We start from the raw sequence: 72089 nt of genomic DNA on the forward strand, positions 1-72089 counted from the left end.
TGGAGAACCTTGGTGATTGCATCTTTAACTTCGCTTTTGAGCCCTTTAGCCATTTGCACCTATTTTTCATCCGCCATAAGGTACATTTCCGTCTTGCCCAAGGCCATTGTGACGAGCTCCTCCTCATCCTCCTCCTTAGATAAGGGCTGCTGCTTTGGAGATAAATGGCCGTCCGAGGATGATATTGTAGGCTAACTGACCATCCAAGATAGAAAATTCCAGATCACCTCTCCAAACTTGATCATCGTCTGCCAGCTCGCAATCCAAAGTGACTTGGCCTTTTGTTTGGATGGTATGCCCTGTTACTCCCAGGATATCTACCACAGTGGGCTCCACTTGGACTGGATCAATCATGAGTTTGGCGAAGGCTCCGCTCGTGATGACATTGCACGAGCTCCCAGTATGGATCATCACTCTTTTCATCTCCCAGCCTTCCACCATCATAGTAACAACCACTGCATCCGCATGAGGAGAGATTTCAGGACCCGCATCGGCGAAGGGGCGATTCAACGATGCCCTGTCAAGAGCAGTGGTCCTTGCTTTTTTGAGCATCGGTTGGTATCCAGGTCCACCTGCGATGACATTGATGGTACCCTTTCCTTTCTTCTTTGCATCTTCCTTGGATCTATCACCATCTCCCTTCTTTCCATCATTTTGGATGAACCGATCCAATTTGCCTCTGTCGATGAGACGCTCAATTTCCCGAGCTAACTCCCAACATGCATCCGTGTCATGGCCATTTTTCCTGTGATATTTACAATAATTTTTAGGATTTTTACCAGTATTGGTGTACTCCCCCCCTTTAGGTTCGGGGTATGAAATGCTCCGTTTGTGTTGACTATTCTCGAGCCACATAAGGACTTCACTTTTAGAAGCGTTGAGAGGTGTGAAAGAGGTGACAAATGTTGATTTGTTCTTAGAACCCCTTTGAGTCTATGTTATCACACGTCTATCCCGGTTTAATGAATGCTCTAGAGTTTTACCCTAAACTCATAGGAAGCGGCCTCACTTCCACATTCATATAGGTGAGTCTATCAAAAGTACTCCTGTAGCTATGTACTTCACTCCAAATGGAGTATAGACTTCATTAAGAGTTTCTATTATCTCAACCTCAAGTCGCTTCAGGATATTCATGCTTCAAATTGCATGATCTGACACATATTGCAACATAACTTGTTATTACCCATTGAACCTATTTTTTGGGATCTCCAATCTATAGGTTGGGTTACCATTGTGTGTAACTCATCACTGTAGGGGCATAAGTCCCATACTCTTTGCCATATTATGGACTTTCTCTCTAGCTAATCCTTTCGTCAAAGGATCGGCTAAATTCTCTTCTGAGCGTATGTGATCCACTCTAACAGCTCCTTTAGTGAGTAGCTCTCTCACAGTGATGTGCTTACGACGTATCTGTCGTTTCTTATCGTTGTAATAACGATTCTGAATTTTTGCAATAGCTGCGGTGCTATCGCAGTGGATCAATACAGCTGGTATCAGTTTTTCCCATAGGGGAATCTCAGCTAACAGACTTCTCAACCAACCTGCTTCTTCACTAGCCACAGCTAGTGCAATCAGTTCTGATTCCATGGTTGATTGAGCTAGGATGGTCTGTTTCTTAGACTTCCATGAAACAGCACCACCAGCTATATTGAAAATATAGCCACTAGTAGCCTTGGAATCATCTGATAAGGTATTTCAGTCAGCATCACTATATCCTTTAAGGACTGCTGGAAACCTTTGATAATGTAATCCAAGTTTCATGGTTCTTTTAAGGTATCTCATGACCCTTTCTATAGCATTCCAATGCTCCACACTAGGTCTACTAGTAAATCTGCATAGCAATCCTACGACATACGCGATGTCGGGTCTAGTACAATCAGTGGCATAACGAAGACTGCCAATAATGCTAGCATACTCTGATTGTCTTACACTATCTCCAGTGTTCTTAAAAAGTTTTATACTCGGGTCGTAAGGTGTACATGCAGGTTTACAATCAAAGTAGCTATATTTCTTTAGAATCTTCTCAATGTAGTGAGATTGATCTAAAGAAATTCCAGTTTCAGACCTAGTTATCTTTATGCCAAGAATGACGTTCGCTTCTCCTAGATCTTTCATATCAAAGTGTTCAGACAGCATTGACTTAACAGCATTCACAACATGAATATTAGATCCAAAAATAAGCAAGTCATCAACATATAAGCATATAATGGTGCAAATACCATTTTCATATTTGTAGTAGATACATTTATCACTTTCATTCACCTTAAAGCCATTTGAAATAATCAAGTTATCAAATTTCGCATGCCATTGCTTAGGTGCTTGTTTTAGCCCATATAAAGACTTATCCAACTTACATACCTTATGGGCTTGATCAAAAACTACAAAACCCTCAGGTTGATCCATATAAACCTCTTCTTCTAGTTCACCATTCAGAAACGCAGTTTTAACATCCATTTGGTGCACCACTAGATTGTGCACAGAAGCAATAGCAATCAAAACATGTATAGACGTAATCCTAGTGACAGCTGAATAAGTATCAAAGAAATCAACATTTTCTCTTTGCCTAAAGCCTTTAGCTACAAGGCGAGCCTTAAACTTATCTATTGAACCATCAGGTTTCAGTTTCTTCTTAAGGATCCATTTACAACCTATTGGTTTACAACCTGGTGGTAAGTCTACTAAGTGCCAAGTTTGGTTTGACTCAAGTGAGTCCATTTCATCATTAATGGCTTCTTGCCATAAATCAGTATCTAATGAGGTTAAGGCTTCTTGTATAGTAAGTGGATCCTCTTCTACTGTGAAAGCATAAAAGTCAGACCCAAAGTCTTTAGATACTCTAGGTCTCTTACTTCTCCTAGGTTTAGATTCCTCAATCTCTTTTTGCACTATAGGTCTAACAGCAGGTAAGCTACTAGATGATGCACCCCCACTATTTCTCAATATAAAAGGAAATCTATCTTCATAAAAGTCAGCATCATTTGACTCCAAGATGACTTTTGCATTCAAATCATAGAACCTATATGCTTTGCTATTCACAGCATATCCAATAAACACACATTCATAAGCCCTACTAGCAAGTTTGACTCTCTTTGGGTCAGGAATCCTAACATAAGCCAAACAACCCCAAGTTCTAAAATATGATAGGCAAGGTGTTTTATTTTTCAAGATCTCATAATGGGAGATTTTGCTTCTTGATTTAGGGACCCTATTTAGCACATAGCAAACAGTCAAAAGGATTTCTCCCCACCAATGTGAGGTAGCACCTGAACTAAGCATTATAGCTACTACAGATTCGGTAAGTGTCCTATTTTTCCTTTCAGCCTTACCGTTCATTTCTGGTGAATAAGGTGCTGTGGTTTCATGTATAATGCCATGTGTTTTATAGAAATCAATAAACAGGCTAGAACCATATTCCGTGCCTCTATCGCTACGAAGTCTCTTGACTTTCCTATTGTATTGATTTTCTATTTCAACTATGAACAACTTAAACATGTCAAACGCTTCACTTTTATTTTTCATTAGATAAACAAAAGTAAAGTCAGAACAGTCATCAATAAAGGTTATAAAATACCGTTTGTCATTTCTAGTCAACTTTCCATCTAATTCACATATATCTGAATGAATTAAATCTAGAGGTTCAGAATCCCTAACAACAGATTTATGAGGTGTTTTTGTGATTTTTGCCTGACTACAATAATCACATTTAGAAAACTCATTCAAATTCAATTTTGGAATTAATCCTAAGTTACTCATATTTTTAATGATACGCTTACTAACATGACAAAAACGAGCATGCCAAACATTAAAAGTACACAAAGAGTAAGCAGAAGCATTCACTTTATTAATCTCAACATTCAACTTAAACATGCCTTCAGTAGCATAACATTTTCCTACAAATACATTGTTCTTAGTCAAAGTAAATAAATCTGCTCCTATAGTCTGAGTAAAACCAGCCTTGTTGAGAAGATAGCCCGAAACCAAGTTTTTTCTCATTTCTGGAGTATGCATCACATCCTTCAAAGTTAAGGTTTTTCCAGATGTAAAGTTCAATTCCACATTACCAATTCCAGCAACAATAGTGGTATGGGAATCACCCAATAACACTTTCTTATCTTCGGTCACAGCAGTGTATGTTTTGAACATACTTCTATCATAGCAAACATGGCGAGAAGCACCAGTGTCTACCCACCACCCATCTAATCCACCTATGAGGTTAATCTCAGAAATCATAGCAACAAAATTATGTTGCTCTTCAGTCAGGTTAACACTAGGAGTAGTGTTTGGCCTGTTCCTGCACTTACGTGCCATATGACCTGGTTTCCCACAATTAAAGCATATGAAAGCAGCATCATTTCTAGGTGGTTGTTGATGTGGCCTATTTTGGTTCCTTTGAAGGTTCCAATTCAAATTAACTCGGGTGTTACGATTTTGGATTGGTTTGCGGTTCTGATTCTTAAAATTCTTTTGAGTGGGTTTCAGAACCGCAGTGGAATTTTTAGTGCTATTAGAAACAATAAGCACTTCTTCTTTTAAATCTTGTTTTCGAGCTTCCTCCTCAATTCGGAGGCGTGTAATCAGACTTTCCATCGAAAATTCTTTTGTTTTGTGCCTCAAAACATTTTTAAAATCTTTCCACGAAGGAGGCAATTTGTCAATAATGACAGCAACTTGAAATTGATCATTTAAAGGCATACCTTCTGAAATAATTTCATGTGCTATCTTCTGTAATTCATGAGATTGAATTTCAACTGACTTGTCATCAGTCATCTGGAATTTGAGGTAGCGGCTTACAGCGTACTTTTTCGATCCGGCCTCCTCAGTGTCATACTTCCTCTGTAGAGCTTCCCAAATTTCTTTTGCTGTTTTTTCTTAAGCAGTATAGTAATCATACAGATCGTCTGTCAACCCATTGAGTATATAATTTTTGCACAGAAAATCATTTTTTGTCCATCTTTCAGCAGCACGAACACCAGCACGAACATCTGCCTCATCACCATCTTCAGGAACAATTGGTTTTTCAGAAGTCAGAACAGAAGCTACCTTCTTTGTTGTGAGATAGAACAGCATCTTCTGTCTCCATCTTCGGAAGTGAGCTCCTTCAAACCGGAATGGTTTGTTGATCTCAGCAATCCCATTTGATTGTTCGGTAGCCATCAGCAGTAATTAAACCGTCTTAAAATTATTGTAACTCGAACTCAGAAAACAGGAATAGACCGAACATAAAACAGCCCTCTTAAATACGATTTTGTATTGCTCCGTACAAAAATCGTTTCTGTATACACTCTGTAACTTGCTCAGTTTTTGGAATCGAAAAAGAAAGGAAGAAATCCAATTGTATAATTTCTGTATGCCAGTCTCACCTATTTATACAGGGCAAAAAAGAGCTGTTGAGCTCTGATTTCATGGAGAAGATGAAGGAGGAAAATCAGGAAGGTGGATGAGACTGAGCATTTACAGAAGACACGTTCAGAAAAAATGGACGTTATGAACAACGTTCACAAAGACTAAATCAGAATGTAAATAATTAAATAAAAAAATTGATTTCCGAATTTAATAAAAATAACAATAAAAATATTATTAATAATTAATTTTTTTCAATAAAAAAATATATTGTTCACACCAACCCGGCCCGGTTCGGTCGGATGGACGGCGCGCGCGCATGTGTGGTGGTAGGTCCTCACCCTTTCACAAAAGTGGGTACCCCTTGGGACACACCCCAAGCATGTGAGGACCTTCCTTATAAACATCTCCACCAAGTGCTTTGAAAGCAATGTGGGATGTTTTTCACTTGAAAAAGCTTAAAGACACATGGGTGGGCTTATTTCATAAATTCTAATTGGGCCAAGCCCAACAGTTTTGGACCACTCAAATAATAATATGAATATATATGCCAAAAAAAATCGAGTTAGTTCGATTTAGTAAAAAGAAATCTTTTTACGTCGTACATGTGTAAAATTAACCCCGACGGACTAATCATGTATTTACAACTTGCACTATTTTAGACATTAAGCATAAAATTAGTTCTCACTGTAATGTTAGAGATATTTTTGTACGTTATCTCCACTTTATATAACAATGAATTACTACAAATAATAATTAAGGTTAGTTTGAGTGGTTAAGAGCCTAAAGTTGCTTAAACTAGATCTCGATTTTGAGTCGTGATCTGCACGAAAAATTTTAGTTTGAAGAGGATTCACCTAAAGGGTACCTGATGAGGCTGGAATTTAGAAATGGGATAAATTATAAAACAAATAAATTATAGGGGTGGCAACGGTGCGGGGCGGGGACGGTTATGCAATTACCACTCCGTCCCCAAATGTTTACGGGACGGTTTCGGGGAATCCCCATTAAGTGATTCGGGGATTTTTTTCATCACCATCTCCTCCCCATACGGTTTCGGGGAATCTCCATGCCCAGTAAATTAATAGTACTATTTGTAATCGACAATTAAAATAAACCTAATTTAAATAAACTAATTATATTCCGTTGAAATTAGCTAGTTCTCAAAACAAAATAAACCCAATTAAAATTAATAATACCTCTAGCAGAATTTAAATCACAAATCTATCTGAGCTAGAAGAACTTAAAATATAAAATGGTAAACCTAATAATACTTTGTGTAAAATCTAATATGAGTTAGAAGAATTTAAATCACAACTCTGAGTTAGAAGAATCTAAACAATCACAAATCATAAACATAAAATTTGATATGAGTTAAAGAATCCAATGTATGATCAAGTAAAGTTTAATATTTTCCCTATATATATATATTATAAAAGTCCATGTATATATTCTGTCATCCTGTTACTAATTTATAAGATACATTGATATAAAAATAATAGTTAGAAATTAAAATTAATAATTTTATTCGGGGTTCTCTACGGGAATTTACACGGTAACGGGGCGGTGATCCCCACGGGGCGGATATAGCAATCCCCATCCCCATCCCCATTTAGATTTCGAGAAAATAATTTCCCCGTCCCCATCCCCATTCCCAATTTTTACGGTTTTTCCCCATCCCCATCGGTTCGGATACCCACGGTTTTCGGATAATCCCCTCCCCATTGCCACCCCTAATAAATTACCACAAACATATCTTAAAAGCAAAATTTATGACAATGTGCTGCCCCATTTGACCTCATTATGTAACTTTTTGTGCAAGTATGAGAAGTCTCCTATGATTTTTTTATTATTTTCTTTAAATAAGTATATAAGATATTAAAATGATTAACTATGGATCATCCTTTTTTATATATTAAATATTAAAAAGAATTTGATGCCTCAACTAGGCACATGGGACATAAACATATGGCCATACAAAAATACCTGTTGGGAATCCACTTTTCTGACTTTTAACACCATTTTATAAGTAAAGAATCCCATGCCTATATTTACCTGGGGAAAATTACACTCATGGCCATTAAACTTTACTAATTTTCATAGTGTGACTGAATATTAAAACGTAGTTCCTCTATTTCACAATACATGTCTTTTAAGGTTAAGACACAATAATTAAGAAAAGCAATTAATTTTAACTAAAAAACTTGGTTACCTTTATATTAATTGTATCCATTAATTATTTTTTATCTATTTCCAAAGTAAAAAAGCAATTTAAATGGGGATATATTTGGTAAAATAACAATTAATGTGCATGGATTAAATCAAAATGACATGTATTATGGAACAAAAAATATTCTCTAGAAAGACATGTATTATGGAACGGAGAGAATAACATAAAAGTCACTCAATTTTTACACTTTCTAATCTTATATGGCACTAAACTTTAATCCACGCCGCAAAGTGATCATTGATGATCGTAAAATAAAACATTTACAAGAATAAGCGATATTCTAAGAAATTTTAATTCTTCAAAATTTTCGTTTTAATGTTATTTAGACGTTGTTTTGTTCGGAAAGAGAAAGTGAATTTTTAGAGATAAAATTCAAGAAATGACAAAAATGGAAAATAAAAAATGTAGTTTTATGGTAAATGTCGTTCTAAACAAGTTTAGTAGTTGAACATTGCTATTTTAAGACCGTTAACGATCATTTTGAAACGTTAGATAAATTTTAGTAGTCATAATGCTAAAAAGTTATATATATATATATATATATGAAAAAATTGGGCCGCTTTTGACCCTAGATTCTAGGTGGCCGCACTTCTAATCTATGCTCAGAACCGGTCTTGCGCCCGACTAGTGTTCTTTTTAGATAAATTTATACATTTTTATGAAAATTTGAAATTAAAAAAAAAATTAAGGAAAATAAATTTTAGCAAGAGATTTGACCACCTAAATTTCAGGATCTTATAGCTTAGGTCAAAGTGATCAGCATGTGGCAAACTGTATTTGAAATATATGTATAGTTATAGGTTAAAATATATTTAATTTCAAGTTTGTTTTATTAAATTCATATTTTTTTTAAAATTTATACATATTGAGGATATTTGTGAAGAAAAATATAACGGTTTCATGAAATAATAAATCTCAACCTAAATAATTAAAAAATTATAATCTAGATCTATACAAATGAGATTAAAAATCTGCATCTTTTATGATAGGATAATGATAAACAATATTTGAAACTGTTTTGGCACAATGGCAGAAAACTATTTTTATCCAAAATCGAATTTAGAGTTTTTTTCTTAAGGGATAATTTCATAATCCTTTAATGAGTCAGATCTATGTGATAGTAACTATTTTATTTTCCATTAAAAAAATATAATAACTCTAATAACCACCCATATAAGAAGAAATATAAGAAAAAATAATAAAAAAAACTTCAAATAAAAAAAAACTATCAAACCTACCACAATAGTAGATTGATCAAAAAAATTACGTACCAAAGAAAAAATTAAATCAAAGTAAAAAGAGATTTATCTAGATGATCGTCGGCATGGTAGCTTGCTGGATTAGCAGGGCCAGGGGCATCTGCTGGTTTAGGAGCGGGTTGGACAACTTCAGTCGTTGAAGGCGCTGCCGCAGTCACCTCTTGAGCCGGTCAATCGAATAAAAGCTGGAAGAAAACCTCAAAACCTAAATGAAGAACTTCTTTGAAGCTATTACTTACTGTTTTTATAAAAAAAGAAATTATATTTTTTGGGTTAAGGTGCAAAAATATACCCCTAAGATTTTGGGTCAGGAGCAATTTTACCCATAATGTCTAAAATGGTGTAATTTTACCTCTAACGTTGATAATTTGGATCAATTTTACTCCTATTATAAAACACAAATATTTTTATTTCTTATTCCGCACCAATTGCATATCAATTTATTCTAAAAAAAATTTAATGTTTTTTATAATTTAATAATAGAATTGGAGATTAATATTTATAAATTTGGTGATTTTTTGAATTTTTTTGTCCAATTTGTACAAAAGACATTATAATTTTTTTCACATCTTAACATATGTTTGTGATTTGTTACTGATAAATGACGCACGTGTGAAGTGTAGATGATAAAATTCATGACCGAAAAGACAGTTTAATGAATTATTTCTCAAATTGACCAAATTTATCAACATTATATGTAAAATTGTTCTTGACTTCCAACGTTAGGGTAAAATTACACCATTTTAGACGGTATGAGTAAAATTACTCCTGACCCAAAACGTTAGGGGTATTTTTGCACTTTAACCCTATTTTTTTTCTTAGAAAAATAAAATAAAATAAGAATCTCTAATTTTTGTTAATCTAGAGAAAGATTGCAATGCTCATACTATATAAAATAAAATAATGAACCGACATAAAAAAAATGAAAACATGGAGAAAAATAATGTGATATATTAGTGAGTGGCATAACTTGTACGGAATATGCATTTAATAGAAATATAATTAAAATAATTAATTTCTAATTAGTTAACTAGTGCATTTGGAGTAAGAAATTCTCATTATTTGGCGCCGTGAAATTAGAAGGGAAAAGTTTTTTTTTTTTTAACGTTAATATTTTATTAAATCATAAAATTGCAAGTACATGAGAGACCAATAAGAAATAAAACCTTATATACATATAGGCAAAGCCTAATACATAGTCTACGAAGGCAAGAAAATAACTACTAAAAGTAAGAAAATGACTATTTAAAGCAAAAAAAAAAAGTCATTAAAGGTAAATTAAACATAAACAACATTTGAACTATATATAGATCGTAACTCCAAATTCGCCGCAAAGCAACTGTAGTCCAATCTTCAGCTTTTGAACCATTCTGAACCTTCGGATCTAAGTCCTTTCTTTTGCAACCACGTAAATCCAGTTATCTACGTATAAGATCTACCGTTTCTGTCCTTGCTAAAACAGAAAGGGTTACAAAAACAGAAAGTTTAACCACCAGGTGCAGTTCAAACGGATATAGAGATGCGATAAAATATATAGGATCCAACTAAAAAACTGGCACAAACAAAAGAAAATAGTACACAAACAGAAAAAATGAAAACGGTGGGAGGAGGAAGAAGGAAGACACTAAATAGCAGCAAACGAAGACAAGCAAGAGAAGAGTCGGTGGTTCAAGAGGGATGGAGGAGAAGAAAGAAAACAGAAAGCGGAGAAGGTGGGAGGCGGTGGTGGAAAAGGGCTGGAGATCTAGAGAGAAAGTCTCCTTCTCTCTCTTAGGGGTGCAGGAAAAGTATTTTATTTAAGGGTTAATACATATATACTTTTGTATTTATGGATTTTATCGTATACATTCATAGATCAAATAAATAATCAAATATGCCCTCGTAATAGTTAACGATAAAAGTACATAATTTTATTTGAACGATAAGTTTATTTGACATAATTTTATTAGTAAAGTCATTATATCACTAAGGGTATATTTGTCCATTGTTAATAATTACGAGGATATATTTAGCTGTTTATTTTAATGGCGTGGTAGGTGAGATGGGGGCATTTTTTATGTCAGTTGAAAAATATGAGAATATATTTAGTTGTTTATTTGATATATGAACATGTATGACAACGCAGTTAAGTACAAGGGCATATATATGTATTAACGATTAATACATTATCTATATATGAATTTGTACAAAAAAAAAAAAATTCATTAGTTTTCTGAATTTTTAAAGTGCCTCGATAACCTTATCAACTTGTTTAAAACGTTTTGATAACCTATCAATTTACTTAAAATACAGTCAATTAATCACTCGGCAGCAAAAAAAAAAAAAAAAAAAAGTAAGCCACACGCGAAAGGTGTGTTCCACGCGCATTGAAAAAGTAAAGCGACCAAGGTTGGAGTATGAAGTTATATATTGGAGAGAAGGTTTTACGGTTGAACAATAACTTCATTTTTAATACGTTTTAATCTATTATGTGAATTATGTAATGACATTTCAAGACGTATGCAACATATCTTACGCATGCAACTTACTTCTTTGCGACTGAGTGTTAATTAACTATATTTTAAATAAGTTGAGGGGACTATCGAGATATTTTAAGTAAGTTGAGAGAGCTACTGAAACACTTAAAAAATTTAGGAGTCAATCAAACTTTTTGGGCAAATCGAGATCAAATGATACATTAATCTTTTAATTTACGAAGCAATTAAATATTTGATTAAGCAAGACCATGTTCTCAAGATCAAGAATATACGTATGGGTTAAGGTGCAAAGATACGTTTTAGGTCAGGAGTAATTTTACCCCTAACGTCTAAAATTGTGCAATTTTACCCCTAACGTTGGAAGTCAATAGCAATTTTACCCCTAACGTTGATAAATTGGGTCGATTTAAAAAATAATTTATCAACCCATCTTCTCGGTCATGAATCTTATCATCTATACTTCACACGTGCGTCATTTTATCAGTAACAAATTACAAAAGAAATAAAAAAAATATACTGTCTTTTGTACGAATTGGATAAAAAAATTCACCGAATTTATAAATATTAATCTCCAATTCTATTATTAAATTATAAAAAACATGAAATCCTTTTTTAGAACGAATTGATATGCAATTTGTGCAGAATAAAGAAAAAAAATGTCTGTGTTTAATAGTGTCTAAAATCGATCCAAATTATCAATGTTATGGGTTAAAATTGCTCTTGACTACCAATGTTAGATGTAAAATTGTACCATTTTAAATATTAGAGATGATATTGCTCCTGACCCAAAACGTTAGGATATTTTTTAACCTTAATCCTATACATATATGTATATAGATCTTTTCCACTTCAATAAGTCAATTATTATTTGATATTAATTGTGGGTCAATTGCACTATAAAAAAAATGTGGGTCAATTGCAATGCTTTTTATCATTTTGGTTTATTATTTTTATTTGCTCCATAGTATTCCATATACCATCCCAAAACGTTTATTAAAATATGGAAATCTCAATTTCAAAAAAATAAAAATAAAAAATCTTGACTCTGTTTATTAACGAGGCTCGGGTTGTAGAAGCGTTAACGTTACATGAAGCGATAGAGTGTGTGTTTGCTTTACATTGTATCAATGTTATATTTGAACGTGACACTAAAAAGGTGGTGGCCAGGGCCGTCTTAAACATTTTTGGGGCCATGTGATGAATAAAAAAAAATGGATCATATTCATTAAAAAAAATTAATACGTTCATATAATATTATTGTTTCTACAAAATGAAACACCAAAATACTTTTAACTTAATTTTTAACATAATAAATATAATAAAAATAATTAAATTAGATATTGTATAATAATAATAATAAATTGTCCCTTAATACTCTTAGAGCGTTAATTTTCTGGATAAGTTAACATTCACTTAATTTTTTCCATAATAATTAATAATAATAATTTATTTAGATTTGTATAATAAAAAAATTAGGTCATTTATGTGTGGGAGAGCTCCTTCTATACCCTTCTTCTACTCCCCTGGTGGTGGCCAGTGTTAGCTCTAATGTGGAGGACTGATTTGAGTTTGGTAGTGTTTTTTCTTCACCACCAATGAGTTTGGCCAACCGTTTTCAAGCAAGATCAAGTTTAGTCTTACATTACTAAAAATTTGAAAAGGCTGGCTTGATTATTATTTAACTGTCAAATCATACCTTCCAAAAAAGTATGTCGATAAATTGAAGCATTTCCGTACATTTTTTTGGTTGGTTTTTTTGTAGTTATATTAGTAACGTATTAAACATTTTAGGTACTTTGATAAAAAAATATATAATTAATTTATCTGGTAAATTTAGTTGTTATCGTTTTAATAGATTTTTGCAATTGTGTTAGTAGCACATTAAATATCTTATAGACATAATTGATGTTTGGAAGGTTTGATGTGACAGTTAAATAACAGTCAAACCATCTGTATATTCAACATGAATTAAATATTGATACCTAAACTTCGATTTGGACTAAATTTATTTGGGTACCCATGAATTTTGAAATCTTGCTCATATCATTCATTTTCTTCCAACCATTTGTATATTCAACAGTAACATCTAGAAATTACAACCATCTGTATATTATTACTTATTAGACCTGTCCATGGGTTGGACCTATTGGGTATTTAGGTAAAAATGCTCAGTCCAAGCCCAGTCCAGCCGACTATTAATTTAGACGGACTTGGGCTTAAAAATCAAATTCCAAACCCAATCCATATAAACCCACCTAAATATAATATAATTGTTAATTATAAAAAAATAAATATTATACTTAAAAATAAATATTTAATATATAAATATATACATTTTTTAATTAATATTAATAGGCGGATCGGGCTGGGCCGGTCCATGTTATTTTTATTAATTCCAAGCCCACCCAAAAAATAGGAGGACTGGGCCTATGAACAATTTTTAGGGAAATTACATAGAAATTCAGATTTGAAAAATTATTTACAATTATGTCAAGTAATGATTTTGAATTATGTCAAACTAGTAAAATCGGCATTTTTAATATATTTTAAGGATTAGAATTTATACATTATGTGTTTAGGATATATTTTCTAGGGTTTAGGATTTATGAATTGGGTCTAGAATTTTTAAATTAAGGTGTAAAATCATACTTTATTTTGTAATATATAGAAAATAATGACATATTAAGAATTAAGTTTGATAATATCATTTAGTTGTAATTTTGTAGTTAATTATGATATTCATGTATTTTACCCCAATTTTTATTGTCGAGCCTGGTCCAAGGGGCACGGACCTGGACGGATTGCGCGGATATCCGGGCTTGTGGATAGGTCTATTACTTATCATAATTACATGGTGTGTGTGGAAATTTCATATTTCTCTATGATATAGAATTGAGTGGTTCATATACCCTCTTGTTAATGCCTCAAGTAGCATTTGCTTTGTGTAATAAAGGGGAATAATTAACGACTTGATTTATGTTTTTGCATTGTACATAATTGATGGGGTTAAATGCATCGTATTTTTATGATTGTCTTAAAATAGTCATTCAATTTCAATTTATATCAATAAAATCATTCAACTTTGAATTTTATCTCAATCAAGTCACTCCGATGATTTCGAGAGCAAAAAGATACCAGAAAAGCGACGTAGCTTCCACTTCAGCAATAGTCAACTTGTTTGGAATGTCACATGTGATAGTTAAATAACAGTTCAACTAGTGTTTTCAAACTTTCGGTAATGCATGGTTAAAATTGATCTTGCTTGGAAACATTAGAGTTAAATTTGCACAATTTTGTATGTCAAGGCTATATCTACATTTTTTTTGAAACGTTAGGGTTAAATTTGGCTCTTATTTAAAAAGTTCTTTATTTGATTTTGTGCAAGAATCTTGATAAGATTCGAGTTTAACCCTAATTTTCTCGATAAAATACAGATTTAACTCTAATATATAAAATGTTCCAAATTTAACCATAATATTTTCAAGCAAGATCAATTTATATATTGCTGAAAATTTGAAAGATGTAGTTTAATTAGATCACATTTTTCAAATTTTCGGCAATGTGGCTAAAATTGATCTAGTTTGGAAACATTATAAATAAATTTGAACAATTTCATATGGTAGAGCTAAATCTGCAATTTACGAAAATGTTAGGGTAAAACTTCGCAAGATTCTCTATTGTAACTAGACATGTCCATAGGTCCGAGTATCCGTCCGGCCCATCCAGGCTCATGTCCATTGGATCGGATTGGACAATGAAAATTCATCTTAGCCCAGTCCGATCCAGACCTGCTAAAACCCGTCTATGTTTTGAGCAACTTGGGATTGATAAAAAATAGTACAAATCAGCCCAGTCCAATCTGAATCCGCCTAAATTAGTAGTGAACTGGGCTTAGAACGGTTTTACATAAAAGCCTGCTAGAGCCGGCCCGAACTCGGCCCATGGACCGTTCTAATGTAACTAGCCAATTTGGGCAAAATTACTTTGGCAAGTTTGCGTGAAAGAGAGGGGTTTCAGTAAAAGAGGAGAATTTCAAATTGCAACAATGGAAGAAGGAAGCAATAAAGGAGGAAGCGAGCAGTGGGTGGAAGATCTGCAGCGTACTGTCATCCAATCGAAAGACTCCGCCATTAGTTCTGCTCGTTCCTTCCGACACAGTTCTTCTTCCCATCTTCGTTCCTTACAGGTTAATTCACTATTTCCCTTTCCCCCTTCGCTCTCTTCTTCCTTGAATTTGCTATTTTATCTATCTATTTGATATTCTTATTCGGAATTTCTTCAATTTCAGCATCTGGATATTGCAATACCATTCTGTTTTGATCGGATTTATATAGCTTTCTGTTTCTATTGTATTTAAGCATTCAATTTTTTCCAGTGTTTTAGTGGTTATATAGTGTTTTCCATTCGACTCGAGTTAGTTCCCAGTATACGAATTATTAGGATGTTTTTTTCATTTTTTCCCTTTCCCCCTTCGCTCTCTTCTTGGTTGAATTTGCTACTCTATCTATCTATTTGATCTTCGTATTCTAAATTTCTTCAATTTCAGCATCTCGATATTGCAATACCATTCTGTTTTAATCAGATTGTAGCTTTGTCGTCTTGTTTTCTGGTTTTATTGTGTTTAAGCATTCATTTTTTTTTTCCGGTGTTTTAGCGATTATATAGTGTTTTCCATTTGATCTTCGTCTTCTTCCTTGAAATTGCTATTCTATCTGTCTATCTATCTATTTTATCTTCGTACTTGGAATTTCTTCAATTTCAGCATCTGGATATTGCAATGCCATTCTCTTTTCATCGGATTTGTAGCTTTGTTGTCTTGTTTTCTGTTTTTATTGTGTTTAAGCATTCAATTTTTCCAGTGTTTTAGTGATTATATAGTGTTTTCCATTTTCACAGGATCATGCGACTAGAGTTAGTTGCCAGTATAAGAATTATTAGGATGCTTTTTTCATTCTTTCCCTTTCCCCCTTCGCCTCTTCTTCCTTGAATTTGCTATTCTATCTATCTATTTGATCTTCGTATTCGGAATTTCTTCAATTTCAGCATCCGGATATTGCAATACCATTCTCTTTTGATCGAATTTGTAGCTTTGTCGTCTTGTTTTCTGTTTTTATTGTGTTTAAGCATTCAATTTTTTTCCAGTGTTTTAGCGATTATATAGTGTTTTCCATTTGATTTTCCTCTTCTTCCTTGAATTTTCTATTCTATCTGTGTATCTATCTATGTGATCTTCGTATTCTGAATTTCTTCAATTTCAGCATCTTGATATTGCAATATCATTCTGTTTTGATCGGATTTATATAGCTTTCTGTTTCTATTGTGTTTAAGCATTCAATTTTTTCCAGTGTTTTAGTGATTATATAGTGTTTTCCATTTTCACAGGATCATGCCACTAGAGTTGGTTCCCAGTATAAGAATTATTAGGATGCTTTTTTCATTCTTTCCTTTTCCTCCTTCGCGTGTTCTTCCTTGAATTTACTATTCTATCTATCTATTTGATCTTCGTATTCGGAATTTCTTCAATTTCAGCTCTGGATATTGCAATTCCATTCTGTTTTAATCAGAATGTAGCTTTGTCGTCTTGTTTTCTGTTTTTATTGTGTTTAAGCATTCAATTTCCAGTGTTTTAGCGATTATATAGTGTTTTCCATTTTCACCGGATCATGCTACTCGAGTTAGTTCCCAGTATAAGAATTATGAGGATGCTTTTTTCATTCTTTCCCTTCCCCCTTCGCTTCCTTGAATTTGCTATTCTATCTGTCTATCTATCTATTTGATCTTTGTATTCGGAATTTCTTCGATTTCAGCATCTGGATATTGCAATGCCCTTTTCTTTTCATCGGATTTGTAGCTTTGTTGTCTTTTTTTCTGTTTTTATTGTGTTTAAGCATTCAATTTTTTCCAGTGCTTTAGTGATTATATAATGTTTTCCATTTTCACAGGATCATGCGGCTCGAATTAGTTCCCAGTATAAGAATTATGAGGATGCTTTTTTCAACAAAATTAAAGGTGAAATTATACTCCATTTGTAATTCTATTGCTTTCTCAATTGTAAACGATTTCTGCCAAGTGCAAAATGTATTGTGTTGTTGAGTTCTGAGGATGGTGCTACAACCAATTACTTCCTCATTGTGTTAAATCTGTTACATTGAAGAGTAGAATCTGTGGTTCAGATCATTTGAAGTTGAATTTTTATTTTCCATATCCGTCCGGCGTGAAATTGAAGCTGTATACTTTTTCTACCCTTTTTCAGAGGAGTTGAATAATGCAAGGGAACACCCTGCAGAGGTTATTGGTGTTTCTGTAGCTGCAAGTCTCATTTTAATGCGAGGTATGAATGAATCATCATCTGTATCAAGAGATATCTGCAATTTCTTAAAGATATTCTGAAGAAAAACATGGACTCCTAAATTTTGAGCCACTTTTCCCTGTTAGATTTACGTGTGGCTCAATCATGCTTATTTTTCTGCGTTCTGAGTGTTTGGATTTTTTGTAAGTAATGAGAGTTCGCTCCGGGCTGCCCTTTAATGAGAGTTTGCTCCGTTTGAATGAGGTCAGGTGACTAAAGCACAGCTTGATTAACATTACACTAAGAGAAAACTCAGCCTTTATTTTGGTAGGGGAGGTTGCTGGCATGGTTGCAAATGAGAGAAGCATTATTGTTTAAAACATCTTATCCACTAATACACCGCCCTAAAAAGGCTGAAGCTCCCCTTGGAGTTTGATTTATTTAAGTAGATGACCACAAATGCGCATTCTCCTATGCTTAATAGTTCTCGATTGTTTAATCACATTCTGTATGCTTGAATGGTTCTCCTAGTAATTTAAATTTCCCTTTCAATTTGGCTTATTGAAGCACATGCCAATCCTTGAATGTTTCATGTTTCCTGATTGCCAAATCACCTCTCTCACTCTTGAATGGTTATCTAAGTAATATACTTCTGGAAAATTATAAATAATTAATTGTTCTTGTAGCTACCAGTTGGAGGGGAACATAATAGGCCTCATTCCCAGAAATAAAACATGGGGCTATAGATCATATCCTTGGCCAGCTGGATGTGCTTTCTTGTCTTAATTTAGGACAATACGATATGCGATGTTTCCTATTAGAGCACATATTTTCTTCCTATGAATTTAGGACAATACGATATTGGATCTTTCCCAATGCCTTTTTTGTTTGTTTGTTTTTGGGAGTGGGGGTGGAATTGGAGAGGAGGTGCTGCCGTTGTACCAAGAACCCTTGGACTTTCTTTGGAATCCCCTCCCAGTCCATCCATTGATAAATTGGAACATATTGCCTAACAACTTGGTGCTAATGTTAATGGGACTTGCTTCAATAGAATATCCCATGTGCATGTTTCTATAGAGAGTTTTGGTTCATATCATTGCCCTTCTTTTCCTTTATTTTATTATAAGAAATGAAACTATGCCTATTGGATCACTAAAAGAAACGAATCAATTGTATCTGACATTAAATTTTTACAGGCCCAAGAAGGTTTTTGTTTCGTACTACATTCGGTCGATTTCAAAGTGAGGAGGTAAGTTGCTGATCATACTGTAGAAGCTTGTTTTTTCCGTTGTGCTGATGAATGACATTCTGTTTTGCATATAATCACTCATGAACTGCGAAAGGTTCCTGTTTACCTGAATAAAAGTCCCGCGGTCTGAGGTTTTATGTTTCAACATTTATTGTTTAATTAAGGCTGATGCTTATGCGCTATCATCCGCGTACACGTGCAGGCAAAATTTCTTAAAGCTGAAAAAAATGTGAAAGGCTTGAATCTCTCTGTAGATATAATGAAGAATGAGAGTAAAAAATTGCTTGAGAGGGCATCTCTTGCTGAAAAAGACATGAATTATGGCCATAATGAACTCAAGTAAAGTGATTTTCATGTTCTCTTTGCAGTCTGTTGTTATTATTTACCTGTTTTAGTTGTTAATTAGAAGTCATATCTGTAGGGAAGCCGGAACTAAAATTCAACGTCTTGCTAAATCAGCTTACAAGGTTGAAACCCAAGTTTCAGGTATTCATGCTAACTTTTTTCTTTCTGCCTTGCCATCATTGATAGTTAGTGGTAGGAGCAAGAGCCTTGACGGATTCTCTTTACAGACTTTCTATTTTGGTATGCATCATATTCTGCCGTTTTGTTCTGACTTGTAAATAGGGTTTGCAAATGGGGGAGGGTGGGAATGGGGACTACTCCTCCCATACCCGTCCACGTTGATAAAAAAAAAAGGGCGGCCCGGTCGCACTACGCGTCCCCGCTGAGCGAGGGTCCGGGGAGGGGTCCCACCACAAGGGTGTACGGGGGGCAAGCCTTCCCCTGCCAATTTATTTGGCAAGAGGCCGCTCCTAAGACTCGAACCCGTGACCTTTTGGTCACACGACAACAACGTTTACCGTTGCGCCAAGGCTCGCCCTCTACCCGTCCACGTTGATGAAATGGGAAAAAAATTTCCCACCTTCCTCATCTCTGTGGGGATCCCCATTCCCTATTACTTAAATTCTAAATAGCATTTTTTTAAATGTAATTTAAAAAATCTTCCTATAATACAATAGGGAAAATATAATCTATAGAACATTAGTACTATGTTGCACGGAAATGGAAAATGAAACTGAAATGGAAACGGATACTGAGAAACGTTATTTCTAAGAAAAAATAGCTAGGAAACGGTAATGGAAACGGAAAGAAACGGAAACGGACATGAAACTCGGAAACGCTAATGAAAAGAGTTTCCGTGCAACATAGGATTAGTATAATAAGGAAAATATAATCTATAAAACATTAGCATAATTGATACAAAAAATGCATCAATCATAAATGATAAGTAATATATCAATCTAACAAATATAAAAATAAATAAAAGTTATCCAAATATAAAAATATATAAAGTACAATTTCTCCAATGTAGAAGTACATTAATCTACCAAACATAATACTAATCCAATTACTATGTATGTCGTGTATTCTCTCAATGCGCGATTCTTCAAGATTCGGGAAATCCACTTGTAGGTTACAAAATATGGAATATGTCATTATTAGAAATATAATATATATATATATATATATACATATATAAGTATCTCCATAGAGAATCCCGTGTGGACATGGTGGTGATGGGAATCCCTGTGAGGTGGGAGAGAGGTCCCCATCCCTGCCCCCACTCTGGTTTTTCTCCCCATCATATGGGGAAAGTAAATGGGGATTCCCCATCCCTGTTGGGACGAATCCTGTATATGGGGATGTAGAATCTCCGCCCTAGTTATAGCCCTACTTGTGAAGCCTTTCAACAACTTTTAATGCTTCTGGATAGAGAATTTGGAATTGAAATCAATTTGGGATTTTTTCATTTAAATGCTATGTTGCAGGGAAACGCAAAGTGAAACGGAAACGGACACCGGGAAACGTTATTTCTAAGAAAATTTAGCTAGGAAACGGTAAAAAAAAGGGAAATGGAAATGGACATGGACATGGAACCCGGAAACGCTGATGAAGTAGAGTTTCCGTGCAACATAGTTTAAATGATGTAAAGACCAATTTGTGATGAAAATAAAAACGAAATGAAACAAGTTTCCACCGGATAATAGTGTCACTTGCAACTATGATTTCGTTGAACTTATCTCTCTTCATGAATCAACCAAACCGAGGAACCTGATTGAACCTTGAGGTAATATAATGCATAACATCAAATTCAAATATCTTCAAACTTGATCACATGAATCTCCTGATGCAAATGTTGCATTATTCATTATCTCATGTACATATATGTCGAAGTCTTCGTTGATTTTTTATTTTTCATCTATGTTGCACGGAAACGCAAAGTGAAATGGAAACTGACACCGGGAAACGTTATTTCTAAGAAAATTTAGCTAGGAAACGGAAAAGAAACGCTAATGAAGTAGAGTTTCTGTGCAACATAGTTTTTCATTGATGAAGCATATAGACTATATTTTCTGAAATGAACTCACTCTGCAGTTAATTATCTGATTTTATCCCAGATTTGATGGATGGGCTACGAGAAATCCCAGGAAGGGACGCATTGAAACTTCGAGCTGAGGTAAGTCGAAGAACATATATTTTATCGGGTTTTGACGACTGTTAGTCAACAATAAGGTTATTAAAGAGTGTGTTTGACTGATCAGGTTGCTTCATTGGCATCAAATCTGAAGCAGCAAAGGGCACAGCTAAACAAACAGGTCATGAAGATTTCTGGATTAGGGGTTCCGGTTTAATAAATAAATAGGGAAATCATTAGAAGCATCCGGTTCTCCATATTTAAAAAAACGGCCGGTTAGGAATGGAAAAAAAAAAAGGCATGTGCAATTAGGGTTTCCGGACCCTATTTTGAACCATTAATTTGATAAATGTTGAAATTCAAAACACTGATTGTAGTTTCAGATTGAAATTTCTGTTTTCATAACAGAAAATTTGCAGTGGAACTAACTAAACATCTACATCCAATAAACTTGTTTCATTTTCTTTATCTTACTACAATTTGCATTTTTTAAGGGTTAATTTCAAAAGAAAAATCACATGTGGTTTTCGTTAATTTGTAGATGGTTGTTTGTGGCTTTTTTTGCTAAAAAAAAAAGAGGATTGGGGTTCTCGTCCAAATCAAGAACTTTTAGATAAACATCGTCAATTTGATCATCGATGACCTTAAAAATAAGTTCGATGACCTTAAAAATAGAAAATTCTTGAACTTTCATTAAGTTTGACACAATAGGGGTTAAATACACATTGGTCACTGAATTTATGTGGTTGTTTAAAATGGTCACAAATTCAATTTGTCTCAATAAAATCACTAAACTATGAGTTTTGTCTCAATTAGGTCACTTTGTCAATTTTACTGATTAAAAAGCATCGGAATAATGACATACATGACACATCTGCATGAGTCAATTCAATTCTCTGACCGAAACAACACATGACATCTAAGTATAGGGGTGTTAACGAGCCGAGCCGAGACCGAACCCTGCTAGGCTCGGCTCGATTAAATTTTTACTCGAGCTCGGCTCGCTCGAAACTCGACGAGCCTCCAAATTTCAGGCTCGGTTCGAGCTCGAGTCAGATTCGGCTCGAGCTCGAAAAGCTCACGAGCCTGAAATTTTTAAGCTCAAATCGAGCTTCACACATAAAGGGTGGGTTTTTGGGTTGGGTTGGGTATATGTATTTGGCCCAAAAACTATTATTAGGTACTACTTAAAGAAAAGGTTATTTATTACAATTTTTCATATTTATTACTAATAAAATATATAACATATTATAAATTAAATATTAATAAAATATATTAATTAAAATATTCGAGCCGGCTCGCGAGCTTTCGAGCCGAACCTCTCTAAGCTTGGTATTGGCTCGTTAATGTCTCGAGCCGGTCGCGAGCTCGAGTCGAGCCCTGTCGAGTCGAGCTTTGACCGAGCCGGGCTCGAATAGTTCGCGAGCCACCCTAGCTCATTAACACCCCTATCTACGTATGCGCCACATGGCTATCACGTGTTGGTTATTTTTATGAAAAAAAAAACAAAATTTAGTTATGCTGATATGTCACCTGTGTAATTATTTCGATGCTTTTTAATCATTAAAATCGACAGGACGGTCTAATTGAGACAAAACTCAAATTTGAGTGATTTTATTGAGACAAATTGAAGTTCAGTGACCATTTTGAGACAACCATATAAGTTCAGTGACCAATTGTGCATTTAACCTGATACAATATTATCCAATTTCACATTTGAATTAACTAATGGCGAAATGCCTGGTTTAGACCCCCCCTCCCCCTGTACATAGACTCCACATTAACAGGGATGTCAAGCCTTGTCAAGCAAGCACAACGACGGTTCAATCCCGACGGACAAGATCGACATCTCCTGATTCAGATTCTATTGAGGAGTGAACAGAATCTACTTAGTTAGCTGCTTTCTTTGTGCCATCCGATCTTCTAAAAGAAGGAGCCTTCACTACGCTAACCGTCTTGCCTCGTTCGATTTTGAAATACCTTTAAAATTTAGTATAAGAAAAAAAAAATACTCTATCTAAATTTGGAAAAAAGGAAAGAAGATATATTTGCTTGTCGGTTTCCGTCTAATTCATTTTTTCCATGTTTTTTTTTTGTTGTTTTTTACGTTTTTTCCGTTTTCACGTTATCCGTTTCTTTTTTTTTTTTGGTGTGTGTTTTCACATTTTCTTTCCCTTTCTTCTCTAAATTTGATATTATTGAAAAAATTTGGATATAGACCAAAGGCAGCTCCAAACCCCCACCCAAGGCCTAGAACAACTCCGCAGCCTCCACCTATGTGGAAACGAAATTTGATCTGAGTGAATAGAAAAGTTGTGTACCTATTCCCATACCCAACACGTTAACAGGCATATCTGCAACAGGGATGGATACATACGGGGAGAGTCCTCCAGCCGCTGGAACCAGTATGACCAGAGATTGTTCCAATTGTTCCGATCCTGTCTTTACAAAATTTAACGTTGTAGGATGTTAAATTGGTGATTTGATTAAATTTTAATTGGGTATTTGACCTAAAACTTTGATTGAGTAAATTAACTCATTGAAGTTGTATTTAGTTACCCAATCTGAGATGGTTCCAGCCCCGTCTCTAAGAAATTTTGATGGACTGCTGAATTAGCACGCTTAAATCCAAATTTTTAATTTTTTTTGGTACGTCATGCCCTTCTCAAATCCAAATTTCTAATTTTTTTTACCTATTAGACCATCCACCTAAATCATTTTTTTTATTAGACAATTTATAATCTAGCTTAATTTTGAGAAATTTACATTAGTACTTAAAAATTTTGTTCTTGACAACTCAGTACACGTATATATACGGAAAAAAATGAACAAATTTGATTTAGCAAAAAAATAATCTTTTACACATGCACGTGTAAAATCAGCCTCCAAACCAACCAATTCTGTATTCGCCACTGACTTGCACCATGTTTAATTAGGAACTGAGTTGCTTCAAGTCAAGAAATTGAAGGTAAATGTTACAGGGATATTAAATCGGTAAACTATTTGGATTGTGAAAACTATGGGTGTTCATGGATCAATCCAATAGTTATTGGAAAAAAAAACCTAACCAATTCATTCCATGGATTTGTTGTAAATAACCAATCCAATCCATAAAAACTCTATAAAATTGTATTGAATTGGTTTTGGTTTGGATTGGTTATTAACCACCAATCTATAAATTAATTTCACCAAACATATTACATATTATTTTAATCAGGTTAAGTAATTTAATTTATTTATTTTCAATCAATATTAAATCTGATTTTTGAATATCTTCAATTTTAATTTTATTATATTTAATTTTTCATATTTTTATCTTCCTAATCTTGTAAATTTTGCTCCTGGAACGTTTACTTTTTTTCTTATATATTAATGTAAAGTATTCTTATAAAGTGATTCAAATTAAATATCAATAATTGTGTTTAAATATCAAATTAGATATTTAATTAATCTATTAATTACCATAAAATTAAATATCATGTTAATTAAATACGAAAAGCATCAAATATTTCAATAGCTAAATATCTAATCATTCACTAATTAAATATCAGGTAAATTACACTCATGGCCACTGAACTTTACTCATATTTACGGTATAACCATTTAGCTTTAGAGTTGTTTAGAATGATATTTACTATGAAACCACACTTTTTATTTTCCAAAATCGTCATTTAAATAGCTTTCTCTCTCCTAACCAAACAACGTTTAAATAGTCTCAAAACAAAATTTTTGAAGAATTAAAGTTTATTAGATTATTATTAATCCTTTAAATTTTTTATTTTGAGGTATTGATTGAAGTTTAATGGCCATAATGTAAAAAAAATGTAAAAGTTAAGTGACTTTTATGTTATGTTTTAAAGTTTAGGGGCCAAATTGTGAAAATGAGCAAAGTTAAGTGGCCTAGGGGTGTGCATCGGTGCGGTTTAAACTGTATACCGAACCAAACTGATTGAATTCGGTTTTTCAGTTCGGTTTTTTTAACAATTCGGTTCGGTATCGATTTTAATTATAAGTCTATTTCGGTTCGGTTCGGTTTGACAAAGTGTAAAAAAACCAAACCGCACCGAATTACATATATTTTACATTCTTTTATATATATACACACATATATTTGATTTTACAAGTTTAATTTTTTATTATTATTATTGAGATAAGAACCCAATATATATATATATTTTAAAAGTATTTCAACTTTTGTTGTTGTTGAGGTAAATTTAATGAGAAAATATAGTAATTTTTATTTTTAATTTTTAACTTAATCCAGTTTGTTCGGTTTAAACCGAACTGAACCGTATATTTTGGTTCGGTTTTACCTATTATTCGGTTCGATATCGGTGTGAATTATTTTGATCATTTCGTTATTCGGTTTTTTTGATTCGGTTCAATTCGGTTTTATACCGATACACACCCCTAAAATGGCCATAGGTGTAATTTACCCATTAAACATCGAGTAACTAAATAAATACAAAATAAAAAAATTATTTTGAATTCCATGACTTTACGTAGTATTGTTTTGGTCATTTAGTTTGAGCTTACCTTGAACCGTAATTGTTAGAAAAAAAAGTTTTGGATGCATTTTAAAAATGTTGGGTTTTTTTTTAGTTTGGATTGGTTAATTAACCGGTTAAATTATTTTATCCATGTGAAATTTTTCTATTGGTTTGGTTATAACTATCCAATATAATAAATAAACCAATAAACTAGATATTTGGGTGTTGGATTGGGTTGGATCCTTGAATTGGTTAGAATTTTGAACACCCATAGTGAAAACAAGCCAAGTCATACAAACAGAAGATACGAAGGGTAAATTACATATATGGTGTACAGTTTTTATCATTTTTTTATATTTTGATGTACTACCTTCAATTTTGTACATAAAAATGTATAACCTTTTAGTGATCTCTCACTAGAACGTACAGCGGGTAATTGTGACCGGTCAATGCTAAATCAACGTACCATGTCAGCAATTTGACCTTCTTAAAAGTCATATTTCATAATTTGGTGTACAACTTTCAATTTTGCACTCAAAAGTGTACAATCTTTTAGTGACATTCCACTAAAATGTATAACCGGTAATTGTGATTGATTAATGTGAAGTCAACACGTCACGTCAGCAATTTGACCTTCTTAAAAGTTAAAAGCTGACCGGTCAATATGACACATCAGCAACTCTGACTTTTAAGAAGGTCAAATTGCTAACGTGTCATATTGACCGGTTAGCTTAACTTTTAAGAAGGTCAAATTGCTGACGTGGCGTGTTAACTTCACATTAACCAATCACAATTACCGGTTATATATTTTAGTGGAAAGTCACTAAAAGATTGTACACTTTTGAGCGCAAAATTGAAGGTTGTACACCAAATTATGAAATATGACAAATGTTATACACCACGTATGTAATTTACCTAAATACACTTATATGTAATTTACCTAACGATTTTCATGATGTAAAGTACATTGTGATTATACAAAGGACATAAATATTGGATCATTTCATTTACATATAAGCTCTTGCAAACCACAAAATACATGGATGAAATGCACTAAATACAGGTCATTATATACCTGCATCATTCCTATAAATCAGATACAATTGAATAAATTAAAATCAAGCTGCTCGAGAGCTTTTCTCGAGTATGAGCCTATCTCGAGCTCAAACCAAGACAAAAATTATAGACTAATCGAGCTTCAAGCTCAAACCGAGCTTAAAATTACAAGACTCGGCGAGCTTCGAGCATAAACCAAGCCCGATCTCTTCGATTCTCTAGCCGAGCCAAGCCTACCAAGGTTCAGTATCAGTTCCGCTTATCCATTGTTCTTTATATGGCTGTAAATGAAAAACATAATCATAAACTAGACTTCTAAAACTATTGTCGATGACAATAACAACCGAAATGCCTTATTGATTAGTTTGGTTTTTTAAAAATTCTAAAAGAATCAATTAGAATACTACGACTTGATTTCACGGTTTCGTATGACGGTTCATGTTAGCCGATCCCGAATCATTTCGGGACTAAGGACTAAGGCTTTGTTGTTGTTGTTGAACCATTAGTTAAATTAATTATCTATAGATATGTACAATAAAGGACAAACCTTGAATTAGTCAACCGGCTTTTACATGTTCAACATTTTTTCAAGCAGTGAGAATATGTCAACTCTATTTTCTCATCTGTGTGAAGAGTTCCGAAGGTTTACCGCTGCCCCCAAATGACGAGAAACCGCCACTTCCTTGTTGGTTGCCTCCGGAATTACCACCAAAAGCTGAGAACCCAGGTTGGTTACCAAAACCACTCGGTTGGTTACCGAAACCCCCGAATCCTCCTGCTACACCATTACAAAAAGAAATCAGTAATTCCCTCATAGCCATCAAAGCTAAGAATAGATAAGTTGAGAAATCAAATAGGGATAAGGAACAAATTCAATCCTAACATTTCAAGCAAAGTACAGATTTAGCTCTGACATATGAAATTTGACCTTAAGCCCACGCTATCGAAAATTTGAAAAGACTGGTTTAACTGTTATTTAACTATCATATCAGACCTTCCAAACAAGTTTGTCGATAAAATGTAGCAGTTTCGTACATTTCATGTTGGTTTTTTGTAACTATATTAATAACAAAGTAAATTTTTAGCCAGTTTGCTAAAAAAAAGTCATTAAATTATACGTAGTGCAGATTTTTCTTTTATCATGTTAATCTTGCTGGAAAATGTTAGGGTTAAATTTGCACTATTTCATACGTTACAGTTAAATCTGCACGTCTTTTAAAACGTTAGGATTAAATTTGGTCTTTATCCCAATCAAATGATATTACCTGGTGCACCAAATCCACCACCAGATGGAGCTCCGGCAAAACCCCCACCACCAGAAGCAGCTCCAGCAAATCCACCTCCACCACCAGAAGCAGCTCCGGCAAACCCCCCACCACCAGAAGCAGCTCCTGCGAATCCACCTCCACCACCAGAAGCAGCAGCTCCAGCAAATCCACCACCACCAGAAGCAGCTCCAGCAAATCCACCACTACCACCTGAAGCAGCTCCACCAAAACCACCACCAGCTGAGGCCAAACCAGCAAAGCCACCCCTATTAGAAGCAACTGTTGCAAATCCACCACCTGTGGCAGCAGCACTTGAAAAGCCACCCATTGAACTAGTACTAGCAAAGCCACCAGGTAAACCAGCGCCAAATTGTCTCGACTGCCCAAAAGAACCGAGAACTGATCCTAGTGCTGCTTGTCCTGCTCCAATCTGTGCAGGTTGGCCAAATGTAGGTGCAGGAGCTTGACCAACAGCTCCAGAACCAAAACCACCAGAAACTGCACCAAGGTTTTGTGGCGGAGATGGTTGTGCGGGCTGTGGAGATTGAAAGCTGAATGATGCAGGTCGAAATAGTTCTCCACTAGGTACAGACATTGAAAACGGAGAGCTAGCTTGATTGGTTCCTATAGTACCAAATGGATTACCAAACGGATTTGCTTTAGGAACATTTGGGCTAGGGGTCGAGCCAAGACCAAAACCTCCAAGGCTCCCCAAACTAATTCCATTTGTCTGGTTAGTCTCAGGAGCCTCCTCCTCCATTTCATCTTCTTCAGTAACTTCTGGAACATCCAAGTTTGCACTTCCCCCAGGTGCGGCACTATCAGAAGTTAGTGATGCACTGAAAAGGCCACGTGCATCAGGTTGCATGTTCAACCCTAAACCAGTTCCCGGACCTGTCATGCTGTTCGAACTGGGCTGAATTCCAGATCCCAAAGTTGAAATTTCAGTTCTAGGAGCAGATGACACTGCATGCTCAACTTTCAAAGCAGTTGACGTTTCAGTTCTTGGGGAAGATGACACCGGAGGCTCAACCTTCAAACTAAAACCAGGAGGTTCAGGTGCCTGAAGAGCTGTTGTATCAGTATCCACATCTGTTCTTGAGCTAGCTTTATCCGCGAAATGTTGCAGCTGTGCTTTAGGAGGCTCTGTTGTCACAGTAGATGTTGAATCAGCAGAGGCTGAAGTTTTTACTGTTGCGGGTTGAAGTACTGGTTTAGAGGAATCAGATGATGAAGGTGGAGTTAGTGAAGCAGTTGCTGGAGGAAGTTGAACTTGTGTTTTAAGAGACTCGGATATTGACGATAAATGAGTTGTATCAACAGGAGAGGGTGTTTTGGTAGAACCAGATTGAAGAGAGAAAGAACTAGAAGGAAAAACAGGAGAAGAAACTGATGATGGAGTTAAAGAAACTATTTGTTTAGCACCAGTGTCGGCTTTCGAACTACCCATAGACATGCCAAAAGGCATAGCAGCTGAGTTGGATAGTGTACTTGAAGATAGATTAAAAACAGAAGACCCAGTATTGGACGAAGGAACTGAAAGTGACGTTGAGAATGCCTGAGAAAAAGATGATTTTCCACTAGACTGGCTTTTGCTAGCCGTAATACTGAAGCGGGGAACTTCTCCAAAATGAGAGGGATCAACTGGAGCAGCAGCAGTTTGAAGAGAAAATGATTTGGTAAATGTACCTTTTGTATCCGCTGTTATATTTGTTAGCACATTCCCCTTGACACCAGAATTAAGCATTTCACTTGGTTTTGTCAACACTGGTATCTGTGCAGGAAATTCCATTGAGAAGGATGATTTTTTGTGTGAAGCAGCTTCAGATTGCTGAAAAGACTTGGTCTCGTTGATCAATACATTATCGGGTCTTCTAATAATCTTATCACTTGATTTATCTGCAGCAAAACTCCCAGTGTGTCCAGTAGTAAACGCTGATTGGGATGCTAATACTGAAGATCTCAACCCTGAAGCTTGAGTTGTGAGTTGTTGAGATGGTGGTAGAGAGGCATTACCCCAATTAGATGGACTAGTCTTTGCACCAAAAGCCTGTTCGGGTGGTGCATGCTGAATTCCTGCAAAATTAAATAAACTCTTTTCAAAAACACATTATCTATCAGCTACTGTTTATCATATCTTATCATGGTGATGCCGGACATACATGGAAAACCTTTTCTCTAAACAAGACTCACCTCTGTTTCCAAACTGGTTCATGACCGTTGGAGGAGACATCAGACGAGCTGATCTATCCTCAGCAGAAAGGTCAAATTGATGCCTATTCTTCAGGGAAGATGTATTTGTACCTGTCTTTGGACTTTCTTGCAAAAGCACCCGCTTTATAGTTGTTTTTGTGGGCTCAAAACTAGCCCAGCTCTACAATGAGTTCAAGAAAAACAACAAACGTAAATATTTGTATACAATCTATTGGAACCCTCTTAACTACTGGAAGAATGAACTTAAAAGTTACAACCAAATCACTAACAATCTGCAATTAATTACCCTAATTTAAGAGAGAAAAAGTCACTTCTATCAGAAAAAGTATCAGGATTATAATTATCAGTAAATCTTCTAATTGAACACTGCAACTAGGCAAAGTTGTTGATCCAGTTTAGGCCTAATACACAAATAACCCCCTGAACTTATCCAAATGTTACAACTGCCCCCTCAACTTTCAATTGTAACAACTTACCCCTTAAACTTGTCCAATTATATAACATAACCCCAAATTGGGAACTTTTTTACCCCGTATTTGAAGCAACCGTAAAAAAATTTCTCGGATTCGTATCACGCCAAAGATCTGATTATCATACTCCACGAGCGTTGCAGATTTTGTATTTCACGTGTTTCTTCAATTGCAGTCCATGTCAGCAATTTGGGGTTGTGTTTTACAATTGGACAAGTTTAAGGGGTAAGTTGTTACAATTGGACAAGTTTGAGGGTAAGTTGTTACAATTGAAAGTTGGAGGGGGCAGTTGCAACATTTGGACAAATTCAGGGGGTTATTTGTATATTAGGCCTCCAGTTTATAAGTGATGTAACAGAAGCCTAATTGGTCCCAGCAAGTACATCGCCTGACCAAGCCAATTCCAGGTGAAGGTAAGCAGTATTCAGTTCCTAACTGACAAATTTTGATCAATTTAAGAATAAGTTCAGGAATTAGGTGCTAGATTTTCTTTTTTTTCAAGTAATCTGTTTGGTTATCTCTCAAATAGTAACCAAAATAACCAATTTTTTGTTCATAGATACTAGAAATTACTTTCATTCATAAGATCTTAATTGTCAGAACAAAAATGAAATGATAATAAGAGGTAGTAAACGTGTGTGTGTGTGTATACAGATAACCAAACCCAAATATATCTCAGTTAATCCCCCATTCTAAATTGCAATTAGGCAATGCAGTTATTGACCCATTATTTGTTAGGGCAGTAAATGTTAATGGTCTACGTCATATTGCTCAAGTGATACAATATGTCCAAAACTTAACCATCCAACAAAGCGAACTAGTTTCGGAAATAAGTACCAGACTAGGACTGACTATTGGCAGAAAACTACAGAGTAAACAAAAATCAGGAGAGATTTGAAAAGAACTCACCTGATCCAATGATTCTCTCCTTCTCCTAGCAGTTTCAGAATCAGAACTTTTCATAGCACTTGACAGGCGTCTTCTGGACTGAGATTTGTTAACAGCAGAGCCAGAAACTAAAAGTTTCTTCGATGGAGAGGAATCACGAACTTTCATAGCATCTGGAGAACTGAAAGTGGGATCATAGGGGATTCCAATTGATTCAAACAGTTCCTGCTTTACATTCTTTTGTTTAACAGGTGATTGTATTCTCAGTACTTCCATCTGTTTTGTAAGGCATTCTGAAAGCTGCTCAGCAGCTGTTAGTTGTGAATTTGTTGTGTTATGTAAACTACGCAGGGACTGAATTTGTCTGCAAACACAACATTTTGTCATTAATTTAGAGATTTTGACCAGACATATTTCTTTACAATTCAGTTACTTTGTCGGTAAGAACTAGCAATCGTTATATAACACAAAATCATATGTTAGTATGTGGTGGTGGTGGGGTGGGGTGGGGTGCATTACGCGTCCCCGCTAAGCGAGGGTCCGGGGAGGGGTCCCACCACAAGGGTGTACTGGGGGCAAGCCTTCCCTTGCCAATTTTTTTTGGCAAGAGGCCGCTCCGAAGACTCGAACCCGTGACCTTCGGTCACATGACAAAATCATATGTTAGCATATGCCAGATAAATATAACTGCCTGACGGCATGCTTCAGAAATTTTACTTCTTTTCTGCATTGGTGACTTATGCCCAAAGTTTGATTATCATATAGACAACTAAGATTTACTATACCTTGAAGGCTCATATCTACTATGGAAAGCTCTCCGACCTGTATGAGCTCCAGCATTTTCACCAAACTTCTGGAGTTCAAGGGTATTAAAATGCCTCTCCAATTCAATTAACTGATTGGTCAAAACCTGCAATTGGAAATGGGATATAGCATTTAAATGAATTTCAAGCTAATATTGGATTAAGCTCACATGTTAAAAACAAAGCAATTGGACCTGATTTAATTTCAATATACGTCGCCTCTTCAGATCAAATTCAGAACCCAACTTTTGGCGATCCCAGAGTTCCCAGTACTTGCTATCAGTGGCTTGTTTAACAATGCCATCCATGTATATCTTCCTTGCCAAAACTGAAAGCAGAACATTAATTTGGGAACCGTAAATGTTAAATTATTTAAAACTCCAAATCGTAAAACCACAATCTAGTACAGAGAGCCTTCAAGTTCAACATTTTGAAATGCTGAATGAGCTGATGAAAAGTAAAAGCCATTAACTGTGTTAAAAGCACAGTTTCATTCAGGCTTTCAGAATGTCACTATACACCACCAATGAATATATGGTGAATCTGCGGACTGGTGATTAGGTGGGGTTAGAGAGAGCAAGATTGGAGGCAACGATCATTGAAATATAGAATTGAGCCAAACAACATGATAGAAACCGAACACAGAAGAAATAGGAAATATAGAATTGAATTGATATTCTTACACACTAGAATCTATGAACAGAACAGAACACAAAGGCAAAGATAGAAAGATCAATGGAGCATGAACTTGACCCCCACAGGAAAATATTCTTCCCTCTCTACTCAAAAGCAGAGACTAACTCTATTGAGCCAAACAACATGACTTTTCATCCCGGTGTCCATGTTGTTTCGGACTAAAGTGAATGAGTGAATGATAATAAGTGAATGAGTATTACTGATCCGAACCCACTTGAGTCCAAAGATTTTCAATTTTTCTTCTCAACCCCCAAATGAATAAATAATGGTCAAAATGCTAGACAATGCTTCTGTCAACAATTTCAGCAACATGAGAATCAGTAGACTAGAACCCACTAAAGTCCAAAGTTTATGTCCTATAACAAACAAGCATCATACTATTGAGTATTTGATAACAGAAGTACAGCTATAACCATATGCAAGATTCATTACACCAATTGTATAAGAACTATTTAAAACCTCAGACAATAGCAGATTTAGAAGACTGTTAAATAAACAGGGAATTCCACACAACTCAAAATTCACGTTATAAATCTCTTTGTTAAGATTTTTTAAAGCTTTTATATTCACATAACAGAATCTACTTGTCACAAAATACATGTATGATAAGCAATGAATACCTTGTACAGTTTTATCAAGAAGGTTCTGGGTCTCTTCAAGCTGACCATCCATCAGGCTCTACAAAATCGGAATTAAGAAGTCAAATATACAATGTAAGCTCAGAAATCACCTAACAAATACGAAACAGCTAAGACCTAAGGATAAAAAAAAAAGCATATACCACTGAAAGAAATCATAAACAAAAGCGTTCTTCCAATAAGTTCCAGAAGAAAAGTAACACCAGAATGATAATACACCAAGATGACAAGATTAGGAGAGAGTAATATTAGCTCAAGGGGTTGGTGTGCAAGGACTTATCATTACCTACACTTTTGCAAGGAGGAAATTTATCGCCACGTCCAAGAATTAATATCAATCCTATGAAAAACAATTAACCACCTAATAATACCTAAATAATCCCTATCTATAATCGTGACATCAATGCTAGGCAATGAGTAGGCTTCCAAAATCCTCCAAAGGGTTGCAGCAGGCATCAAGCATCAAGACCACATTATGATAATTTAATTTGGGATCACTAGTTAGGTCCATAAAAATTAATTTAGTGAGCATTGTCTTTCAGCAATGAAAATTTCTTTTCCAAATTATCATAGGATTGATATTACAGAAAATATAGCACCAAATGAAGGAACCCAATAACTATACAATGAACAATCTAAAGCTACATTTGTAAGAATAAGAAGGAACTAGGAGTTTCACAATAATGAACTATTAATATGAGTTTTACCTTCCATGTTCGGCATTTTCCAGAAAGTGTTTTCATGCGCTCCTCCAAAGCTTCAACCGAAATCCTCTTTGAAACAGTGCAGGCATCCCTGAAGCCACCTGGTCTTTCAATAGATTCTAGAAGTGTATCCAATTCGCTAGTCATCTCTTTGATCTGAAAGAGAGAGTGTTGCATTTTCAAGTAAAGTACAATACATGGAGACAAATAGCAACAACCTAATAGAATATAAAAGCAAACACCCATACCATATCACATAGACAGCTTAAATACACAGAGATGAAACCGTAACATTTCAGTACATCAGCAGTAAATGCATTTTAAAACAGAAAGAAGAAAAGCAAAAAGAAAGAAAAGATCTACAGAGGGTTAGATTCTTGTAACTATAACCTTATACTACCAGATCTCAATTTTGCATAGACAAAGAAAAGATAAATAAAAAATTCCAAATGAGTCAGGAAATAAAAGAGATTAGAAATCACGTCATACATTTCCAAATTGTCTTGATAAATGTGGCTCAGAACTTGATGCTGATATAGCTCTGTGGGATTCTTTTGAAGAATAAGACTTATAGTTTGTAGACCTTCCAAAATCAGAAATTTCCTGAGAAGGTAACTGCAAGCTACGAATGGAAGGCAATGAGTCAATTTTGCCTGTCCTCATTGAAGCTTTTGGTCCTACAATCTGGGTTTGGCTCACAGAAATATTCGTTGATGGAGATTCACCAATTGAATCCTTTGGGAGAAATGGTTTTCCAGCAAGGGGTGCAGAAAAAAATCCAGTCTCAAAACTATTGCCAGCATTATCTGATTTAAGTCCTTGACTTGAACTCGAACTAAAAAAGGGTCTGCTGTCAGATCCACCTGAAAATATTGGCTTTCCACTTGACCATGGCTGAGTTGAGGAACTTTGTAAAGCAGTTGAAGTAATATGATTCAAAGAAGCCTTAGGGAGGTCAGCACTTTTTTCCAAGTCCCTACCCCTTGATTGGCTAGGGAATGTAGGAGCTTTCTCTAAAAAAGCAACTCTAGAAGGTTTGAGTTCAGTAATTTTTTCAGCTTCTGCTATGCTGGGATGCTTAAGTGAATTCTTCAAAGACGACTGCTCTAACTGTGTGCCTTGCTGCCCAAAAACATCTTTTTGTTGACCAGCTAGACCTTGGAAGAGTTCAGAGACAGGAACTTTGTCTTTGCCATCAGCTGCAGAAGGCTTTAAGTTTAGCAGAGATTCCACATTGTGCCCTTCGCTAATAACATCTTTATGGAATATCCCTGGAACAACTACATTCATTGAATTCTCACTCTTACTAGAAGGTATTAGGTCTGTCTTTGTGAGAATTTCATTTCCTGTAATCATGTTTGGTTCCCATTTGCTCACATCATTCAGTTGAGAACCCAAAGCAACTTGATCAAATGTTCGTTCCCCCAAATGCAATGGAGTGTGTCCTGCAGCTACATCTGGCAAAGAATCCTCTTCCTCATCACAAAGGGAAGAATCAGCTTCAGGTGAAATAGTAGGTCCTGAGGCACTACAGTAAAAATCAATTCAGTGGCTGATATATTTCTAGTTAACCGGAATAAAGCCTCATGATGTTTAGATTGAGAAAAAAGAATACCATAAAAAACTACCTAGCAAAATAAAATATAACAAGCTTCCCCTCAAGAGTGACACAGAAAAGAGCACAAGATGGTGAAAGCTCTTTCTCCTCAACTCTGACTGTTTCATAGAGAGAGACATTATCAACACAAAGCCCCAAGATCATGTCATCATCACCATTACCTGCAATAAGAGCACTTTGAAATCATTACCACTACCTGAAAGTTTGTATTTTTAAGCAATGACTCCACAATTCAACACGACTGATGGACAACTGAAATGCAAAAGCAGCTTAAGCAGCTCCAAAAACTAAAAGTTTATTCCACAGATCAACTATCAAAGCACACCTCAATTCTCAGTTGCTAAAACAGTATACAACTTTAAGCACCTTGAACATACAAGTTAAATCTGTGTGTTCTGCCATGATGCGTTATTGATCAGTCAGAGATTTAGTAAATTATAGTTGTAAAGCAGTCTGATGATCTAATCGATCTACACAAACTAGTTATCTCTATGTAAAAATGCAGGCATCAAATATTGTCTTCTAAAAATTTATGATGATTATATGCATTTGACATGAGCGGTTCAGACCCTCAGTCAGATTAATACAAATTGGAGCACCTTGAAGTTCAATCCTCGGAATCCACATGTCACGGTCAATTTCAATAACTCCAACTTCACTTGTGTCATCCTGTTGTGACCAATGGAGCAACATAATGTGCCGATCAGTATTCTTCCTATTCGCTGTAATAGCAATACCACTGCAATTATATAAAACATATAGAAGGGTCAAATAAGGTAACCATCTATTTAAAATAATGGAACAAGACATTAATAGTTACATGACAGCAAGAATCATACATCTACTATTTAAAGTACTACAAACACTTTGTACGAGAATCTACCAATGAACTTCCCAATTGAGGGTACAATAAAAAATTATAAAATGAAACATCAAGTATTCAACTTCACAGTATGAGATCACCACCATATACCATTGCTTTAAATAGCTCAGGAACAAGTAAGGTCCACTTCCATAGGGCACAATGTCGTCAATGAGGCCAGAAAACATATCGTAGAATGATAAGACAGATAGCTTGGAAGAAGCCTGCAAGAGATTTTTGTCAATGTCGAATTGTTGTAAGCCTACAAATAAATGGACACTATTAACAACAACAACAACAACAAAGTCTTAGTCCCGAAATGATTAGGGGTCGGCTAACATGAACCATCATATAAAACCGTGAAATCAAGTCAAATTCTCTCCCTCTACTTTGTCCTATCCACTATTAACCAAAAGAATAGCCTCTTATTTGTCCATGTACTTTGCTGAGTACATGGAACCAAAATAAATGGCCAATCACATAAAATAAAGAAAGACGAAGATGATAAGGAGGAAAAGCAGGTAGATATCATCAATCCTCAACTGCAAAATAGTGGCAAATTCAAACATATGTGAACTACAGGCATTTTAAGAATAGAGATCAGATGATGTCTCACACAAACACCAACAAAGAGTAGCATTCAAAACATGAATATTACGTTAATCTGGTGGATCTGCTTGGCAGATCGGCTTGCTATACTTTCACTTGAATTGTCTCCATCTGGCATAATGAACCAGTTTGAGCACCACTACTGTCCAAATAACTATCAAGCTAAGCCAAATGCAAGTACCATAAAACACCTAAGACATCCCAACTTCTAAAGAAAGCTCTAAGAAGTATATCTCGGACCACATTCAAGTTATATCCTGGTAGATGTTATACACTTGAATAAGTTAACATGAACTCCAGAACAAGAATCTACATAGCCTTATGCAGTTTATTAGTTCTTATGTCCACCAAGTTCCATTGGTGATTCAATTGAGTAAAAACTACCAACAATGTCAATAAAAGCAGGAAAACAAAATTTATACGAAGTTACAAACTAAACCAAATTTAGGATAGCATTGGTTCAAGGATAAAATCAAAAAAGCAGTAGCAAGTGTTGACATACAGAAAAATAGAATTAAAACTATATCCAATCCTTTTTCAGTGCAGGGATATGATTTACATACATCAGTAATTCTGCCATCTTTGCTCTTGATTACTTGGATAAAGTAATTTTCCTCCTTGCCATCTTCAAGCTGTTGAAAGCATCCCAAAACAATGCTATCAGGGCATACCCACCTGATAGAATCCACTGGTGAAAGTTATTCAGGAAATATCTTAGTTTCAAATTAAAAAGAAAATAAATTAGAAGTAAATAAAATCAAACAGACAAGAGACTCAAAATAACATGAGAAAAGTACATGCAAATCTTAATCCATTGACTCTGCTTTCAATTAATACCCCAAAAGAAAAAAAAAAATTATCTCAAAGATTGATCTGGAATTTAACACTTCAGTTAGCCAACCAATAGTTGCCAAAAGGGACATTCCTATAACAATAGAATGTTTTTTCAAATGCATATAAATACCTAAAATAACAGTAAGAAACATTAGACATAACTTGATACTGGAAGTAAAAACCATGAAGTGAAGTACCTTTTACACTGCATTTGTCATCAGTATCACCAATCCACAACTTGAATGGCAAGGATATGCGCAGCCTTTCCTTAAATTTAGATGAGAAGATATGAAGATTATTCTCTCTTGCCACAGCAATATACTTCCCTTTTAAACTCCATTCAACTATCAAACAGAAAAACTCATGTAAGCAAAAGCAAAAGATATATCAAATAAGAATAATCATTTATTACTCGTCACTCATTAAAATACAAGGGAAAAATTGCCACAACACATAATTGGAAGAAGTAGCTCCATGAGACAGTATTATAGAAGGCTTACCTCAGGAAATTGTAATAATCAACATATAATTATGTATACATATAGTATAATACATCAACACTACACCTTCCAAAAGGACATGAACACTATTGAGTAAATGTTATATGCTTTAAAATTATACAAAAATACGAGTATCTCAGTGTTCCCGTGAACGACAAGTCCAAAAGCCTCAATGATGCAATATCAACAACTTACACAGCATACTAAAAGCTAATGATTATAAATGATTGCCACAATATATATTAGAAAGAAAGAGGCAAGCAGCATACCAGCATCTACATTATCCATTACATCTTTAAGAGGAGCACCAAGAGCACCAAGAAATAACTTTCCATGGTCGGAAAGAACAAGGTAAGAAGTGTCCGCCCTACTTCTCCATAGCATATCCTTGATAGTAGCACTTGAATCGCTCAGTGAACAAGAGGATAATGGCTTAAGGTCCTATATAATGGCACAACTATTTGATAAGAAAAAAATAACAGACAAATAAAAAGAAGAAGAAAAATGATCAACATTACCTTTTTGAGAAGAGAATCAATACCGAAAAAATGAACAACTGCATCAACACATGCAGCAAGGGTAGAAGAATCCGACGAAAGAGAAAGAATGCTAACTTTCCCAATGGAAACATTCGCGATACTCAAGTCCCCTATAGAAGTAGTAGTGCCCTTAGCCTCAATCTCCTTCGCTGCATCCATAACATCCTTGGTTCTGGCTACAAAAAAACCTGAAAAAAAACACCGAATTAGAAAATCCACAAATGAAATTCCACCATCGTAACAAGATACCACAATACCTGAGGGATGTGCGAGAAAGATGAGACGGTGGACCTCGGAGACAGCAAGAGGTCGAGTTGGAAGAGATTGTAAATCAAAAATAGTAGAGTCGCCATTAACTATGGGAATCGGTTTTCCGATCTTCTGGAAGTAGTAATCATTGAAAACTTCTTCAATGCCACCTTCAACACTTTCTTCTATTTCAATTGATCTTACGGTTTCATCATTTTCGACAACAACCATGGTTCACCCTGGAGGACGGGAAAATACCTAAAAGTGTTGGAGAAGAATTTGAATATAGAGAAATTAGGGTTCAAAGAGTGAAGCTAGAGAGTGTATTGTTGAGTCGCGGCCCTCATTTGGGTTGGGCGGGAAAAAAAACAGCAGAGCCTTCAGAGCTTCTGAATAACTTGCCTACAGCAGCTGCGACGAGCGACAAATGGTTTCAGCAACCCTCAGTACCCCCTATTTTGAAGTAGAAATACGAAATGGCGCTATTCCAACGCTACCGTTTTGTTTTACAAAATTAAAAAATATATATATATATATATGAGAAATAAAATAGGGTAAATGGGGTATATTGCCCACAGCATCCTTTTCACATTTATGCTCTCCTAATTATTTTTTTTCAAAAACTCAAATTTTTTTCTCTCCCAAGCCTAAAAACCCGAATTTGACGAAAACGGATCCGAACATTCCCGAAGACCATGATTTCGAACACGAGGTAATCCTACGATATAAATTTAAATTAAAATTTCGTTTTTTAAATTTTGAAAACTTTTTTTACGGATTTGGCCTAAACGGGCGGCGCAGGCCGACCGGATGAACTACCCGTTCGGCCTGTGTACGAGCGTTCCACTAGCGGAACGCGCAGGGCGCGCCGCCCGTTCCACCTGCGGAACAGGCGGCACGCTGGGCTCGTTCCGCCGTGGGACGGGCAGAGTGACCTACCCATTCCAACCGACGGTGGAACGGACAGGCTGCCCGTTTAGGCCTAATTTGGCCATTTTTTGCTTTTTAACGGGGCAGCATGTCCGTTTAGCCTATACGAGGCCCGAACAAGCTCGGAATTTTAATTTTTAACGTGCAGGCTGCCCGAATAAGCCCTAATTTTTTAATTTTTACGCGTATTCTTACTACCTATTATGCACCCGAATGCCATTTCTTTTACATTTTTGCGCGTATTGTTAATACATATTATGCATTTTTTATATATTCAGGAACCGTTAGAAGATTGACAACCCGACGGCATTGATTACAGTTCCCGTTTTATAACGGACACCGTTTTCCCTTCGTGTGAAGATTCTGTTACTTGGGCAAAATATGTAGCTATTCGAATTGGGTTTGAGATTATAATATCTTCGCATAAACATGGTGGAAAGCAAAAGCAATTGAGATGTTCACAGAGTGAACACTACAGAGGGAGAACAGATGATGCAGGGTTAATACGAAAAACTAAAACTAAAGCGTGCAGGTGTAAATTTGAGATTAAAGCCTATCAACGGTCAGATCTTACCGGTTGGGGGATAAAGGCTAAGGCTGGATTAACTGGTCAGCACAATCATTCGTTACGTGTGTATCTAGAGGGAAGTCGGCAGATGAGCGGACTTAGTACCGCATCTAAATTAATTGTTCGTGATACGAGTTCAGCTCAAGCAAAGCCTTGTGCTATTTTAGCAACCGTTAAAGAAAAGCATCCCGAAGACAACCCAACAATTAAACACGTCTACAACTATAGAGATAAGATGGGGAAGGATGGGTCCGAAGGTAGAGACTTGGTTAGTCAGTTCTATCATATTGCTCTCGAGAATCAGTATGCTCATTATATGCAAGTTGATCCTCATTCTGTTTGATTTTGGATAACAAACATTTACAGTTTTGACACATTTTTGTTCAGTCGAGTTACAGGTTATGTCTGTATTGAGTCTATATTCATTCTGTAATGTTCTGGATTGATCTAGTTAGCTCTATATGTGTTACAAGTTGATTCTGATTGAATTCTTTTTTATTCTGGATAACAAACACTTACAGTTTTGACACAATTTTGTTCAGTCGAGTTACAAGTTGTGTCTGTATTGAGTTTGTATTCATTCTATAATGTTCTAGATTGATCCAGTTAGCTCTATATGTGTTACAGGTTGATTCTGATTGAATTCTGTTTGATTCTGGATAATAAACACTTACAGTTTTGACACGGTTTTGTTCAGTCGAGTTACAGGTTGTGTCTGTATTGAGTCTGTATTCATTCTGTAATGTTCTGGATTGATCCAGTTAGCTCTATATGTGTTACAGGTTGATTCTGATTGAATTTTGTTTGATTCTGGATAACAAACATTTACAGTTTTGACACAGTTTTGTTCAGTCGAGTTACAGGTTGTGTCTGTATTCATTCTGTAATGTTCTGGATTGATCTAGTTAGCTCTATATATGTTACAGGTTGATTCTGATTGAATTCTGTTTGATTCTGGATAACAAACAATATTAAACAACGTACTTATAAAATTAAAGTACTAAAATACCAAGTACATAATACATATATTATCCGTCCAATTATAATAAAAAGTACTAAAACACAACCACAAATCACTTGGTCGAATGCCAAGCATCCAAAATCTGGTCGTACGACTGTCTCCACTTAGTCGCAACATCCTCATCAAGAAGGTTCATCGCCTCCAATGCACTTTCTCCCGAGTTAGAGAAACGGCTAACCCACTGGCAAAAGAAATAACCCAAAATGAATAAATATCATTTCATTTAAGATAATTTGATAATTGTAAATAAATTGATTAAAACTTAAATTACTTACCACTTCACTATTCGAGCGAGTATGAATAATCGGTCCGGGTGTAGGCATATCCGGCAGTAGCTGAGGGTGTGAATGCAGGTAGTACCTGATAGGGGTCAAAAACCCCTATCTTTGGGTACGGTTTTAGGACGGTTTTTAGCGTTATTTCATGAATAAGCGAGCAATTCTCGCATTTATATGCTTTTGTGTGAGTTAGTTAGAAATTGGAAATGTTTTATTAACTTTTCGTTGTTTAGGCTTGTTTTCTGGTAATTTTAGGCAAATATGACCAAAATAACATGTACGTCAGATTTCCATTATCTTTTATAGCTAATTGATCCGCCAAAAGTCGCACCAAACAGAGTTTTCACTTAAAATGAGCGATTGGCGGGTCAATTTAGCCTTTGGACTAATGTTGTTTGGAGTTTCGTGCATGTGCAGGAACGAATTCGGGTGAAAACGCATTTTGGGACATTCAGCAGACACGCACGGGTGTTCTGGGCATTGCCGCACGACGAACTGGCCTTCGTAGGCCAGCTCGCCGAGCAGGCCCTTCCTGCTCGGGCGAGCTGGACTATAAAGGCCAGCTCGCCGAGCTGGCTCGCCGAGCTCGGCAAGCTGACCTGCGGGAATCAGTCAAAAGACTGATTACCGACCCCACGAAGACACGTTTGACCCCACGACTTCCCACATGCAAAAGGATACGAATTAGGTCAGAAAGAGGGCCCGAACCGCGTCTATAAATAAGAATTTCCAATTGTAAAATACATATCTTTCATTATTGTAAATTACCTTAGCTTTTCACCCTTGAAGAATTCTCTCCACCTTCTCCATCTCCTTCAACCTCCATTGAAGAAGCTCCGAAGCTCCGAAGCTCCATCTACCGAGAATTATTCAAGGTCCGTCCTTAAGACCTAGGAAGTCGGCTGCAGGGTAGACAGGTTCCCTAAAAGGGATTTTCGTATCACCTTTTATCTTTCCTTGTTTGTACCCTTTGATACAGTCTATGAATCCTAGGCTAATTGTATTCTGTGACAATATTCTTCGCCTTTAATGATATTTTAGCTCTTGTTTTGTTCTATGATTATTTGTTTAATCTTTGTCTTACGCTTGATTCAATTGGTTTAACTCATTCAAAAGCCCCTAAATCTAGTAGGCACATATTGCGAGCTGAATCTAACCTAGTCAGAGCCTAGGAGATTGACGACCTCTTGGTTGATTAAGCCCAAATTGCTGAGCCTTATACCTAGTTTCGGCCTTACAAGGGAATCACGCACTAGGGGCTTCAGGAGGGTAAGTAGGGTTAATCGCCTTGAATACAAGTGACTTAGATTAGGTTTTTAATCTATTGACCTAATAATCTATCTTCATCATTATTGTTCATACCATGTTCCTTCGGGTAATTGCATTAGTGAAAGATCACCTAGGAGTAGTTTAACTTAATTAGGAGTAGAATAACTTAGTTAGGAGTAGAATAACTTAGTTCGAATTAGTATAACTTAGCTAGGAGTAGCGTAATTCAACTAGGAGTAGATTAACTTAAACAAAACCAACTCAAAACCCACACAGCCTAGATAACACCTGAGACCAAGTAGCTCGATACTTGTAGTAAATAAATCATGTGGATTTGATACCTGGACGTTCTAGATTTTATTACTTGATAACGGCGGGGTACACTTATCCCTTAGTGAGCCTTGTGGTACCGAACGCCGTGAGGCGCATCAAGTTTGTGGCGCCGTTGCCGGGGATTTATTTCTTCTGCAATATCGAACCAAAGGTCGATTTGTTAGTTTAGGCATTCCTTGTGAATATCCTTTGTTTATATCGTTTATACATGTATACTTGTTTATAGCTGTTTACATTCATACTTGTTTATAATTATACTCATTTATATCTATACATGTTTATACATATACTTGTTTATACATACACTTGTTTATATACGATTCTTTTTGTGAATGTCCTTTGTCTATATCGTTTATACATGTATACTTGTTTATAGTTGCTTACATTCATACTTGTTTATAATTATACTCATTTATATTTATATTCGTTTATACAAATGTTTGTTTATATACGATTCTCTTGTGAATATTCTTTGTTCATATCACAAGTACTTGTTTATATTTGTTAATAGTTATACTTGCTTATATGTATACTTGAACTTGTTTGTATCTATACTTGCTTATGCAAATGCGTGTTTATATTTATACGTGTTCATACCATCTATACTTGTCAATACTTTATACTTGTCCAAACTTGTTTATATAGTATCATATACATGTTCACATATTACATAAAGAAGGTTGTACATTCTCGAACTCTGTATCTTCCGTAGTCGTACTTTCCTTCTCAAGGAAAACATTTTTATTTTTATTTATCTTTTCTTTTCAACATATGCATACTCGATCAGCGGAAATACCGTGTGTCCCTCTTAACTTTGAACTTGAACGTACTCTTCGCAGGAGCGAGCAAAACAGGACTATCAAACCAGACGAGATCACTAAGCCTATCAAAATGGCTGAGACTAATCCTCCCAACAACAATCGAAATGTTGAGAATACCGGACCGGAAACTGACACTCGGTTGATGAGCGAGATTTTAGCACCACACCGACACCAACACCTGTCCGACATCGCTGCTCCGAACATATCGGCCAACACCTATGAGATCAAGTCGGGCATAATCCACTTGATTCAACAAACATGACTGTTTGGAGGAGAAGCGCATGAGAGCCCGAATGATCATCTGGATCACTTCCTAATGTGCGCAAACACTGCAAGAACAAATGGGGTCCCTCAAGATACCGCTAGACTGAAGCTGTTTCCATTTTCACTAACCGGGCAAGCTCTGGAATGGCTAAGAACATTAGAGCTCGGGTCAATCACAACTTGGGCAGGATTGGAGAAGGAGTTCTTGTCCTACTACTTTCCTCCCTCGAAGACAGCTATGCTTAGGGGTGAGATCACCTCATTCCACCAACCCGAGCACGAAGCGCTCCACACATCTTGGACCCGATTCAGGAAAATGCTACGCATGTGCCCTCATCATGACATACCTAAACATCAATTAGTAAGCCTCTTCTATCACGGTTTGACACCCACTAACAGAGCTACTGTAGACTCTGCAGCGGGTGGAGATTTGTTTAGGAAGACAACAACGGAAGCGTACGACATGATCAATGAGCTGGCTAGGAAGAGTGTGCAATGGTAAGAGGAGAAACTTGCTAGCCCCACAAGGCAGCGGGTGTTTGCTGTGGAAGATCAGGAACCAAACCCGGTTGTTGCAGATCTTAGTAGGAAGATGGATGTCCTGTTGGCTAAGTTTAGCCAACCTCCCACCTGTGTGCACTGTGGTGGCGACCACCATGGAAAGGATTATCAGGCAGGTAGCCCCTTCGCTGGAGACGGGGTGGAGATGGTCAATTATGTTAGGGGGCAACCGAGATACAACTAGAACTATAACAACTACAACCCCAACAACAACTACAACAACTACAACAACAACAACAACAACTACAGGAGGCCTCAGCACCCGAACCTTGTTGGTCCCTGGTAATTAGTTCCAAGGGGGGTTTAGGAACTAATATAACTTTTTCGCGTTTTAATTAAGCTGACTTAGTTAATTTGAGAGTTTATTAACTCAGCTTTTGGTCAGCTTGGTGAGATATGTTTGAAGACAGCTTTAGTCAGATGTTGACTAAAGTTGTTTTCTTGTGAGTTGAGAATTGACACTCTTGGAGGTCAACTTCTAACTCAGCACCACTTATTTACTCAAGGTCAGCTTAGGCAATTTATATGTTGAGTAAATATAGCAAACAACACATACAACATAAGAGAGAGTTCAGAGATTACTCAGTATCACTTATCCTGGTTCGGCCTCTCTGCCTACGTCCAGTCCCTAGAGTCCTCCGGGCTTTTTGAATCCAATACTGAGCTCTTTAATGGTAGAGCACAAACCAATTACAAGGCAGTTGAATATGCAAGAGTACCTTCCTCTATTCGTCTACTCAACTCCTACTAAGTGCTACAACCCAGCACCTAGATTTTTCTACCACTGAATGCTTACAACCAAGCACTCAGCTTAACACTCTCAATATTCCTATTGATCACAAACTTGTTCTTTTTATGCTAAAGAACACTTTAGATGATTATACAATAATCAATCTAGCATTTACACAGAGAATAGAAAAGTGGGTGTAAGATCTTTTTGTATTTGAGTGCTTTCAAGATTTTCTCTCTTTGTATTTTCTCTTAATGCTTCAGTGATAATCCAAGGTTCTTCATTGTCCTTTTATAGAAGGAGTTTGCAGATTTGGATCGTTTGAATTGTTGTTACCGTTAACACCAAAACGGCTCTTTTGGGGAACAATTTCTGGTCAGCTTCAGACTGCTCCGCCATTCCCTTTCTCTGTTTTCTTCAGGCGTCAGATTTGTCTTCTTGCGTCTGGCTTGTCTGTTTGTGCCAGTTGTCTTTTACCAATAATCCAATGACCCATGACTCTTGGAATTAGTTTTTTATGTGTCTTCGAGGTTCCAATTATTGGTGCAGAAGGTTGGCAGACTTTGTCCTTTAGTGAATGGATCCTTCATGCTGTCTTGACTGTCATTTAGCTTTCTTCGTAATCTTCGGATGTTCAACTTCTAAGCTGAGTTCATTCTTGGTCAGCTCCGTTCTGTGTAAACGCTTCTGAGGAAGTCTTCAATTTTAGTCAGCTTCGTTTTGCTTCTGAGTCCTATTCCACTCAGCTTCCATTCTGTCATGCTGAGTTGCTTTCTACTCAGCTTTGCTTATGCTGACTTTTGTTCTGTCTTTACTTTATATATATTTTTGCACTCAATATTGAACAAACTCATTAGTACAATTAAATCAAAGCATTTAAATTTAATTGCCTCTTAATCATGGATGATTTTGTCAAATCAAAATCTTGTGGAAAGGTGTTTCAACAAACTCCCCCATTTTGATGTTGGCAAAATACATAATTATGGAACTCAGTTATAAGTTACCCTATGATTGATATTTTTGGAATGACTCCCCCATAAGGGTTGCACATATTGTCTTAACTTAATTCTAAACCTTCCAATGTTTAATTGAATTAGTTTTAAGACACTTGTGTATGCTGACTTAGTTAAATGTTGGATTTTTCAAGATCTGATTTTTCTTTTTAATTTTAAGTCAGCTTTGTTTTGCTTCTTAATTTGTTTGTTTAGTTTTATCGACCAGTTTGAGGAAATTGTACTTGACATAGATTTAAGTAAAAAGATAAAGTCAACCAGGACATATAAACGTTTCCATGCAAGTGCTAAACAAACAACATTTACTTGACTAGACTACATCTAGTTCTACTTCTTCTTCTTCTGAGCTTGGTGGTCAGTATGAGCAATTCCTTTGCCTTTCTCTTTACTTCCAGAAGCATTACCTGCAGGCTGAGGCTGAGTTCCTCCTTGACTTGTCTCCCCCGTTTTGCCATCATCGGGTTTGTAGAGGAAGGTTTCATTTCGAGCTGCAGATGAGAGATAATGGGAGTAGCGCTGAAGCCTTTTAGTGCTTTCACCCAAGCCATCAATGACTGGTACACTATCGTCCTGGACATGCCTAGGAAACCGAAGGGAGCTGCTGATCATGCTAAGGAGGCATTCATGGGATTTGCTCAGCCAGGTGAGCGAGCTTGTGATCTGACCAAAAGATTGATGGTACAACTTTAGCAGGGCAGAATCATAGAACATACGCTGAGCATTGTTGATGCGCATTGCCTTCATGATAGCTTGTGAAAAGCTCATGAGTTCACTGTTGGAGACTGGATCAACATCCATCTGTGCTCTGTCTATGTTGAGAAGTCTGACTGCTTCACTTAATTGGTCAATAGTACACTGAGAGAAGGAGGATAATAAGTCACGTGTACTGGTCAGCTCAACATTAAGCTTGGTGAAGTATTGTTGGAGTTCGGCAGAGGTGACAAACTCAGTATTGCTGGGTGGACTTGATTTGGTCAGCTCAGCATTCAGCTTGGTAAAGCAATCATGCAACTCAGCAGAGGTAGCATACTCAGTATGGGCAATGGCACTAGATTTGGTCAGTTCCGCATTTAACTTAACAAAATATTCTTGCAGTTCAGTTGAAGTTGCATACTCTGGATTGACTGCCGACAATTTTTGAACTTGCCCTTCAAGTGAATTCATATGGGTTGCCATTGTAAGCATTAGTTCGGTCAGTTTTGCTATTTGCCCTTGATTCGGTTGCTGAGTTTGAACCGTAGTGATAATGCTAACCAGATCTTTTAGTCCTCAAAGTTCATTCAGAAGCTGAGTAATACCTGACAGGTGGGAGGACTCAGCTTGAGTAGATTGGTGACCATCAGCTTGAGTAGTATTGAAATCTTGAAGCAAGGACTGAGCAGAAGCAATGACATGGCGTCCGAACTCAGTAGCATTCAAGTATACGAATTGATCAGCATTGGGCTCAGAGGTTGGTATTGAGTTTGATGGTGGTGGAGGAGTTGGTTCTCTGCCAGATTGAGTACCTTGATTGGTACCTGGACTTTGATTGATTTGATGAGTTGAGTCATCAACATGTTGTGTTGGAGGTGGAGTTTGATTAGCAAGTTAATCTACTCAGCTTGAAGAGGTGAGGTGGAAACAGGAAGTGTGTCACCTTGAGCAGCTTGGATTGGATCTGCAGGGTTTTTGGCTTGTTCCTCATCCGGAGTAACAGAGGCTTGTTTTTATACAAGATTTTCTGGTGGTGACTCAGTCTCATTCGAGAAATATTTGAACTGGATGTTGGAGAGGTCATCCTCAATTTCTTCTGCAGGAAAAGCATCCATAAGATCAATTTGCTTTTGCGCCTTTTTCTTAAGTCTTCGTCGTGTCGGAGCTTTTGGGGATGAAGGGTCAGCTTGAATTTCGTCGCTGGACTCAGTAGCAACTGTCTCCTCTTCTACACGTTGCTCAACATGACCCTCAACATCATCACTTTCTCTTTCTCCCTGTTCAGCATCCGCCTGAGATTTCTCAACATTGGTATGTTCTTCATGCTCAGTATTAAATTCTTCCTCAGCATGAGTTTCATCTACAACTTGTTGCTCAGTTCCTTTCTCAACTGCTTTGTCTAGGTCAGTTCCATGACCTGTAGAGATAGCCTCATTTAGAGGAGCAGTTTTAACTATTTGTAAGGTGTTAACCTTCTTCCTTTTCTTTAAAGGGGATTCAGGAGTTTCCTCTTTATCCTCAGGCTCATCTTGCCTTTTTCTCTTCTCTGCTAACTCAGCTTGCTCTTTAGCCTTGTCAGCTTTGGCTTTTTCCTGATACACAAGTCTCACCTTTTTGGGGACAACATGGATGTCTTTAGAGCAGGTTTCAAGAGCCTTTCTCTTCCTCTTCTTCTGCTCAGGCTGAGCTATCTTAGGGGACTCAGTATGAGTCTCTACTTCTTTTTCAGGTTCATGTTCAAGCTCAGCATCTGGTTGCTCAGCTTCTTCATCTCCCTCAGCATCCCCAGCTCCTTCATATCCTTTTAAGGGTTGATTGTATAACAGTCCATCCAGTAGAACTGCAGTGATTTCATTTCCCAAGCTACTTGTTTCATTGATCGTTTCTATCTGCTTGTCCTCGAGAATTTTTGTGATTAGAGACCCCAAACGGAGTTTCTTACCACCTTGTTGAAAAGCTCCAACTAGGAAGACGGGAAGATTAAGCGGAGTGTAGGTCAACATATGCCAGATGAAGCACTGTTTGAAGTTTGATGCGGATGAAGCTGAGTTGAGTTTGGGGAAGATGAAGTTGGTCAGCATGTAATGGACCATCTTCTGTTCTTTTCCCATACAGGTGCTAGGTATTTCACCCTTATGATCCTTGGGTTTACAAAACCCCTTGAGCTTCTCAGCCGTGTCTTTTGGCACTTTCTCCTTCGTCGTTCTAAACTGAATTCCTTCGTCTGGTAAATCTAGTAAGGTGGCTAGATAGGCAGGGGTTACGATGATTTTCTAACTTTTAACTGTGGTCTCCAAATAGTCAGAGTCATCTGCATCAATATGTAGATTCGAGTAGAATTCCCGTACTAACCTGGGATAGGTTGTTCCTGAAAGAGAGAAGAGACATTTCCACTTGTTCTTCTCGATCCATTCACAGAATGGTTTCTCAAATGAGACAAAGCTTGGAGAAAACCATCGGCTTTTTAGAACCTCCAGATTGTTGACCTTTGTGTGTACTTTGATCATTTTTCTTTCTATTTGTGTCGAAGGACCCACGTGGTCAGCCTGAGTGGGTTTGTTTGAGGTTTGAGTTTTAGGGGTTTTGTTTTTGCCGGAAGCCATTGTTGAATGTTTTGAGGTTTTAAGGAGAGAGAGAAGTTCGATTGCAGGAGATTACAAGCGTAAAGAGTGAAGAGTGGGGATTCTTTCACTTTTTATATAGGTTTATGGCGGCCCTTATTCATTAACTAGCCGTTTTGCCTAGGGACGTCCAACCGACAAAGATACTGTCATTTATGACATCTTCGGCGCATGGGTTTTGCCATTAATGTGCGTCTTTCCAAGGTGCCAGAGGTTACACGTGTAGGTTCATTTTACGCGAGTGGGTTTCTTTTTGATTTTTCTAGAATTCGAAGCATTCGTGATGTTGAGTGCCCATGTTTTGTCTATCTCTAAATAACTCAGCATACGTTTGAGCACTCAGTATGTGCTTCTACTCAGCATAAGATGAAGACTCAATATGTCTATCTACTCAGCATAGGATATTTACTCAACATTTGTATCTACTCAGTATAACCACTCAATGTTTATGTCTATTTAGCATGAGGTTATTTTTCTATTTTTAAACTTAATAGAGAGTAGATATTTATTGTTAATTTACTTAGCATGGCATTTGCACATTCATTCAAATTTCCACTCAGTATAGCAATCATTCAATCATACAGAATTATTTAGAGTGGATTTGACATACCAATGGCTTCCCTCAGTATATTGAATTGTTCTCGTGCTAAGGGCTTAGTGAAGATATCTGCAAGCTGATCATTTGTTGGCACATAGGTCAGCTTGATCTCATCTTTTAGTACATGGTCTCTGATGAAGTGATGCCTTATGCTAACATGCTTCATCCTGCTGTGTTGGACTGGATTTTTAGATGGATCAATGGCACTTTTGTTGTCACATTTGATCTCTATTGTCTTTGTTTTGACTCCATAATCCTCAAGCTGTTGCTTTATCCATAGGACTTGTGCAACACAGCTTCTAGCAGCCACGTACTCAGCTTCGGTTGTAGACAGGGTTACAGATGATTGCTTCTTGCTGAACCAAGATACTAGACAGCTTCCAATGAAATAACATCCTCCCGAAGTACTCTTCCGTTCTAGCTTATCTCGTCCGTAGTCAGCATTAGTATATCCAGTGAGTGTGAAGTCATTTGAAGTTGGATACCATAGACCTGCATCAACTGAGCTTTGCAAGTATCGAAAAATTCTTTTTACAGCAGTTAGATGAGATTCCCTGGGGTCAGCTTGATATCTAGCACAATAGCATACTGAGTATTGAATATCCGGTCTACTAGCAGTGAGATGGAGTAAAGAACCTATCATACCTCGATAGAGTTTACTATCAACTGACTTACTCTTCTCATCCTTGCATAGGACAGTATCAATACCCATGGGGGTTGATATTGGTTTGCAATCTACCATGCTGAATTTCTTTAACATTTCTTTGGTGTACTTAGACTGACTTATAAAGATGCCATTCTTACCTTGCTTGATGTGAAGTCCAATGAAGAAGTTGAGTTCATCCATCATTGACATTTCAAACTCAGTTTGCATCTGTTGACTAAATTCTTTGCACAAAGACTCGTCAGTGGCACCAAATATTATATCATCTACGTATATTTGTGCAAGTAGGGTATGTTTACCCTTTTTCTTAATAAACAAGATTGTGTCAGCTTTTCCTCTGACATAGTTCCTGGTCAGCAGGAAATTGGTCAACCTCTCATACCAAGCTCTTGGAGCTTGTTTCAGGCCATACAAGGCCTTTTTTAGTTTATAAACGTGGTTTGGAAACTTTAAATCTTCAAACCCAGGAGGTTGATTAACATATACCTCTCCGTTTATAAAGCCATTAAGAAATGCACTTTTCACATCCATTTGGTATAGTTTAAAATTCATGAAACTAGCATAGGCACACAATATACGTATAGTTTATAGCCTAGCAACAGGTGCAAATGTTTCTCCATAGTCTATACCTTCTTGCTGACTATAGCCTTGGGCTACAAGTCGAGCTTTGTTTCTAATCACATTTCCATGCTCATCTAGTTTATTTCTAAAGACCCATTTGGTTCCTATGGGCTTTTGATTCCTAGGTCTAGGTACTAGATCCCATACCTCATTTCTGGTGAATTGATCAAGTTCTTCTTGCATGGCATTTATCCAATATTCATCTTGCTCAGCATCAGCAAAATTCTTTGGCTCAAGCATTGAGACGAAGGCAACATTGCTAAGGTATTTTCTAAGCTGATCTCTGGTCATCAACTTGTTGTTGGCAGCATCAAGAATGGCCTGTTCAGTATGTCCTCTTGGGATCTTTATTTCCTTGGGCAATGTTGAATTGTTCGGAAGAGGTGTTTCTACAATCTCTACAGGAATAGATTGGTCAGCAAATGATATTTCAATTTCTTGCTTACCTTGGGTCAGCTCCTGTATAGATGACACAGAGGCTTCTGGTTGATCAGCGGAAGCTGAGCTTGGTTCATCTTCTTCAGGCTGAGCTGACTTACCTGTAGGGTCAGTTTTATCAAACTCAACATATACAGATTCTTCTACAACCTGAGTTCTTTTGTTAAATACTCTATATGCTTTACTGTTTGTTGAGTACCCTAAAAAGATCGCCTCGTCAGCTTTAACATCAAATTTAGCAAGGTTGTCTTTTGTATTGAGTATAAAGCATTTACACCCAAAGGCACGAAAGTATCCAATGTTGGGCTTTCGTCCTTTCCAAAGCTCATATGGGGTTTTCTTAAGTATATGTCTAACTAGAGCCCTATTCAGTATGTAACATGCCGTGTGAACAGCTTCACCCCAGAAGTACTTTGGAAGTCTATTTTCACTCAGCATTGTCCTAGCTATTTCGACAATGGTTCTATTTTTCCTTTCAACGACCCTACTTTGTTGAGGTGTTCTAGGAGCAGAGAAGTTGTGGTCAATACCACTGGTTTCACAGAATTCATCAAACTGTTGGTTTTTGAATTCTCCACCATTATCACTTCTAATGTGAGCTACTCTTAGGTCTTTGTCATTTTCAAGCTTTTTAATCAGTGTGGTAAACATCTCAAAAGTTTCATCCTTGCTGCTCAGCAAGATGATCCAAGTGTACCGAGAGAAATCATCTACAATAACTAAGGAAAATTTCTTACCTCCCAAGCTGAGTGGTTGGATAGGTCCGAAAAGATCCAAGTGTAGTAATTCCAATGGTCTTTTGGTTGAGACAATATTTTTGCTATGAAATGACTTTTTAGTTTGTTTGCCTTGCTGACAAGCTTTACACAGCTGATCTTTTTCAAACTTTAATTTGGGTAATCCCTCAACTAATTGCTTTCTAGCTAATTTGGCAAGAAGGTCCATGCTGACATGCCCAAGTCTTCTATGCCATAGCCAGGAGTTGTCCTCTTTAGACACTAAGCATATGTTTTTAGAAAACTGTTTTTCTAAGTTTAACATGTATACATTTTCTACACGAGGGGCAGTTAAAATTAATTCATTTGTATTTCCCTCGAGTATTTGACACTTAGTATCATCAAATACAACCTTTCTGCCGCTTTTGCAAAGCTGAGCTACACTCAGCAGATTGTATTTGAGACCTTTAACTAAGGAGACAAACTCAATAGTTGGGTTACCTCCGATAGTACCTGAGCCGACTATCTTACCCTTTTTGTTGTCTCCAAAGCTTACACTTTCACCTCATTTAAGCTATAGTGTGATGAACTGAGTTTCATCACATGTCATATGCCTTGAGCATGCGCTGTCTATATACCATAGTTTTGACTTCTCCACGCATGTCAAGCTGATCTGCAGTTCAAACTATTCATTTTTAGGTACCCAATTCCTTTTGGGTCCTTTCTTGTTAGTATAAACAGGTGCAAAATCATATTTTAACTTGTGACGGCATACTTTTATGGTGTGGCCTGGCTTACCACAGAAATCACAAAAAGGTACCCTTTATGGATTGAACTGAGTATGGTCAGCATTATTGTGTTGGGCATGCCAACATAATTTTTTGGTATGCCCTTTTCTTCCGCAGAAGTCACATTGGACAATCCGCTTGTTATGCCAACACACATCCTTTGTGTGTCCCCTTTTTCCACAACACTCACATTGAGTAAATTGCTTATGCTGACTAGTATTTGCGTACTCAGCATGGAGTTTATTTCTATTTGAGCCCTTCCCTTAACTCTGTAACATTGTGATATCCTTTCTAAGTTTCTTTGACTCAGATTGAACCTCCGTGACAAACTTATGTAAGATTTGCATGTTGGTATGCAAGTTAGAGTTGTCCTGGAGAAGATATCGGAGGTCACTCAGTTTGACCTCATCAATCTCATCACAGCGCCTGCTGAGTGCCTTAATATTTTTGTTACACTTCTTAGTTAGTGTATATAAGTCACTCAGGGCATTTACCATTTCATTTCTAAGCAAAAGTAAGGATGTTACCTCATTGTTGTTTTCCTCCTGCTCGGAATCTTCAGAGAGGTCAGCTTGCTCAAATTGGGATTGGTCAGCTCCATCATCTGCCATGAAACATATGTTGGTTGTTTCATTTTGCTCAGCTTCGGATGATGTTGACACATCACTATCACTCCATGTGGCTACCATAGCCTTTTTGCTTCCCTTCTTCTCCTTTTTGAGGTTGGGACAGCTTGACTTGATGTGCCCAGTTTGATGACACTCAAAGCATGTGACAGACTTCGAGCTGTCCTTCTTGTACTTGTCACTTGACTCGGCTTTATACTTTTCATTTCTTCTAAATGACCTTTTTCCGTTCCTATCATTCCTTCTGAACAGCTTCTTCATCTTTCTGGTGAACATGGCTATTTCCTCATCATCAATTGACTCAGCTTCAGTCGAGTCAGCTTTCATGACAAGTGACTTTTGTTTCTTATCTTCTGATTTTTCTTTCTCTTTAGCTTCAAAGTTTTTCATAGAGATTTCATGGGTCAGCAGGGATCCGATCAGCTCATCATATTTATAGGTAGTCAAGTCTTGAGCTTCTTCTACGGCTGTTTTCTTTGCTTGCCAACTCTTAGGTAGACTTCTCAGAATTTTCTTCACCTGTTCCTCTTCAATGAAGTTCTTTCCAAGCCTTTTTAGCTCGTTTATAATATTTGTGAACCTTGTGTTCATTTCTGAGATGTCTTCATTCTCATTCATCTCAAACAGCTCGTAGAGTCTCATATGTTGATTGACTTTAGACTCCTTAACTTTGCTTGTGCCTTCACAGGTTACTTCAAGCTTCTTCCAAATCTCCTGTGCTGACTCGCAACCTTAAATCTTATTGTATTCTGCAGCATCTAATGCACAGTGAAACATGTTTATAGCCGAAGTATTATTTTATAATTTTCTAAGGTCATCCTCTGTCCACTCAGCCTCACTTTTAACAATTTTCTCATCGTTAACAGTTTTGTATGGCACATGTGGACCTTGAACAATTGCAAGCCATGCACTCATGTTTGTGGCTTGAATAAAGTTTTTCATCATATTCTTCCAGAACGTATAATTTGACCCAAAGAATAGGGGAGGTCTATTGATTGATAGTCCCTCAAGGAGTATCTGTGTTGTTTGGTTTCCTGGAAGGAACCGAGTGCTATTCTCACCCATTTTTAGGGATCAGCTCAAGATTGTTAAATCTTTGAGTAGTGAGCTTAGGCTCTGATACCACTTGTTGGTCCCTGGTAATTAGTTCCAAGGGGGGTTAGGAACTAATATAACTTTTTCGCGTTTTAATTAAGCTGACTTAGTTAATTTGAGAGTTTATTAACTCAGTTTTTGGTCAGCTTGGTGAGATATGTTTGAAGACAGCTTTAGTCAGATGTTGACTAAAGTTGTTTTCTTGTGAGTTGAGAATTGACACTCTTGGAGGTCAGCTTCTAACTCAGCACCACTTATTTACTCAAGGTCAGCTTAGGCAATTTATATACTGAGTAAATATAGCAAACAACACATACAATATAAGAGAGAGTTCAGAGATTACTCAGTATCACTTATCCTGGTTCGGCCTCTCTGCATACATCCAGTCCCCAGAGTCCTCCAGGCTTTTTGAATCCAATACTGAGCTCTTTAACGGTAGAGCACAAACCAATTACAAGGCAGTTCAATATGCAAGAGTACATTCCTCTATTCGTCTACTCAACTCCTACTAAGTGCTACAATCCAGCACCTAGATTTTTCTACCACTGAATGCTTACAACCAAGCACTCAGCTTAACACTCTCAATATTCCTATTGATCACAAACTTGTTATTTTTTATGCTAAAGAACACTTTAGATGATTATACAACAATCAATCTAGCATTTACACAGAGAATAGAAAAGTGGGTGTAAGATCTTTTTGTATTTGAGTGCTTTCAAGATTTTCTCTCTTTGTATTTTCTCTTAATGCTTCAGTGATAATCCAAGGTTCTTCATTGTCCTTTTATAGAAGGAGTTTGCAGATTTGGATCGTTTGAATTGTTGTTACCGTTAACACCAAAACAGCTCTTTTGGGGAACAATTTCTGGTCAGCTTCAGACTGCTCCGCCATTCCCTTTCTCTGTTTTCTTCAGGCGTCAGATTTGTCTTCTTGCGTCTGGCTTGTCTGTTTGTGCCAGTTGTCTTTTACCAATAATCCAATGACCCATGACTCTTGGAATCCGTTTTTTTATGTGTCTTCGAGGTTCCAATTATTGGTGCAGAAGGTTGGCAGACTTTGTCCTTTAGTGAATGGATCCTTCATGCTGTCCTGACTGTCATTTAGCTTTCTTCGTAATCTTCGGATGTTCAACTTCTAAGCTGAGTTCATTCTTGGTCAGCTCCGTTCTGTGTAAACGCTTTTGAGGAAGTCTTCAATTTTAGTCAGCTTCGCTTTGCTTCTGAGTCCTATTCCACTCAGCTTCCATTCTGTCATGCTGAGTTGCTTTCCACTCAGCTTTGCTTATGCTGACTTTTGTTCTGTCTTTACTTTATATATATTTTTGCACTCAATATTGAACAAACTCATTAGTACAATTAAATCAAAGCATTTAAATTTAATTGCCTCTTAATCATGGATGATTTTGTCAAATCAAAATCTTGTGGAAAGGTGTTTCAACAAACCTATCCTATGGGAATTCAAACCAGAATGTGCTTAGACCTCCCAACGGTTTTGTCCAAGAGCACAGAGAGCAGGGACTTGGCATGTCCCCATATCAACAGCAGAACCAAGGGCCAATGTAACCTCCTAAGGAATCTGACGAAGTGGTGACTCTCTTGAAAGAGATTTCGGCTAGGCTTGCTAATAATGAAGCCTTCTACAAGGATCTGAGCAATCAGGTAGCCCAGATCAATAGGGGACAGATAGGAAAGGCCATAGGGTTCTCTCCCAAGCACAACGGAGAAGAATCCGAAGATCTTGAGAAAGGATTGAGTAAGGGGGAGTTCTCCTCGGTTTAAATTCAAAACTTGAACAATTATTTTACCGTTTTTCTTTTCCTTGTTCGTTAATTTTGTTGTTTGCCTTCGTCGTTCTTATATTTATTACTGGTTTGTCAAGTTTTGTCTCCCCCTATGCTTGTTTAAAAAAAAATCGCCCAAAGGGACCCAGCTCGGGCGAGCAGGGCGCTGCCGCCGAGCTGGCCGAGCTGGTCGGCAGGGGCCAATTCGAGATTTTTATCCCGAATTAAAATATATATATATATATATATATATAAATTAAAAAGAGAAAAAGGGGATGACTATTCATCCCCTTCCTTCTCTCTTTTTCTTTCTTTCTTCTTTCTTCTTTCTTTCTTTCTCTTTTCTTCTTTTCTCTTCACAACCCTAACCCCCAAATCCACAATCCTAACCCGAAATCAACGAACAAGGTATGGATTCTTACTTATTTTTTATTTCCCGCATGATTCTAGGATTAGATTTTAGTTTAGAACATTGGTTTTGGAGTATTGGGTAACCCTAGGTTTTGGGGATTTTATCTTTTTTTTTTCAATTAATCACTTGTTTGCTTGTTTTTCTTGATCTTCTTGCCATGTATGACATTATTATGATCAATTTGTACTTTGGGTATGATTTAAGTTCTTAATTTATGAGTTTTGGAGAAATTGCTCAAATTGGGTAAAACCTCCATTTTTAGCTCAAAATGCAATTATGCAGTTTATAGTTGAAAACTTATCAATAGGATTCCTTTTCATATTCTTAGCACATTTTGGTCACTGGGCCTCATTGAGTTTGCACAGATTAAGAGTTACGGGTTAATCTTAGGGACCGACACCTTGCATTTTGGTCCCTAAGTTTCTAAACTTCAACTTATGCCTATAGGTTGGATATTTGGACATTTGGGTTTTAACTATATGAATATATTCTAACTGGTCTGTTTGTTCTACCTCTCAGGTGCTATGGGCAGAAAAGGTAAGGCTAAGGTCGTGGTTGACAATGATGCCGACTCCGACATTGAATTCAGTGACGCCTTATAAGCTAAGTATAATCCTCCTTTTGGGTTAGTCGATGAGCGTGAGGCGCTATTATATGATCGGTTTTCTAAGCAAGACCATGCTACTCGAGTCATTATTGATCAGAAATACCTAGCATCTCTAGGGTTGGAAAAGGATTTCAAGGAAATCCTAAAATTTCAAGGCTGGTTTCACCTAGCCACAAAAAGGACTCTAGCATATGATAACTACACCGTAGAATTTCTAACCACCTTGAAAAAAAAACTGCCTATAGGAACTAATAAATATTCCTTCAAACTGAACGGTAAACCTTATCGTCTCAGTGAGACTGTGATAGCAGCTTGTATGGGAGTCTATAACTCACCTGAAGCAGTCTCGGGTTTTAAGGAACCCATGACATTGAGCAAAGCCTGGTACCAATTAACGGGGTCATCAGATTATGACTCCCGCACTGCTAGCCCAACCTCTCTCCTAGACTCAATATTGAACCTTGTACACAAGTTTGTAGCACACAACTTGCTAGGCAAAAACGAGAGCAACAAGGTCTCGAGCACATAATTGCTCATATTATGGTGTGTGGCCAATCATAAACCCGTTGATAATGTGAAAGCTATCTTTGAAGGTTTTCAGAGCCAAACAAGTAGAAAACGCGGCTCACTTGTACTTGGATACTTGGTAACCCACTTCCTTGATGACCAATTCAAAGATTTGGACATCGAGGAAGAGGGTTTCCACCCTACATTGCTTAACTCCAAATTTTTGGGAAGATCTAATTTTCATTCAGTTTTGAATAGGGACCCATCTGGAGGAGCAGGCTCAAGCGGAAGGGCGCAGAAACGAGCGCAGAATCCACCACAACAGGGAGAGGAAGAGCAAGAAGAATCTGAGGAGGAAGAAACTGCAGCTGCAGCAGCAGGGGACCACACGGAATATCAAGAGTCGGGGATGCATGCCCAATTCCAAGCAGTGAACACAATGATGGCAGAGATGAGGGACCTTAACCTCCGAACCTTTAACACTGTTCAACAAATGGACCAATTTTACCAATTTTGAACAGAACATGGATTGGAGACTTACAGGCCTTGAGTATGTAGCGAAAGACTACTGTGAGCGCTACAACATGCCATGGCCATACCCCCGGCCGATCAGTAAGTTGTCTTCTCCACCCTAACTTCTTTCACATGCATTTTAGTGGCTTATATGCAATGTTGGAACTTATTGCATGATTTAAGTGTGAGGAGGAGGGGTAGACAAACTTAAAAAAATTTGTATAATTTTTAAATTTTTGTTGCGTTGTGTCTAGTTTAGTTTAACGTTTCGGGTTTTATTTATGTTTTTGCATGTTTAGGACCTAAAACCGTGAACCTCCTTCGAATCTAAACTTCGTTATTTGTCCTTGAGGGCTGAAAACCGAATCTAAAATTGCATGACAACTAGTTTAGGTGTAGGACACAATCCTTGTATATGTAAAAGCATGAGCTAAAGTTTGCATTTAGACCATACTTTTGAAAAAATGCTAAAATCATTACTTAGGTAGATAACTTAAGAATTGAAAGCATGTGATATTAAACTTGAGTTTGGGGAGAACTAGTAAGCACAAAATTGAAACCCAAGAACTGTGAGTTGAATTTGAGCTCAACAGAGAACATCAAAAAGCTCTTTTTCTTGACATTTTTGTGTGAATGCTTTGACTTGTGGAAAGATTACAGATTTTGCACCTAATACTGAGTTGAACCTACATGCAATGATTTGAGATGATAAACGATGAATCAGCCTCATTAGAATTAACCTTTTCTTTACCTTCTTTTTCTTTTTCATCTACTCTAGGAAGCCCCTTTGAGCCTGTATTTTGCAGCTTATAGTTTTTCTTTCATTCTAACCCAATTTTTGCAAACCATCACTTGGTTTGTTACTTAACCCAAGTTTTTGCAAAGCTCGCATTGAGCCTTTGTTTTCTTCTAAGCGCTTTATCTTTATTTATGGCACCATAGTAGCAATCCAAAAGACTAAGAAGTGAATGAGCATTACTATCCAAAAAGAAAAAAAGAGAAAAAGAAAAACAGAAAAGGAAAAGAAAAGAGACGAACAAAAGAAGGAGAACCATGTCTCCCAAGTCTTAAAATTAGAAACGTCTCAGAAAAAATATTTATGTGAATAAAAAGCTCAATCACTTCACAATTCGCTAAAGCTATTTTAAACTGTGTTTTTCTAGCGCTAGAGCTCCTAACCCTTGTTGTACCTTTAACCCTCTAACCACATTATAACCCCAATTCGAAGCTGTTTTTGATATCATCAAAGTCATATAGCATAGTAGAGGAACTCGGATGAACGTGCAAAATCAACGTAATCCTAAGCAAGAACATAAGCCGAGAGTAAACACTTTAGCCACCAAAATTGTGTGAATTGAGTGAACTACCTATAGTGAGGTGTTTTACTTAGCTATCCCCTTAAGCTCGTTTAATTGAACCTGTGTCCTTTTTCTTAAACATATGACATGTGATAATTGAAATGCGGCTTTTGGATATCGTGTCTATACTTTGTATTTCCGAATGCATGTAATTACAGATGCTCGAAATTGTGTCAAGCACCTAGTCAAACCAGGAGGTTTTCTAGCTTGCTTGTGATTGCGGTTTAGTTTCTTAGTTTACTTGGGGACAAGTAAAGTTTTAAGTGCGAGGAGGTTTGACAGGGGTCAAAAACCCCTATCTTTGGGTACGGTTTTAGGATGATTTTTAGCGTTATTTCATGAATAAGCGAGCAATTCTCGCATTTATATGCTTTTGTGTGAGTTAGTTAGAAATTGGAAATGTTTTATTAACTTTTCGTTGTTTAGACTCGTTTTCTGGTAATTTTAGGCAAATATGGCCAAAATAATATGTACGTCAGATTTCCATTATCTTTTATAGCTAATTGATCCACCAAAAGTCGCACCAAACGGAGTTTTCACTTAAAATGAGCGATTGGCGGGTCAATTTAGCCTTTGGACCAATGTTGTTTAGAGTTTCGTGCATGTGCAGGAACGAATTCGGGTGAAAAATGCATTTTGGGACATTCAGCAGACACGCACGGGCGTTCTGGGCATTGCCGCACGACGAGCTGGCCTTCGTAGGCCAGTTCACCGAGCAGGCCAAGCCAGCTCACCGAGCAGGCCCTCAGGGGCCTGCTCGGGCGAGCTGGCTCGCCCAGCTCGGCAAGCTGAACTGTGGGAATCAATCAAAAGACTGATTACCGACCCCACGACTTCCCACCTGCAAAAGGATACGAATATTAGGTCAGAAAGAGGGCCCAAACCGCGTCTATAAATAAGAATTTCCAATTGTAAAATACATATCTTTCATTATTGTAAATTACCTTAGCTTTTCACCCTTGAAGAATTCTCTCCACCTTCTCCATCTCCTTCAACCTCCATTGAAGAAGCTCCGAAGCTCCATCCACCGAGAATTATTCAAGGTCCGTCCTTAAGACCTAAGAAGCCGGCTGCAGGGTAGATAGGTTCCCTGAAAGGGATTTTCGTATCACCTTTTATCTTTCCTTGTTTGTACCCTTTGATACAGTCTATGAATCTTAGGCTAATTATATTCTGTGACAATATTCTTCGCCTTTAATGATATTTTAGCTCTTATTTTGTTCTATGATTATTTGTTTAATCTTTGTCTTACGCTTGATTCAATTGGTCTAACTCATTCAAAAGCCCCAAAATCTAGTAGGCACATATTGCGAGCTGAATTTGACCTAGTCAGAGCCTAGGAGATTGGCGACCTCTTAGTTGATTAAGCCCAAATTGCTGAGCCTTAGACCTAGTTTCGGCCTTACAAGGGAATCACGCACTAGGGGCTTCAGGAGGGTAAGTAGGGTTAATCGCCTTGAATACAAGTGACTTGGATTAGGTTTTTAATCTATTGACCTAATAATCTATCTTCATCATTATTGTTCATACCATGTTCCTTCGGGTAATTGCATTAGTGAAAGATCACCTAGGAGTAGTTTAACTTAATTAGGAGTAGAATAACTTAGTTAGGAGTAGAATAACTTAGTTCGAATTAGTATAACTTAGCTAGGAGTAGCGTAATTCAACTAGGAGTAGATTAACTTAAACAAAACCAACTCAAAACCCACACAGCCTAGATAACACCTGAGACCAAGTAGCTCGATACTTGTAGTAAATAAATCCTGTGGATTCGATACCTGGACTTTCCAGATTTTATTACTTGATAACGACGGGGTACACTTATCCCTTAGTGAGCCTTGCGGTACCGAACGCCGTGAGGCGCATCAGTATCACAACATGTACTGCTCCTCACAGTCCGAAGGAGTCCGTGCTAGAGTGAACCGAGATAGTACAAGCACAGCTGCCTCGGGAAACGAGGTCCAAATGTCCTCTGCCATGTCTGTGGGCACTTCTACCCGATACTTCAAGCTAGACCAAGGACGTACGGACTTCAACGGCCTCAAGATCGGTCGGGGTATGGTCTGTATGTAACCTAGCTAGCGAAGGCATCTCCTCGGCATGTACAGCTTGATCACATCCCTGTAACGTATCCATCTGGCATATATCGTCCTAGGGGTATCCATAATGGCATCAGGACCATGCGGCATCCACATCACCTACAGACGTATACAACAACATTAACATACAAGTAATAAAAGTAATGAATTTGGTTTATTTAATTAAATTGAAATTGTACCTCATCAGCAATCAATCTATCAAGCCGGACGCGATATGATCTCAGTCGATCCCCACTCTTCTCCAACGGTATAGATGGCCACATGCAAGCCCTCGGAAGCGCCGGATCCAATGTGACTCCCTCCTACTGAGGCCTGAAGCACAGGAAGTACTCATAAATCCATGCCTGAAGCAGTGTTAGACAACCCATGATCTGCCCGCAGTCTCCTCTGCTAGAAATACCTAGATGACGGTATAGATATGCTAGTGCAGCTGAGCCCCACGAGAGTCCAATGGCTCCAGCTACCGAGTCCTGTACCTCCAACAGACAAGAAGGTCGAATGCGGTCCCCACTCTTGTCCACGAATAATGTGCAACCGAGCATAAGAAACGTCCAAGCTGTAGCCTGTGCATCAGGAATCCGATCTCCTTGACAATAATCTAGGATGGAAGCCGCTCGTATATCGCCATTAAAGTAATGACCCTTCTGTAACTCCTCCTAAGTCATACCAAACAACTCCATCACACAAGACTGAAGCTCCTCAATACTCGCCTCGGCAGTCACCATAGCCCCATCGATGGGGATGCGTAAAATCTGCCACACATCATGCAACATAATGCTCATCTCACCAAATGGCATGTGGAATGATGACGTGTCTGGCTGCCACTGCTCCACAAAAGCCGCAATCAGGGACGCATCAATGTGGGCATACATGATACTTGGTAAATGGGACAATCCAGATGACGTTATACGGGTCTGGATCTCCCTAGAAGCACCACCGTGCCATACACACAGCTTCCCACAATATACTGAGCGTGTCTGACACCTGAGGAGGCCTCTATCCTGCCATGTCCCAAAAAGCTCGGGATCACAAGGCCATCAAATGGACCCCCAGGAACCAGGGTCTTCATGATCCAGTCGTCCTCTCCATCACTCCTCGAGCACTTGCTGCTACCTGAAATTACAGTAAACTCATTTCAGAATATTCGTATATTTTCTAATAATCATGAATAAATGACATAATAATAACTAAATTTAAATTTCTCACCCGAAGACGACCCTGATGTAGAAGCAAAATGTCCGTCACGACCCCTCGGTATGGTCTGAGCAGGTACTCGTAGAGAGGACGCACTCTGAGGAGGCATAGAGTCATCTCCGTCCATCTTCACGGCATCCGCCATCTCCTCAGTCTGTGCCCTATGGGCATCCCCCATCAATATCTGTTCCGTCTGTTGCCTCCGGACAGAGGCAGTCACAACTCGTGACCTTGTATGTCTGTGTCTAGAACGGGCCTCAGCAATATCAAACTGTAAAACCAAAAAAAAAATTTACATATATAAGCAAATAACATATTTTTTTTAAATATACTCAATTTCTCGTTTTGTCGGGTTTTTTAATAATTTGGGCTTGCCAACGGGCGGCTCGAATTAATTTATTTAAAAAAAAATTGGGTCCGTTTTGCCTAAACAGAGCGTCGCAACTGTTTGGCCGCTGGACCGAACGGTTGCGGCACTCGGGTCGGCCCCAGGGCCGACCTGGGCGCCGCTATCGTTCTACCATATGGTGGAATGGGCAGCGAGCTCCGTTTGGGCGTAAGGCCAAACGGATGCGCCACTCGTTCCACCTTATTGTGGAACGAGCGTGCCACTTAGTTCCACCTTACGGTGGAACGAGTGCGCTACTCGTTCCACCATAAAGTGGAACGAGCGCGCCATGCTTTCCACCGGCCGATGCCGTTACCACCACGGTGGAATGGACAGTTTGTCCGTTCCGCCCGTGGTGGCAACAGCATCGGGTTGCCGTTTAGGCAAAAAAAAGCAGGGTTCTGCCTCCGATTTCGGAGGTGGAACCCATGATTTCGGACTAATTTTAAAAAAAAACTTATCGGAATATTCATAAAGCCTTTTCCCATTCCTTCCTTTGACGGTATATCATTTTAGTTCGGGTTTTTTGAAATTCTAAAAAGCTAGAGAGGATTTAAGAGTTTTTAGTTTTTGGTTTCAAATTATGAGGAGGGCATAAATGTTAAAAATGTACGGTGGAAAGTATAACCTTTGCGGTATATAGCAGTTCACATGATTTATTTTTCGGTTCGGTTTTTCGGTTCGGTTTTTCGGTTCGGTTTTTCGGTTCGGTTTTCGGTTCGGTTTTTCGGTTCGGTTTTTCGGTTCGGTTTTTCGGTTCGGTTTTTCGGTTCGGTTTTTCGGTTCGGTTTTTCGGTTCGGTTTTTCGGTTCGGTTTTATATATATACACATATATTTGAATTTACAAGTTTAATGTTGTTTATTGTTGCTGAGATAATAAGCTAATATGAATATATTTTGAAAGTATTTCCAATTTTGTATTATTGAGGTAAATTTAATGATGAAATATAGTGATTTTTATTTATTTTTAATTAAATTAGGGTTGTTCGGTTTAAAACTGAATCGAACCGAATATTTCGGTTTTATATGTTATTCGGCTCGGTATCGATGTGAATTCTTTTAGTAATTTCGGTATTTGTTTTTTCAATTCGGTTCAGTTTTGAAACGATACACACCCTATTTATTAGTACCTACATTTATGATTAACAAAATGTTTAGTCTTTATATTTTAAGGGAAAATTGTAAAATTGGGTCAAATGGGAGACTCATTTACATTTTTAACCCATTTACTCAACCTACTACATATATACACTATGTTTGTGTGACTTTCCCAAAATAGCCTTAATATGTTTGTAATTTTACGGCGCGTCTGTCTACCTCTCGTCTGACTTCGCAGATTTCGCGATATGCGAAGTCTACGAAGATAATAATTGGTTTAGTTGATGATTTTAATTCGCATATTTCTCAATATGTGAAGTTTGGACGTGTTTTTAACAAAATTTGTGAAGTGGTATATAACAAAAAAGGCCAAACAACAATGGATTCTAACATTAAAATCATAACATTATCAAAATTTACAACAAGACACAATAAACTCCTAACTAATCATTTTAAAGTGAACGTGACGAATCTGGATGGAAATTTCTCCATGTACTAGAAGTCCATACCTTTTGGGATGATAAATGGAAGTCCAGACCTTTTAGGATGGACGTTTCACATGGTACACAACAAGATTGGCACAATAACTCCTAACTAATCATTTCAAAGTGAATGTGACCAATCTTGATGGAAATTTCTCCCTATATAGGAAGGAAGTCATCTCCTCTACACCCCAGTACACCGCCTTCCTAGCAGGATGTTATGTATTCAACCACCTTCAGAAAAATTTAATCGTGTTAGGTAGAAAAAATGACGATTTGGCTTCGTGAAATGAGGATTTGTGAAGCACGCGAATATAAATATGCAAGAAAGAGGATGGTTTTACTTCGTGAATCGATGACTTCGCGAAGTCTGCGAGGTCTGAAACGTGACGATTTACTTCGCGAAAACAGATTACGCAAAGTCTGCGAGTGAAAAATCATGAACTTTTATACTCGCAGACTTCGCGTAATCCATTTTCACGAAGTAGATCGTCACGTTTCAGGCTCTTTCTCATCGCAGAACTTCACGAAACCAGATTACGCAAAGTAATTTTCTAAAAAAACGAAGAGAAAACAGTAGATACTTACATTTTTCTCGCCTTTCACCATTAAAATTGTCAATAACAATATGATAAACTGAGAAAATGATGAAAATAACGTAGAATAACCATTTTTTCGATGGTTACAAGAAGAAAAAAACCAATAAACGAGTAGGAACAGGAAGATGAAGAACTATGGCTTCGTTTTCTAGGAATAGGAAGATGAAGAATCAAGAGATGAAGAGAGGAAGAAGAGAAAGACATGATGATGTAGAGAAACGATGCAGATTTCGTGAAATATAAAGGAAGAGAGGAAGATCAAAGGTCTTGGAGAGCAACCGTTCGCATAAGGAAGAGCTATGGCCTTGTTTGATAAACCACTTAATTGCTTAAATTAAAATGTTAAACAATTATTTAATTTAAGTGCGTTTGATAATGGTTGTTTCTCCACCACTTAAGTTAGTTAATTAAGTTAAAAACCACTTATTTTGATAAGTCAAAATATTAACTTAACATTTTAAGTTAAACATTATCAACTAATATTTTTTATAAAAATTAAATCATTCAATATTTGCAGCACTTGTAATATTCAACACTTAACATCCAGTACTTATTTTTCAGCACTTAATTTTCAGTTTTATCAGACAGCACCTAGATATGTAGTAGGTTGAGTAAGTGGGTTAAAAATATAATAGGTCTCCCATTTGATCCAATTTTATAATTTTCTAATATTTTAATAATATACTATTTAATCCTTAAATTTTATTCTATTCAACAATTTAGTCTTTTAAATATTTAAATTTTTGAAGAGTACTCATAAGGGATTAAACTAATAGAAGGTTTGACTATACAATGGATTCAGACACCCAATGTGCATGTGAAATCTTCGACAACCGTTAAAGAGTATAACAGCCACTAGACTTTTTCCAACAACCTTGAAGGATACGATTGTCTACTAGTATAAAAACCTTCCATCCTAAGCTTCAATAAAATGGAAACTGACTTCACCCAGCACTTCATCACCTCCATACTAGAGAGCAAGACGATGAAGGACCTCAATTACTTGATGCATTAGCCAAATGAAAACCTTCTCAAGAATGGTTAGAGAGATTCTAGATGACTTTAATTCATATCTGTCACCTTAATGTTGATACAAGTATATATGCAATAACAACAAATTGTCGGAGCAAATACTTGTTCAAAGATCTCACCACACGAAGGCCTAAGACTTTTCCAGATCTTATGCGACGAGTCGAAGATTTTATCAAATGGGAAGGACATAGACTTAACCCACTATGTTCAGACAATTATTAAAAATAATAACTTCGTGGGGATAGATACATGGACTGTAATAGACCAGAAGAGCGACCAAAGCGTGACTTTACACTGTTTAACTCTCCTGTGAAGTATCTTGCAATGGGTTGAGAAAAATATGCAACTAGGGGTGGGCAAAAAAACCGGACAAACCGGTAACCGAACCGAAAACCGATAATCCGAACCGGAAAAATCGGTTAACCGAACCGGTGGTTTTCTTAATGGTTAGAAAAATAGACTGATACCGGTTACGGTTTCGGTTTCGGGTTAGAGTGTTCAAAAACCGCGGTTAACGGTTAACCGAACTGGTTGGTAAATATGTATTTAAAAAAAATTAATATATTATATAACATATAATATACCAATTAATATACTGTATGTACTTTAAAAAAAAATACAGTTCCTAAAAAAAACAAATACATACTTATATACTATTATGTATATGTTCAAAATCAAAAACCCTATATTCTGTCTATTCTCCTCACACATCGTTTGTTCAAAAACTAAAATAAAAGAATAGAACAGAACAGTCGCCGTCGGTCTCTCCTCCTCTCACACACCATCGTTCTTTCTTCCTCCTTATCCCAATCTCCACACACGCCGTCCGTCTCTCCTCCTCTCACACCATCGTTCGTCCCTCCTCCTCATCCCGATCTCCACACACGCTGGCCATCTCTCCTCCTCGCATGATCGTTCGTTCATCCTTATCCCGATCTCCACACACGGCGTCCGTCTCTCCTCCTCACACCGTCATTCCAATCTCGCACCGTCGATGTCGTCGTTGATTAAGGTAAATCTTCGAATCTGCATTTCCGGGTTTCTAGAGGAGTTGAAGATCATCATATTCGGCAAATGATAGAGGAGTTGCTTGATTATGGTTCCATGGAATTTTGTTCTGTTTCTTCAACATTATTATTGTAGCAACTTTCATCTGCAATTTTATAATAGCTTAGTATTTCATCTCCCAATACCTGTAAAATTGGAACCAGATCTGTAGTTTTATGAGTTGTATGCAGAACCAATAACTAAAATGGAATGATGTTGTTGTAATCTTGTTACAAAAAGAGGATACTCAATTAGTTAAGTATTATTTTATATGAAGCAGGATTAGTCCACTTAAATTTTCATGGCAAACTAGTGCTTTTGGAAGTCATGTTTAAATGCGATAGTGTATTGGAGGTTTATTGTTAGGTGTAGAAGATCTATATGATGATGTGGGGGATAATTTAATCTTCTCATTTGATGTGGAGATTGCTTTTAACATATGTCTTATATTTTTTTTATGTTTTGCAGATTAGTGTTCTGTTGTACAATTGATGATAATCTTCTTTCACAATTGGTGAATCGTTTACGGAGAAAATCTGAATGAATTATAATTGTAATAAGTATTTTGAAGAATTGTGTTGATTGAAATTGATTATGTTTGGATATTTAAAAGTGGTATTCTAAAACTGAAATCCTCTGATTTAATTAAATAATTATTTATACATATTATTTATTAAAATATTTTGGTTTGGATAAAAAATTTGGTTAACCGCCTATTTTGGTTAACCGTTGAGAAAATGGTTAAAAACCGTTAACCGGAAAACCTAACCGAAAATATCGGTTAACCGTTGATACGGTTAACCGATACTTATGGACCGGTTTTTGTTTTAATAGTTTAAAAACCGATAGGTTCGGTTCGGTTCAAAAAAAATCCTAATGGACCGATTAACCGAACCGTGCCCACCCCTATATGCAACACATCGAGTACCCTCCAAACATTCGGGTCGTAAAAGTAATGAAACATATCATGAGTTCCATAACCCTAGAGTTGGATAATATGGAGGAAATAGGGGTTCTCGATTGTTTCTTTAAGAAGTCATCGAAGACACCAACCTTGGAGCATAAGGACACACAACGTGATTGACAAATGACCTTGGGGGTAGATCATTAAAAAGAAAGAGAGGGTACGAGGATAGACAAAAACTGTATGAATTCGGTTTGGAGTTTTCATTTGGGAATTTAAAGAATAATCTGAAACATGTGCATGAAGATGCTTTGGTTATTAAGGTCTTGATAGAAAATTTCAATGTTTGATGTGTATTCATAAACACCAGAAGTTCGATCAATATCATTACTATAAAGGGATATAAAGCACTCTAGATGGAGCCGGAAAGGATAGTCCCCACCTCAGCACCAATTATGGGAATTAGTGGTCATAGAGTCCCTCTTTTTGGAAATTAAAGATCGAAGTTGGAGATGATCCTCTGAAGTGGTTAACCAAGGCTGAGTTCTTAGTGGTAGATATAGTATTGTCATATAATGTTATCATCTGCTAGCCCTTATTGTCTAAATCTGCATGTGCCTTATCCATATAACACATGGCCTAGCAAATCCTTATAGAGAATGGCATGACAATCACCCAATGGAATCAAAGGATGGCATAAGATACCTACATGGCCTCGCTTCGGATGAATCCCTCAGAGCTGGAAGTCTTATAGAAAGAGAAAGCGGGAGCAGAGCCATTTAGTGCCTTAGATACCTACATGGCCTCGCTTCGGATGAATCCTTATAAATATTACTGGAACTTTCAGCTTCGGGAAACGAATATGTAGTGGAGATGTTGAAGCAAAATATACAAGCTTTCGCTTAGACCCTAACCGATTTCACTAGCATTTCCTCAGAAATTATGGCCCATAGTTAGACGTAGACCCATAAGCAATACCACTAAAACAAAAGAAGCAGAACCACATAAAAAAATAAAAAGAAAGCAATCAAGGTAAAAGTCAATAAGTTGTTAACCTGCAAGCATATTAAAATAGTCTGTTATCTTTTGTGGTTGGCCATTATGGTACTGGTAAAGAAGGCTCAAGTGATGTCTATATGTTGACTTCACTTATCTCAACAAAGGCTTGCCCAAAAGTCTCTTTTTGCACTGACACATTGATTGATTCAACTATAGGTTATGCTATTTACTCCCTATTAGACGCGGCGGTCGGATATCACCATAGTCTAATGGCTCTCAAAGACATGAAACTGAATAGCTTTATTACACCTTAGGAGACCTACTACTCCAAGGTCATGTCTTTCAGCCTTAAAAATGTAAGTCCAGCATATGAGGGGCTGTCAACAAAATCTTCACGGACGTCATCGGAGAGAAAATCGAGATATATGTTGATGACATGATCATTACTAAAATCATTGAGCAACACGATTCAGACCTCAAAACGACCTTTAAGACACTCACGAAGTCTGAGTTGAAGTTGAATCTGAAAGTGCTTCCGTCAGCGTAAACCCGAGCAAGTTCCTAGGATTTATGATATCATAGAGAGGAATCAAAGTGAATCCAAAAAAAATCTAGGCGATCATAGATCTTGCTCCCCTAAAGTGGTGACTGATGTTCAGA

General features: G+C 37.0%; 2 protein-coding genes across 5 annotated transcripts; one reads left to right on the forward strand and one right to left on the reverse strand.

The window, feature by feature from the left end:
• Nucleotides 1-15303: 15303 nt before the first annotated feature.
• Nucleotides 15304-21796, forward strand: LOC136234180 (RGS1-HXK1-interacting protein 1). Its single transcript, XM_066023967.1, has 8 exons — nucleotides 15304-15492; nucleotides 17249-17315; nucleotides 17560-17637; nucleotides 18792-18844; nucleotides 19047-19183; nucleotides 19266-19330; nucleotides 21307-21365; nucleotides 21451-21796. The coding sequence occupies exons 1-8, from the start codon at nucleotides 15352-15354 to the stop codon at nucleotides 21538-21540; spliced, it is 690 nt and encodes a 229-aa protein (XP_065880039.1). The 5' UTR covers nucleotides 15304-15351; the 3' UTR covers nucleotides 21541-21796.
• Nucleotides 21797-26629: 4833 nt separating this feature from the next.
• LOC136232373 (nuclear pore complex protein NUP214) lies at nucleotides 26630-40201 on the reverse strand. 4 transcript variants are annotated; one of them, XM_066021488.1, is made up of 18 exons: nucleotides 39770-40201; nucleotides 39492-39700; nucleotides 39243-39414; nucleotides 38671-38817; nucleotides 38203-38327; nucleotides 37142-37254; nucleotides 36768-36907; nucleotides 36179-36329; nucleotides 35040-36078; nucleotides 34554-34706; nucleotides 33829-33886; nucleotides 32707-32840; nucleotides 32495-32619; nucleotides 31731-32073; nucleotides 30331-30511; nucleotides 28135-30213; nucleotides 27519-27647; nucleotides 26630-27150 (listed from the first exon to the last, which is right to left on the reverse strand). In XM_066021488.1, exons 1-18 carry the CDS (start codon nucleotides 39990-39992, stop codon nucleotides 27143-27145), a joined length of 5529 nt encoding a protein of 1842 aa, XP_065877560.1. In that variant the 5' UTR covers nucleotides 39993-40201; the 3' UTR covers nucleotides 26630-27142. The 4 variants fall into 4 exon arrangements, with proteins under 4 accessions (XP_065877560.1, XP_065877559.1, XP_065877558.1 ...); XM_066021487.1 differs by lacking the exon at nucleotides 26630-27150 and having other exon boundaries at nucleotides 27418-27644; XM_066021486.1 differs by lacking the exon at nucleotides 26630-27150 and having other exon boundaries at nucleotides 27418-27647.
• Between the last annotated feature and the right edge of the window lie 31888 nt (nucleotides 40202-72089).

Source organism: Euphorbia lathyris, chromosome 6, assembly GCF_963576675.1.
Source record: "Euphorbia lathyris chromosome 6, ddEupLath1.1, whole genome shotgun sequence".
NCBI lineage: Eukaryota > Viridiplantae > Streptophyta > Magnoliopsida > Malpighiales > Euphorbiaceae > Euphorbia > Euphorbia lathyris.

Excerpts from the sequence above, each read along its gene's own strand:
- LOC136234180 (XM_066023967.1), top strand. The coding sequence starts at position 15,352 with ATGGAAGAAGGAAGCAATAAAGGAGGAAGCGAGCAGTGGGTGGAAGAT. Across the intron at positions 18,845-19,046 it reads GTCGATTTCAAAGTGAGGAG|GCAAAATTTCTTAAAGCTGA; the intron begins GTAAGTTGCTGA and ends GTACACGTGCAG. Across the intron at positions 19,184-19,265 it reads TATGGCCATAATGAACTCAA|GGAAGCCGGAACTAAAATTC; the intron begins GTAAAGTGATTT and ends TCATATCTGTAG.
- LOC136232373 (XM_066021486.1), bottom strand. The coding sequence starts at position 39,992 with ATGGTTGTTGTCGAAAATGATGAAACCGTAAGATCAATTGAAATAGAA. Across the intron at positions 36,908-37,141 it reads CTGAGCTATTTAAAGCAATG|TGGTATTGCTATTACAGCGA; the intron begins GTATATGGTGGT and ends ATATAATTGCAG. Across the intron at positions 32,841-33,828 it reads TCTTGATAAAACTGTACAAG|TTTTGGCAAGGAAGATATAC; the intron begins GTATTCATTGCT and ends TTCTGCTTTCAG.